The following is a 72,089-nucleotide window of genomic DNA, read 5'->3' as shown; positions in this document are numbered from 1 at the left end:
GCTCGGAAGTGTATATCAACGACAGATTGTCTGAATAAATCTAAATGTTCCAACGAAAAGTAATAGATCGGATATAATGTTGTGAAGTCCCGCTGAGATATTTGTAAACCAGTGTCAACATTTTGATAACACCCCATAAATGTCATCAACTGATGATAAGCACGTGCAACATGATTTTGATCAAAATTTAACAAAACCTCTTCAGATGGTTCTAGATGTTCGTTTATCATAAAAGCAACTTCAGAAACTCCAAGTCTGTCAAATACCACTGGATTTCGTTCCTGTGAATCTAATCTAGCATTTTCTCCTTGCTGTGATGCTATATGCCATGTGAATAACCCAGGCGCATTACTTTGAACGCTATCTGTAGTCATTGTCAACCATGATAAAAATGATTTACCACCTGAATTCATAAAAACAAGTAGTTTTTCTTCTTCAGCAAACGATGGAGTAATTAATGGCATCCACAATGACAGTTTTGTTTTTATTACTTTACCAGCATCAACTGCGTTGGGTCGCAGGGTTGCATCATTGTCAATGGCGTTTCTTACAAGCACGACAGTGTGTTTAGCTCCAAATATAACTTTTGTAACATTTCTACAAAACCCATTGATATGTAATAGTGGAATCACACATGAAAAATGTTCTTCTCCATTTATCATTGATCTACGAGCGGCAAATTCTAATTTGAAATTTTCGTTCATCGATGCAACTGCATCCCCAGCTGCATTTAGTCTCACGTTGCTACTCTAGGGTGATCAGTTGTATCCTTTGCAAACATCATTGACGGACCAGCTGACCTCGAGTAAGCATCGCTGTATCTTGCCGAACCCAATATCGTCGTATCAATATCAACAGTTTCGAGACTCGATTCAATATTTTTCCGTCAATCATGTTAAATAATGTCATGACACCATTATTAACAAAACCAGGTGGATCTAAAAGTCCGTACGCTGTAACATCTGCTTTCAAAGGTCTACTTTCTACTTCAATAAACGCTTCAGCAGGTAAAAATATCTACTTGTATCTTGAACTTGTAATTCAATTCGACCACGCTGAGTTGGTAAACGCGCGTCATAAGAATAAAATTGACAATCACGTATCGATTAATCTTTGAGAATTGGTGCTTCCATATCGAACGCTGGATCGGATATACGCTTAAACATTTTATTTTTAATTGTTATCGCTTAACACGAAGACCACTTCCTGCTATTAAGCTTGCCATTATATTTTTTCTTTTTCTGACACGGGTATATTAGCCAACTTTGATAGTTTATGATTTGCAGCTTGATTTATTATTTTACTGACATTTAACGGCATAACTTCAGTGCTAGGTAATTATACTGGCTGATGTTTTGTCGTATTAACCGTGCAAGTCTATCCTTGATTGCCGAGAATGCTTTACCGGCGACATTACCAATAGCGCTAGGAATTTTTTCACGAACAGAATCAATAGATTTCATTCCTAATTATTTTGCAATCGGTGTTGCTTTTGGGACTATTCTCTTAAATAAACCTTGAACAACATCACCGAGTTCATCTCCGTAAATCGTTTGTAAGTTGGCAATCGTGAGTTGATCACCCTGACCACGATCGGTCCACGTTGAGCATTATGTACGATCATTTTATTTATTATTTATTTATTTAATAACTGTGATAATCATCAATGATTTCATCGATGAGAGACCGATAAGCATTGATATCCTTGATACCGCCAGTAAATAATATTCGACAATTATCAGAGATTTCATTAGCGAATTCTGGAGAATTATTGCTAGCACGTTTTCCTCCAATCAGAATTTCTAATCTATCTACGTCGGAAATGATGTTGTTAGGACAAGCAATAAAACCACTTCCTCCTGGTGCAGTCAGGGAAGAAAAACCACTTCCAGTTGCTCATTCTTCTTCCTTCTTACTTGGTGCAGAACGTGATTCCCACATTGTCTAATTTTTCTAAATTTTGGGTCTTCTTCTGCTTCTTTATTACTTGGTGAACTTAATTCCTTCCTTCGTCTAATTTCTTCAAATTCCAAATCTTCTCCTGCTTCTTTCTTACATGGTGAAGAACGTAATTCTTTCCTTCGTTTAATTTCTTCAGATTCCAAATCTTTTTCTTCATTTTGTTTCCGTTCTTGTTCAAAAATATTAAAATTATTAACATCTTCCTCAGATCTGATTTGTGGAGAATCAGTTTCTATGCGAAATACATCTCTAACCCAATCGGCATACATACTTATCTCTATCATGATACCCAAACGCGGCAATATCACTTATTTGGTTTGGGTCTTTGATAGCTGCGGTACGTTCGGGCGTGAATTTATCTGTAATGTTAGTTATAACTCTTGGCAGAGGTTGAACTTCAGGTTGTCGTTGATGAGGTTACTGGGGTGGTGGTTGAGCTTCTTGAAGACGGCCAGCAATATCAACAGGCAATGTCTCAGGAGCTTTTTGTGTTCCCTCGTTTGCTGTAACAGTTTTCTTTGTATGTTCGACAATTGGTTTAAATAATTGTTCTGAACCTTCTGCAAATTCAACTTGAGATTCCTGACGTTCATGTAGTTTTCGTCCGACAGAATCACGGACGGGAAGAAATTTCTTAATTGCTTCTAATCTTTCTGTAGCTATCTAGCAGTATGAAACTCCATAGCTGGTGCCATTGTTTATATAATAATGATTTAATTAAACCAGCAGAGAGGGTGCGACCTCAATGAAACGTCCCGCGGTAAGCAAAAACACACATACAAATTTAGAGAAACTCTCGGTAAAATTAGAGGTTATTTTTTGGCGTTAGTGACCTTATCTTTTTCATTTTCGTAGGAAGCTTTATTCTTCAAAAATGACGTTTCAGCAAATGGTCTATTCACCCTCTCTGTTGCTCTTTCCGTAAGTGAACATAACCTCTTAATCTTACGAGAAGCTTATTCCAGCTGTGTTCTGAGTTCTGGGCCACATCCTAAAGGTTGAATAAATGATACAATTGTGTTCTGAGTTCTGGGGCTCATCCTAAAGTTTGAAACATGGTCCAGCTGTGTTCTGACTTCTGATGCTCATCCTAAGTTTGCAAAATGGTCCAGCTCTGTTGTGAGTTCTGAGGCTCATCATAATGGTTGAAAAAATGGTCCAGCTGTGTCCTGAGTTCTTAGTTCTAACGCTCATCCTAAACAAAATGGCCCAGCTGTGTTCTGAGTTCTAAGGCTCATCCTAAAGGTTAAAAAATGGTCCAGCTGTGTTCCGAGTTCTGAGGCTCATCCTAAAAAAATGGTCCAGCTGTGTTCTGAGTTCTTAGGCTCAGCCTATAGTTTGGAAAATGGTCCAGCAGTGTTCCGCGTTCTGAAGCTCATCCTTAAGGTTGAAAAATGGTACAGCTGAGTTCTCTTGCTAGCCTCTAAGATTGTCAAATGTTAAAATATCAGTTACTATGGATACAGTTTAGCATTTCGCTTCTTGTAGTGTCGTACAAAGGTACAATAATCAAAATATGATATAGCTAATCCCTGGTTATGCTGAGTGCGTCATTAATAACTTTTCATTTACTTGACAAATAAAGTTTATGAGATTCGCCATATCAAACCTCATTGCGTGCTTTACAAGCAGTAATCATATATTGATTTAATCGAAATAATGTTTCGCACGAAACGGATGTGCTGATGACGGATATGAGATCAATATGCAATTTTCTTGCGAGTGTTAGTGTTGCTGTTTTCGTTGGTCCATATTAACTGCTGTAACTTGACTAATAATGAATTTTACGTCCATTCACTAAAATAGGTTTTGTTACACTGGTACTTCACCTTGTATGTTCGGGTATCTCTTTTAAATTCTGGTCAATCTCGCATGGTAGCAAGAAAAGCGTGGCTCTGATGTTTTCTTTAAGCGTCGATTAGACTAAATTGTTAGTCATTTTATCGGCGGGTAGTAAGCATAATTTTGTTTTACACTTATTGGTTACAAATTTTGAAAATAATTAAAAAAATTGATCTCGTAAGCTCGAACAATATGTATAATTTCACAGATTTAGAGGATGTTTCAATAATTATGATTTCTGAGAACCATATTATATAAACTATATATTTATTTGTACTTAGAACACGTGTAGCAGAGAATATTTTGTAATTTTTTCACGCATTTCCAACGATAAACATGAAATTATCCCACATATAACTACCTAATAACGAGCTGTGTCAAATAACGAATTATGTATGTTTGGATGACAAAGACAGTGATGGTAAAAAGAAGAACAATAACAATCAGCAGAAAAATAAGAACACGGGGATCAGTCGAAAGAGAAGGAGGAAATATATGTGTTTCATCATTTCATAATTTGTAAACACTTATGTTTCCGAAAGTTAGTTTTCCGCTATTATCAACGCATTAGGGACATCAAAGCATGTCTTAAATACTACCCACCATCAAGTATCACGCCGATGTTTATAATGGTAAGTGTATCACATAGTTTGTGATTGCTTGCTATGTAGCAGTAATGGACCATCGCCGTAAGAGTTTCTCATGTGTCATAAGTACAGTGAATAGACACACAGTCTCCTCGGGTGACTTTCAGCTGTCTCTAAGACAATTTGATTCGTAATATGATCAGTCAGCATGCTACATGTATGGTGTTTTAAACCAAAACTGTCTTTAAGATTTTAGGGCTCCTTCCATATGATGATACGGCAGGAATATGCAGACGCTACAACAGCAGGAAGATCAGACATATATGGGCGCAGACACCTCATTCAATTTCCATAAACCGTGACTTTAATATCATGCCGGGTTACTCTGCCTTTAGTGGTAAGATCTACAAATCACACTTAGATTATATAAGTCCAATCCCTAGAAATCTCCGTGTTTACTTGCAGTAGTACATGTGCGGCGATAGCGATACAATATTAGTGATATGATCTAGATTTATGCCTACTAATTTTACACATACGAAAGCTTCTTCTGAAAAATTAGCTAATTTTTCCGGTTAAAATTTTGATCCAATCACTGGGCTTCTTTCTTTTCAGTCCGGAACACTTTATACCATAACACATAGAATAGTTATATGACTCATAAAAAACATTAATTACCTGTGACTTAAATGCCAAGTTTACTATGATAAATATTCCTTGCCAATAGTTATCTCCCTTGAAACATCCGGTGTAAGCCTAGTTGTCTCTCAATTAACGTTTTGAAGATATCGAGGAATTAATTTCAATTTGGGAACCTGCTGAAGTGAGAAATTGATAACATTTTCAACAAAACATTAAACGTTTCCATTTTAACCTTCTTAATGTCTGCAAAAAGAAGTAGTTTGCTTTCTATGTGGATATATAATTCCCAGAAACGGCCCTAGGATGTGAAGAGCCCAAGGCAGCAAGTGAGGAGCGGGGCCCCAAGCAAAAAATTGCATTGCGGAGTTGATTTCCGTCATCAGTGAGGGGCCCCTAAAAGCGCGGGGCCCAAGACGGTCGCCTTGTTCGCCTTACCCTAGAGCCGGGCCTGATAATTCGTGTCTTCATCTAAATGAATTTCGCGCACACTGGAACACAAAGGGAATTAATCAGTGTTTGGTATATAGGCTTAACGCTGATATAAAATAGTCAAACCTTTCGCATTTCTCAAGACGTGAATTATCGCCATTCAGTGTATAATCATTGCCTTTATTTCTTTAAAGGACGATATCTGGCAAATATTTCGATGAAAAGTGTACGTGTTGAGTGAAAGCCGTGGATTAAGTCTCTCACTACTGGCAAATACTACATTCAGAGGTTTAGATAATATGAACAAACATAATTACTCAGGGACACGTCCTTATACAGATGAGAAAATAAGTAATTTCATACTAAATTCCTCATGCCCCTTTGCATTTTCTATTTTTTTTTTTTTTTTTTTTTTTTGGTGTTATTTGTCATGCTCTAAATTTGTTTAACAGAACCGTGTTGTAATCGAAGCTATACATTATTTAGCGTGCAATTTGCATTTTATCATGACCATACACATGTACAAAAAGTCATCAATAGAGTCTAGCTTGCTGGTTATTGTTATATTCAGTCGGTTTGTTTCAGACCGCAGCTAAATTTAATTATAGACTACGCTATTACTAAAAATACTGATTATGTTACTATTTTTTCCAGAATGTTTTAAATGTGAACACGTAATATATTTTCTATTTTTATTTTTTATTGTATCGTTTTAGAAATAGAGCTCTTAAAAAAATGACGCACACGGCGGAACTACATTTGTTAGATCTTGATTGGTTCTTTCTTCGGAAATTAACGAATCATAACGATTGTTAGCAGATATTACTTGGCGCGAACTCGTGGATAATTGCTTGCACAAAAACTATTTTGCCTCGGTTTTGATACATTTCTTAAAATGTACCCTTAGCTTAAGATATTGCACCATCTCTCGTGTGATACTCTGTTGGTATTTATGTCGAAGGTAGAGATGGTTGAACCCATGAAAAATAACTTCAACGGTATAAAATTACACATCTGAGAATTTTTATTATTCCTAACAATATAATTGGGAAGCTGTTTAAATGTTTTGACAATCCCTAATATTATTTCAGAAACAAAGCAGGATTCGTGTAATGTGTATATGATATTGTTACACGCAAGGGGTCTCCTTAACTAGGAAATCAAACATTTGCGTGAGTGTGGCTTGAAATCCGTTTTCCCCCTATTTCGGAAGACCCCAAAACAACAGCCATTGTCAACTAAATATTTCTTTAAGGTGCAAAGCTACAAAAAAGTTTTCTCTATTGACCACACATCACGAAACTCTAAAATAATTTCACAGTTACACGGTTTTTCTTGTTTCACATTTGTATGACTTGCCATTAAGTCTTTCTAAGCCGAATATTAGTAAAGGATAAGGACACGTAAAGGATCTTCCTTTAAACTACATGGAAAGTCTATGTCATAAATGGATATGTGAATATCTGTCTTTAAATGATACGTTAAAGATACGTAATGCATCTGTCTTTAAATGATACGTCGAAGATTTGTCTTTAAAGGATACGTAGAGGGTCTTTTTGTCAAGGATTTGTACTGATAGTAAAAGTAAAGGATAAGTCTTTAAACGATACGCAAAGGATCTGTCCTTAAAGGATAGGTGAAGGACAACAAAGCTGTGTTCTTTATGGACCGATTATCGTATACACAAGGGTGAACTATTTAACTAACCTCAATGAAGGCAGATACTATACTTTTTAACATGTGTTTCTGTATATGGAGTTGCCCTCCACTATACGGTTCCACGTACTTAAAAAGTAAAGGTGTTGGTAATACCTGGTTACAATAGGATTTGAATTTTAATGGTACATTTAATTCATGGTCTTGATGACTTTCCCTTATGATCGAAAGATCGGAACCTCATGTCAGGCTATCATTAAGAAATCACAGCTCTGACAGTCATTAATCATCATGAATTAATAAGACATTTGAAATAAAACCATGTAAGGGTATACCATTAAGAAGTCGGGAAAAAAGATAATGATTTTTGTTGTGCAATTTGGAAGTCGAGATTCCAATGTTGCTGAAACTGGACTTAACGAGGGAGTCAGGATCTATATACTATAGAAGAACGTAGATTATCCTGAAGCCGATTATCCGGATTATTGGTTTATATAAACTACTACCGTGTCCATGAAATTACTTATTATAATTTGCATGTATCTTTAAATAAAACTGATAGGTTAACCACGATGCCAACATAGAACAGATAGAACAGGGTAAAAGAATCAGAAAGAAGCACAATCTCCTTCTCTCTCTCTCTCTCTCTCTCTCTCTCTCTCTCTCTCTCTCTCTCTATATATATATATATATATATATATATATATATATATATATATATATATATATATATTGAAATGCATGATTATTACAGAGAACTGCATCGTGCTGTTATTGGCAGTATAATAAATGGAATGCATGTTGATATTGAAAGTGATATTAATACTTGTATCACCAAACACAATCAAATAAGATTAACGGCACGTTATCCTTGTAACAATTCCTAATAAATTGGTTCTCATCATACTAAATAATTCTGAATAGTTATTATCTGAGAGAAGTGAAGGGGATGTAATGAGTGACAAGCTTTCATTCTCGGTCAAAATGCAGTTGCCTACCTTGTGATTTCTTGCGGGGTTTCACCCTTTACATACATGCTGTCAGACAATGCCCTTCTAGCAGTTATGTGATTTTTATCTGAATTGAAATATAATTGTATCCCTTATTACACAAATTATATCATGTACAGATATGAAGTAGAAATTAAATATAGTTCTAAGAAAATTAGATGAAGTAGATAACATGTGGCAAGCGACGATTCCATAACCGCTCAGCTCGGTGTAAAATGAACTCCGACCGAATATGTAAACTAGTCGCTCGTTACATCCCTTTGTTTCTCTCAGACAATCACTATTCAGAATTATTTAGTGTGATATGAACCAATTCATTAGGAATTGTTACAAACGATAACCCGCTGATATTGTTATATGGGTTTGGTTTTTCAAAGAATTTGATTGTGTTTGGTGACATAAATGTGAATTTAATTTTCCATTCCAATTATTAATGTATGTTTGTGATATAATCTGTCTGATGAAGAATAAAATTATATTTAATTCAAATAAAAAGCAATTAGCTTTTGAAAGCAGATCATTCGACAGGATTTTGAATTACATGAATTGGGATTTAACTAGCAAGGGGGAGACAACTACATTATGACCGAAGGTTGCCGAATATGAAAGCTGTTCAAAACGTTTAAAATAATACTCTTCAACGAGTGATGGCGGCTTCAAAAACATTTGCATGAAAACTGTCAGCTGTGTTTTAGCATGTATCTAAATTAGCGGTGCTGACGTATATGTTGATACTAATGGTGTTGAGATATTTCATGCGAGAAACGAATTATGTAAATTTATCTACATTTCGAGACCCTCATGCGAACATTCACTAGGGTTTTTCTTTTCTTCTCTTTCTTCCCCACTATTTGCCTCAACAATTACTATTCAGACTTATTTAGTAAAGATGAGCACCAATTCATCAGGAATGTTTACCTTCACCACGTGTCGTTATTGTTGTTTATTTTTTGATCCTCGAAGACTTGTATTGTGTTTGGTGATATAAGTATGAAAATCGCTTTCAGCGTCAGTATGCATTTCATTGTCCTGTTGTGGACATTACGGTCTAGTTGACTGTAATAATCCTGCGTTTAAATATTGGAACTGAAGACATATTATTATCAGTATTTTATATAGAAACGATTATATATATATATATATATATATATATATATATATATATATATATATATATATATATATATATATATATATATATATATATATATATATAAACTCCTTGTTCATACCTACCACCTACCTACCTACCTACCTACATACATACATACATACAACATTAACATTAATTATATCTTTATCTTGACTGTTCATGATTTACTGATTTTAGTGAAAATATTTTATAGCCTTGCAAAATTTACCCTAGGACAGGTAAGGGTTATAGGGAATAAGAGATTCCTCCTAAAGCCTTGATCACCTGTCGGTCATGAGAATGGATTGGGATAAAATCGGAGCCTTAAACGCGATTAATATTTTAACTTCCTGCTGCTTCCTTCTTTAACCTGTCAAATCTTTGATGTTCGAGTTTGCTCTGACTGAAATAAATGAAGTTAATGATTCCGACCGGGCATGGGGTGCAGTTTGACAGAGGCAATTGTTTGACTTTTTATCTGTACACCCTACCAGAAGCTTAATTGTAAAGTGACAAATTCTAGCTTTTATTTATAATTTTCAAGACACCATGGCACATCCCATGTGCATAGCCTAGAAACAAAAAAAGATCATATTTGTTTCTGTATGATAGCAGGTCAATCCTATATTCATAGACATTATTTCAACTAAACAAATGGATGTGGGTCTGGTAGGGTCTGAATACATTCGGACCAGCTTGATGATCCAACGTAATCATTAGTTTTACTTTTAGTAATATTTTTGTCCGCGATGAGGATGCGTTTGTTTTCTGGTAATAGGTAATTTGTATTTCAGGTAAGAGCTTCAGCAGGAAGTTTAGGGTGAAATCATTTAGTGATATAATTTGGTATTATAGCTGTTCCATGCGCCGTTCTCCGTCTGCCGGTAAAACCAACCAGTCAAAAATTATTTTACGCATCACTGATTGGCTACCGGGTTCGAGACTCAACAAAGATACGCACAGACGGGAGACCGTATATTCGAGTCAAGATTCTAGTTGTTCTGTTGCAATTCACGTATTTCGAGCGGAACTACACTTCCAAATGAAAATAAATTTTGTCATGAGCCCTTAAGAATACTTCACTTTAATATTTTCATTTCAATTTGAGTGAAACCGAAACGCTAACTCGAAGCGATATTATTGCCATCAAAGTACCTTGAAATCATGCCAATTGAAAGCTAGTTAGTTTTTTTCAGTCATTCTGATTACAGACTATTCTATGGAAGTTTATGACTGTATGTATACAGATATTCGGTTAATCATGCATTAGTATATATTTTGCCAATTATCTGCATGGATTAACATGTGCATTAGTATATATTTTGCCAATTATCTGCATGGATTAACATGTGCATGAGTATCGAAGTCATCATGAAGTAAAATAGTGTAAAAGTTTTTAAGAGGTTTCTCGATACTAGTTTGTTCTCCAATCATTTGATTTGAGTAGTACAACATTGAATTAGTCATGTTTGATGGTATGTTTCTCATCATTGTTGTTTTTAATATTGTATGGACTGACAACGAGTTTTAAAATAAGGTAAATATATCCGTTAATAAATTATTTTTAAGACCTACTATTCTTCAGCCACATTTTCCGTGTTACAGTCTTTTTATAGATTACAAGACCACAGTGAAACGTTAATAATTCGGATCCATCGGGGAGCACAACGTTCGTCAAAACTATCGGTCGCCGGGTGACCTGATGTTGATGACAAAGAAGAACTGTATTAAACGTGTTTCATAGAACAGAAGAAAATGACAAGTGCTAAATATACTTGATTCAACGTAAACTTGTTTGATTTAGATTCTGTACAAGAATGTGGCCGGAGTTAGTCTTTGTCAGCCTTTAGGCCACCATCGATCTTTAACTGACAGTTAGGTACGTTTGGATCACGTAATGCCTATGATAGGACCGTCATGAGTCTTTCACTGTGTTGGAATAACTTGGTATTTCCATTTTCCATATGACGCAATATAATCTCTCTCTCTCTCTCCCTCTCTCTCTCTCTCTCTCTCTCTGAATTACATTTATTTGTCCTTTGAAAAGATAATTTAGTTATTCATAATTTTAATGTAATTATTATTGTATGGTATCATGTTTGATTGTGTTTCTTTTTGATTTCCATTACTCTGTTCTGTGGTGGCATCGTGGTAGACAGATCGGTTTTTTATTATAGATACATGCATATTATAATAAAAACCCATTTCCGTGGACACCGTAGTAGTTTATACAAGCCAATAAGTCGGATAATCTGCTTCAGGATAATCGACGTTTACTACAGAGTAATGCACCTACTGATTCCCTCGTTAAAACCGTGTTCGAAGGTCCAGTTTCTCCAGCATTGGAATCTCAGCTTCCAAACAGCATGGGAAAAAAACAGTCATCTTTTTCCCCCGACTTATTAATAATTATACACTTACATTGCATTCATTTCAAATGCCTAATTAACTGATGATGATTAATGACACTCACACCTATAATTCATTAATGATCGCCTGGCATGACGTTCCAACCTTACTAACGTAAATGAAAGTCCTCAACATCTTGCACTAAAGATACTACTGAAGTTCAGATCATATTGTAACCAGATATTATCAACACCGTCGCTATTATGTACCAACAGCGTTGTAGTAGAGGACAACTCCATACAAAGAAACACCTGCTTAAAAGAGATAGTCTGTGTGAATCACGTTCATTGATTTCGCCCATGTTTATACGAGATCTATCCATAAAGGACACATTTATGTTCTTTTCCCTACCCTTTAGTGACAGATCATTTACTTATACTATCAAGACAAATACTCAACGTATCCTCTACAAACAGATCCTCTGCGTATCCTTTACAAACAGATCCTCTACGTATCCTTCACGAACAGATTATCTACGTATCCTTTACAAACAGATCCTTTATGCATCCTTTACAAAGAGATCCTCTACGTATCCTTTACAGACAGATCCTCTACGTATCCTTTACACACAGATCATATACGTATCCTTTACAGATCATATACATATCCTTTACAAACAGATCCTCTACGTATCCTTTATAAACAGATCATCTACGTATCCTTTACAAACATATCCTTTACGTATCCTTTACAATCAGATCCTCTACGTATCCTTTACTAACAGATCCTCTACGTATCCTTTACAAACAGATCATATACGTATCCTTTACAAACAGATCCTCTACGTACCCTTTACAGACAGATCCTCTACGTGTCCTCTAAAGACGGATACTTTGCATGTGCTTTAATAACAGATCTTAAAAGTGTCCTATAAAGTCAGATCCTTTAAGCATCCTTAAAGACATGTCCATTACATAACGTTTAATGACATAACATGTACGTGTCGTTAGTAGTGAATGGGGGCACGTTAGCGACAATGGGAATTAGCATTAAAAACCACCCTGGGTCACTTTAGCGGCAATGGGAAATTTAGCATTACGAAAACCCCTGGATCACTTTAGCGACAATGGGAAATTAACATGGGAATATATTTTGGGTCTATTGAGCGACAAGGGAAATTAACATGGGGAATAAATCGTGGGTCTGTTGAGCGACAAGAGAAATTTAACATGGGAGAAAAAAAGAAATTCTAGGGACAAGGGGAATTTAACATGGGATTTTTTTTTTGTTTTTTTAAAAAATAAAAAAATATAAAATGGGTAGGCAATTGAAAGTCGATCTCTATTCGAGAGATATGGGTGGCCCTGAAAAGGGCCTTTGGGTTTATATATGTCCTTAACATGAAGGGCATCTGTGACTTCTTCTTGTCCTTAGGCTTCGTCTCACTGTAGGACCGTAAATCAGGACTCTTTTGAGGCATCCTTGCCTCTCCACGTAAATCCTATGTATCCATAGGTTGCTGGCGGTCCTATGGACAACTGTCCATTCGGATCGGACATACATCGGTATGTCCGTCCTGAACATCATTGTTGACACAAGGGTGGAAGATTCAACGTCAGTCCACATGCCGAGGCGACGAGAACAGGTAAATCAATGCAGTGAACTGCGTTTATTTATAGGTAGAGGAAGGATTGAAACGGATTGAGTTCATTGACCAATCCAAACACGCGTTACAAAACTCAGTCAGCTCGCATCCAATCCGAAGAGAACAGTCTGTGACGTCACGTGGTCTATATAGATTCGCTACCGCCTGTGTGCAGTCAATCGATGCGAGACAGTGATTCAACATGACGGAAACACAGAAAACGATAAATTGGGGTGCACCAGCATTGGAGACTACCCAAGGGAATCCGGACTTACTTTCAGAAGAGGTGAATTGGGATTTTGTGGATTTTCTTACCTCGCAAGAATTTGTTCCGGAACCTTCGTCAGCTTCATTACCACACGTGGAGAATTTTAGACAGAGACAGAAAGAAGAATTGGAGAAATTTATACAACGACAAAAGGAAGCGGAACAAGCTTTTCTTTTACAGCAACAACAGCAAGAAGAGGTAAGAAAAAAACAACAACAACAAGAAGAAGTAGCAGCAAAGAAACAAGAGGGTGAAAATCAAACGGTCACGGTACTGTTAGACATTTTAGCGGAGTTAAGAAGTCTGAAACAAATGTATCAGACTTCTTTATCGCGACCGAAGAGAATACGACCTTCCCGAGCTAAACACGCCAACCCTGTGACTAAGTCTACCCTACCACCCTTAGTGATTTCAACCCAATCATCATCATCAGAAGTAGGCCTCGGCCGTGGCAAAGGCTTAAGGCAGTTAAAGTTGATTGCTTAAACTCACCCCTACACCAAACACCTAAGGCCCTTTTCAGGGCCATCCACTTCTCTCGAAAAGAGATCGACTTTCAATTGCCAATAACTCAAAAAAACAAAAAAAAACCCATTTTACCCCTATAGTACGTGTATATGAGTGCGTGAGTGTAGCTTCTTATTTAAAATCAAAACTCAGAGACACTTACCTTTTTATACCTAATTTATTCTTTTATAAATAGTTACAATCCAATTCACAATTCACAACAGAGCACTTTAAAAAGTACATTCACTTCTTCTGTCTCACTGTTTAGTCTCTCTGTTTTTTAAATTTCTTCACCGTCACAGTCTTTTCCTCCTCTTCCTCCTCACCTTCTTCCCTTCTTCGTTTCTTCTCCTGTTTCTTTTTCTTCACCTGTCTGCTATCTTCCTCCTCTTCTTCCCCTGAAAAATCCCTCTTTTCTTCTGACTCCTCTTGTTTCATTTTTGGGCAATCTGGAGACCAATGTCTTTTTTCTTGACAATAATAACAGGTATCTTGACTTTTGTCTCTTTTAACCCCTGTTTTTCTTTTTTGACGGTCTGGACACTCTGAAGACCAATCTCGAAAGGAAGGAGAGTAGTCCGAGGGCTGGTCTGAAGAAAATTTTCTAATGACCCCTCGCAAAGCTCTGATGAAACGTTCGATTTGGCTAGTCTCTTCCATCGTTGTGCTCGGTTTGAGAGTGAAATGAATAGTGAAAGGACAAGACACACACCCTTTTATATACGCTGGTCTGCCATGACTATAAATTAGTCCATGCTGTTTAAACTTTAGTCATTTGACGTTTTGCACTCAAGATGAAACGATCCAATTCATTTGAGAAGAAAGACGAAGAAAGTAAGAGGCAGAAACGTGATCTATCGCCTCGTACCAGGGCTGAAGTCTTGGCACAAATTCATGCCAGTGATTTTGAAGAGGACATGAGTGAACCAGAATCCGAACCCTCTAAACAAAGTTCACCACCCTCAGTCAACCCTGAAAAGTACTATTCCACTCGAGAGACGGAAAAACGCTCCTCTAGAAAATTTAGAACCACGGTGAAGTTTAAAGATTTCAAGGCTGAAGTACCGTTAGAGAAAGCAGAAGGGTTCATCACCGGGGTGTGGGATTCTTTGCTCACCACACTCAAGCGACAATGTCAACCCAAAGAAGACGATCGCTTGAGACTTTCCATACAACACGACGGTTTGAAATCCCCTGTTTGGATCGAGTTTAGCAGCCCTGCAGAATTGACTGCTTCCAAAGTCATGGACAAGATTCAACACGTACAACAATCCAATGACCAGTTTGACATCACCGATGGAAAAGCCACATTAGACATGACCCACGTCTCTCCTCCTCAAGGGACTGGCCGCAAAAAAGTCTTATTGGTGAATGACCTTCGAAAAACCAAAAAGAGTCTCGTCCGAATTCACAACCCTGAAGACCAGATGTGTTTAGCCAGGGCTATCGTGGTGGGACGAACCTATGCTAACAAGAATGACACGGTAGAATGTAACAGAACCTGGAAAACTATTCAACGGTCCGACCGAGCCAAACAACAAAGTGAAGCAGAACTCCTGTTGCAACAAGCCGGCCTGTCCAAAGACACACCCTGTGGCATTCCTGAAATGCAAACATTGCAAGATGTCCTAGCTCCACGCTACACCTTGAAAGTGCACCCTCAAGAAATGCGTGGGCCTCTGTTGTTTCGAGGGAAAGACTTTAAGGATGGAAAATACATTCATGTCTATTATCACGATGACCATTTCGATACCATTACCAGTATCACCGGATTCCTGGGATATGCTTATTACTGTGAGAAATGTGACCATGGCTATAACAATCGAGAACAACACAAACATTGCGGATCGAAATGCTCAGGATGTTTGGCCTCTCCACCCTGTCTGAACGAAGGACGAGTACATTGTCCAACTTGTTTGTGTACGTTTGTCAGCCCTACCTGTTACCAACAACATCTGAAGACGCAAGGTTCACAGCAGAAATGTGCTTGTCAACTGCTGAGATTGTGCCCTACGTGTGGACAAGGCATACGTACCAACAGTGCCAAGGCACACGTATGTTCAGGAAAGAAAAAATGTCACATTTGTCACCACATCGTGGACTTGGAACACCAATGTTACGTGCAAAAATACCAACCCCCACCAGAGAAAGAGGACGGTCACAAGAAGAAAGGCAATTTCATCTTTTTCGATTTCGAATGCATGCAAGAGACTGGCATTCACGTTCCTAATTTCTGCGTGGCTCATCGAGCGTGCGAGAAGTGCATTCAAGAACCTATCTTCAGTCATTGCCGTCACTGCAGCAAGATTCTTGGAGGACCTGAAAAAATCTTTCGGGGACCGAACACGTTAGCCGATTTTGCCCAATGGGTCTTAGACCCCATCGACAAGACGTGGAGCCAAGAGGACATCGAACGTTACGGAGATTGTCATTGTCATGCCACGGTGATGGCTCACAATTTCTCCGGATACGATGGACAGTTTCTTTTGAGATACTATACGGAACAAGGCACCGAGCGTCCTAAAGTGACTTTGAACGGAGCCAAGATCATTTTCATGCAAGTGGGACAAGTACAGTTTAAAGATTCGATGAGTTACTTGGCCATGCCTTTGAGACGAATGCCTAAAACATTTGGAATGACAGAAATGGCTAAAGGGTACTTTCCACACTTTTTCAATACGGAAGCCAATCAACACGCCGTTCTACCCCATTTGCCTCAGGCTCACTATTACGACCCTGACAACATGCGTACCGAACAACGAGAAGCTTTCTACGCTTGGTACCAGGCTCACGCCTCGGACCCTTTCGACTTTCAGGAAGAAATGTTAAAGTATTGACGTTCCGACGTGGACATTTTACGACGTTGCTGTGGAAAATTTCGAGAACTGTTCATGGAACACGGAGGGGTTGATCCTTTGAAAGAAGCTTGCACCATTGCCAAAGCGTGTTCCTTAGTGTACCGGCAACGATTCATGCCTGAAAACACTGGCTGTCATCAGTCCTCAAACGACCAACTATGTCAAACGTCAATGCTCGGTCAAAGCCCTACGCTGGTTACATTACTTGTGCGACAAGGAAGACAAATGGATTCAGCATGCCCGTAACGGAGGGGGCGAAAAGACCATCGGAACGCATTCGGTCGATGGCTGGGACTTAGAAAACCCCAAGATCGTGTACGAGTTTAACGGTTGCTTATTTCACGGATGTCCCGTCTGTTACCTTGACCATAGCACTAAAAATCAGTTTTTACAACGAACCATGGAAGACTTGTACCAGGCCACTTGTCAGCGACGCCTAAAGTTAGAACAGGAAGGATATCAAGTGGTGGAAATGTGGGAACACGAATACGATCACCGTTTGAAAACTGATCCCGACTTTAAACGCCTCATGGAAAGTTACCAGTTCATGGACCCGCTGAACCCGAGGGATAGTTTGTACGGAGGAAGGACCAATGCCACCTGTTTTCTCTACCAAGCCGACGAAGAGAAAGGAGAAGAAATCAAATACTTGGACGTATGTTCGCTGTATCACTACGTGTGCAAATATTGTCGCTTTCCTGCAGGGCACCCACAATTGTTCACGGAAGACATCGACCTGAAAAACATTCGACAATACGAAGGCTTGATCAAGTGCAGAGTTTTGCCTCCCAAGGACTTGTACCATCCCGTCTTACTTTACCATTGCTAAGGCAAACTGATGTTTCCTTTGTGCCGTACTTGTGCCGAAACGTGCAACCAAGATCAGCCTTGTCAGCACACCCAGGAAGAACGGGCTTTGACGGGAACCTGGGTCAGCGTAGAATTGTTCAAAGCTCTGGACATGGGATATCAACTGTTAGAAGTGTACGAAATTTGTGACTTTCCCAAGACACAACAATACCACAAGGGTGACCCCACGCAGAAAGGAATTTTCGCCGACTACGTGGATGTCTTTTTGAAACTGAAACAAGAAGCCAGTGGCTATCCTTCCTGGTGTCACACTCCCGAAGACCAAAAGACATTCAAAGAGAAATACTGGGCACAAGAAAGCATTACTTTAGATCACATCGAGAAAAACGAAGGCAGGCGATCGTTTGCCAAAGTGATGTTAAATTGCTTGTGGGGTAAAATGGCACAACGTCCGTGTTTACCCAAGACGGTGTATTTGACAGAACCTTCCCGCTACTTTCAGATGATTCACGACAAAACCAAATTCATGAAACACGTGGACGTCGTTCGCGAGCATGTGATCTTGGTCAATTACGAAGAAGATCTGGACTTTGTACAAGACGACCCTTTTGGAAATGTCATCATTGCGGCTTACGTGACAGCTCATGCTCGCTTAAAATTGTACGAAGCTTTAGAACTGTTAGGGGAACACGTCCTGTATTTTGACACGGACAGTTGCATTTACATCCATCACCCGAGTCAACAGCACCCTGACATCGAAGGAGACCGTTTAGGAGCCTGGACAGACGATCATCCCGACGACAAGATTCTAAGTTTCGTCAGTAGCGGTCCAAAAAATTACGGCTACGAATACCGGGACCCACAAGGAGAAGTGCACACGAATTGTAAAGTGAAAGGATTGACTCTGAATTATCGTACCAGTCGTGTGGTCAACTTTGGGGTATTGAAATAAGCCTTGCAATCTGGAGAGGATGAACACTTTAAAGTGACCACCTATCAAACCAACAAGATTGTACGTTTACCCACTCACCACATCGTCAGTCGACCCTTGGAAAAAGTCTATCAAATCGTGTACCAGAAGCGAGTGCGACTTCCCAATCATTTCACCTTGCCGTATGGACACACCGGTATTGGTATGTATATAAAAAGGAACCCTAGGCAAGATCGACTACCAAGACCAAGTGAACAAGATGAATACTTTCAGAGAAACACAGAACAAGTTTAGAAAGGCACAATTCAAGTTTGGGGCTTCTGAAGTGGAATGCGATTGTGAGCCTTGCGACTTTTCAACCTGTGTTAGTGACAGTACCAGAAGAACCCGTCACCCAGGACAGGATTGTCGTGGACATCCCTGAAAGACCCTTTCGGGAGGACACTTGTGTGACCTTACCCCCTATAGAACTGGTCAAAACATTACCCAGAACATGTTGTACAGACACTTGTTTTTATTCCATGCTGATGGTTATCATGTGCCTTTTATCGTTGTACTTGAGCCTTTGGCTTTTATGTATTTTTGTCTTTCGTATTCATGTTTAAAACATTCAATAAACGTGTCCTGAAAAAAGTATATAAACTCTCGTCTTGTTTGTTTTCGTGTCACAAGTGACATTCCTCACACTATGGCTACCTCTGCTGTCTCTGCTCCCTCTTCCTCTACTGTCAAAGTCATCGACGAACACTTAGATCGTGCCAGTTGGGAGGCTTTGTATCTTCGCCATTCCTTTAACATGCTCATTGCTGGACCTAGCGGTTCAGGCAAAACCGAATTCGTCAAACGTTTGATCGAACATAAACATCATTTGATCGATCGGCCACCTCAACGGATCGTGTGGTGTTACAAAGAGTGTCAATCGGCGTACAGCCTCTTGCGAGAAAGTCAAGGCGATTCCATCGCGTTTGTGGAAGGCATTCCTGAAGAAGACGACGGCATCGTCTCTGACTCCCGTCAAACCCATTTGGTCGTTTTTGACGACATGTGAGGAGAAGACGAAGAAGAAATTAAACTGTGGTTCACGCGCAAAGGGCATCACCGTAATGCCAGTGTCGTTTACATCACCCAAAATTTGTTTCAACAAAGTAAAGCCCATCGCACCATCAGTCTCAATGCGCATTACGTGGTCTTGTTTAAAAGTCCTCGAGATAAATCGCAAGTGCAAGTCTTAGCCAAACAGTTAGGAACGCCTTGGCTGACTCAGGCGTACGACGATGCCACTCAAACACCACACGCCTATTTACTCGTCGATTTGAAACCTACAACCCCCGAGGATTTGTGATTTCGTACCCACTTGTTTCACCACTGGTGCCAAGACGGAGGGCCTGTCCTGTACACGTCTCCATCCTCGACTTAATTTCACTCCACAAAATTTTTTTATAAAAACCTGAGACCCTTTTCGTCTGTCTCACACACATTTTGAACATGACGTCCCTTCAGTCGCATCTTCCCGTCAAATTGATTCGTGCCTTGTATGGCATCAGTCGAGAAAAAAAATCCATAAATACGAGCTCGTGTCTTAGAAGCTAGTCTCAAAGAAGTCTTACGATGGTTCACGGTGACGGCACGTCAATTACTCCAAGGAATCATTCAGATTCCTCATCAAACCAAACGCTTTTCGATCGAAACAACGTCGCTTTGGTCCAACTGGCCGATCCCCGCATCGACACTCAAACCAAAAAACAAATCATTTTGAAACCTGGAGGGAGCGGTACTCTAGGAGGGGTCATCATTCGCTCTCTCTTAAGATGGGATCCTAATGCCCCCAAACTTCTCCCCAAGAAAAAAAATCAAACGAAGCTCCAAGAAGAAGAAAAAGACCAGGTCCCCAAGGAGACCCGTGTCTCCAAGAACTTCTCCAGTGGCGGGACCCTCCTCTTACCAGACACCACCCGGGAAAAAGAAAAGAAGCCCCCAGAAAAAGAAACAGAGAAAAAGCCCCTAGAAAAAGAAAAGTCCACATAAGAAAACTAGTCGCAAGAGAGGCACTTCGGCCAGGACGCAACCTTACACTCGCAAACCACGACCTGCCACGGCGGTGACTGCGTCTCCGGCAGCCTCAAGTTCATCCACTTCTCCGTTGAGGACACCAAGAACTGAAGAGTACTTGGAGACGTTGATCACACCAAGAACTTCTCCGTTGATGACCCCAAGAACTTCCCCAGTGGCAAGACCCTCCAATTTAGTGACAGTGGCTGCTGCTCACAAAGTACCTTCTCCCAAAATCAAAGTCCAAGAAAGATCGGGCATGTTACAAAGTTCACTGGATTTGTCCAAGCAAGAACTGGCTCGATTTAGTCCGTTACGTACCCCTGCACGACGTGTCATGCCTGTCCTCAAGTTGATACGACGTAAAGACAATCAGTGGCGACGCGTTCCAGTATAAAAAAAGGTGTATGACCAAGTAGGGTATCAGTGTTTTGGTGCTCCTGAAGATGTCACCCTCCAGAAAACATCCCTCTTCTAAACAACCCCAAGGAAAGAAAAGAAAAGGACTGCCTCCACGTTTAGTCAAACATGGGGACATGTTATCTGTCCTGTCCAAAGCTTCTCCACCCCTACGAAAAAAACTCATTCAATCAGCTTCCGAAGAGGTCATCGATACCGTGTGCGAATGTTGTTTGTACGTCTTGAAAGGTACGATCCCTTTGTCCAAACACCAGAAACAATGCTTAGGCAAACATCGTCACGTTCTTCGCCAAATGGTTCAAAAGAAAATCCCCCTTCGTCAAAAGAAGAAGATGTTGGTCCAACGTGGAGTCATTTTACCCCCCTTGTTAGGTCCCTTACTGAAAGGAGTCTTGGGAACCATGTTGGGAGGACTGATGGGAGCAAGATAAAAAGGCCCTCTGAAGTCCCAAGATCTCAGAATCAACCCTTGACAACCCCATGGAAGGACGAAAACTAGCTTTAGTGCCTTACAAACGATGGATGGAATACCATCGGTGGCAAGAACAACGCACCCCGCATTTACCTCCTAATCCCCATTTGAGCGAAATGTCCCAGTTACAATACGAATTGCAGTCCTTGATGGATCGCCAAGATTTGTCCGAAACAGAAAAATCGCAAAAGTACGGTCAACTCTTGCAACGACTACAGCTCTTTCACCAGAAAGCTTTAGACTAAACAGCTCTACCCACTCTGAAAGATTTTAAGACCTTGATGAAAAGTACAGCACCATCACCAGTACCACCACTACCAGTGACCAAGACAGAAAAAGAAGAAGAAGAATGGTTTCAAACTCCACCAGAAAAAGTACGCAAGTTAACAACACCACCTACCTCCAGAATTGGATGGATTAAAAAGATGATGACCACCCCTTCTTCATCACAAGAGAAAAAGAAAGTGAAGTCAGAAGTGAAGACAGAAGTGAAACAAGAACCGATATCCCCTGTTTCGACATCCTCCTCTGCGACACCTATTGCTGGTCGCACACGCAAAGCATTGCAATCCAAGAAAGTACCGCAAGAGAAAAAGAGTAGCATCTTCCAAGAGTGGGTGCCTTATTAACACAGAAACACAAAATGGAAAAAGTGTTAGCCAGCATTTACTACGATCCCTCCCATCCTGCAGGTTACGCAGGAGTTCAAAAATTGTATCGTGCTCCCAAAACTCGACTGAAAAGTCTCCGTTTACCTCAAGTGCAACGATGGTTACAAGAACAAGCTACCTACTCTTTAAACAAATCCATTCGACGCAAGTTTTCCAGAAGTCGCACCCGAGTGGAAGGCATCGATCATCAATGGCAAGCCGATTTAGCCGATGTCTCTCGTCTTCTGCAAATTTGCCTGGGTCGTGCCCTTGACTTCCAACCTGCAACGGGTGTTGAAACAAAGCGGTCGTCACCCTCTTCGATGGCAAACGGACAAAGGCACCGAATTTCTGCACCAAGCTTTCCAAAAAGAAGTAAAGAAACGTGACATTCATTTTTTTACCACCGAGAATCCCGAAACCAAAGCCAGCATCGTGGAACGTTTTCAACGCAGTTTGAATGAACGTATGTGGAAATATTTTACGCATCACCACACTCTGAAGTACATCGACATCTTACCGCACCTGGTACAAGCGTACAACGAATCTTACCATCGAAGCATCGGACGTGCCCCGCAAGAAGTGACTCCCGAGAACGAAGTGCTGGTGTTTGAGCGCCTGTTTGGTACGTCCCCGACGAGGGCTTCCCCGAAGAAAAGTGGAGTGTTGACCGTAGGAGATTGGGTACGCATTGGCAAAACCAAACGCACTTTCGACAAAGGTTACTTACCTAACTGGACGACCGAATTGTTTCGTGTCACTGGACGAGTGCATGGCCGTCATCCTGCCGTCTATAAATTGGAAGACATGAACGGAGAAGTGCTCAAAGGAACGTTTTATTTGCCCGAGTTACAACGTGTCACCAAAAAAGAAGACGACGTGTACGACATCGAAAGCATTCTCGAACGCAGAACCCGTAAAGTGGGTAAACGACGTGTCAAAGAAGTCAAGGTACGATGGAAAGGATATCTACCCAGTTTTGATTCTTGGATCGACGCTTCGCAAGTCATCGACTATAATAAAAAGAAGTGACCATCATGCCCTTTCACACAGACGCAGCTACGTCGACCACTCCTTCACCTAGTTCTTCTCTGCAAGATTTAGAAAAACAACCTTTGTGGGTGTGGTGTGGAGAACGTGTGCCTAAAACGCAAATCGTCTTTTTCTGCCAAATCTTCATGGTGTATTGTGTCATCGGGGCAGCCAATGCCAATCTGAGTTTGCAACAAGGAGACAAACAACTGTGGACCATTTTATTGAGCAGTTGCATCGGTTACCTGCTTTCCAATCCCTCCCTGAAATTCTCCTCGAACGGGAACAACGGGAACCTTGTGTCCAATGCCAGTGTCAGTCACCACTCCAATAACAACAACAACCCTATTTTGGGCGGAGACACGCCTCTGACGTCCAGTAACCCCTCGGACTGCCACAGAACTCTGGAATTATGAGTCACGAAAACCAATTTTACTTAACCTTACCCAGTGACAGTTCCTTGGAGGTGTTTCCCAAGAACACGTTGTGCTGTTACACGGCCAAATTACCTCAGATCATCCCATTGGATCACAAAGCCCATTGGGAAGTGGCTTTAGTAGAAATCATTCACCCGACTCAAGTCCTCAATGTTCTTCCCAATGAAAATTTTTTTGATGTGGAAGTTCATGACAAACAATTGCAACAGTACTTGGATACCTATGGCAAATATGACAAGAAAACCCCTGGCACAAAAAATCAAAAGTACACCACCTATCACTTGTTCGTTCCCCCAGGCTATTATTTTAGTGGTCAACATTTGGTGAGCACTGTAACCTCCAGGTTTAATGTCGTATTTCTGAAAGCTTTGGAAAGTGTCAAAAAAAGTATCACCCTGGAATACCACAAAGCAGCTCGTCGCTTCTTGATGAAATTTGACGGGAGTAAAATCGTGTCCATTTTATTTTGTCCTGAATTGTTTGACATGTTGGGCGGAGACATGGACATGAGAAAAGCCATGCTCAAGAAAAACGAATTACCAATCATTTACGACAACGAGTCTTTTAGCAAGTTATTTCGTGCCCCGGTAGAACTGAACCAAGGACTGAATTTGATGTTTGTTTACTCCGATGTGGTGGAGTCCAACGTGGTGGGACACACCTCTGTGCCGTTACTGCGTGTCATGCCTTTCAAAGTGGATTCTGCCACGACCGCTGACGAGGAAGGTGGAAACACTTACCACGTTCACCGCGAATTTGTACATCCTCACTATTTGCCTGTCAGTAAGTCTTATTTGGACACGGTCAACATTGCTATAAAAGGAGATCTGGGACAAAATATTCCATTCACCAAAGGAAAAGTCACGGTGAAACTCCATTTTCGAAAACGGTTCTCTCACGACTCGTAAATCATGTATCCAGTGTACCGATGGGTTGCTCGACTGCGAGAACACGGTTTAGGAGATATGCTGAAATCGGCCTTTCGTTCGGTGGCCCCGGTGTTGAAACCGATGGTGACACGCGGATTGCACGCCTTGAAAGATGCGGCACTGACGCAAGGCAAAGAATTTCTCCAAAATGTCATCATCGACAAACAAAATCCTAAAGAAGCCTTCATGAGGGCAGGCAAAAATGTCTTGCTGCAAACGGGCAAAGACCTTTTGGGCCGACGAGACGCACCTATAAATGCCCTGCACGCTACCGAGTCAGGCATTCAGCAAGGACAAGGCAGAAAGAGACAACGAAGAAAACACCCTTTCACCAGACTTCACACGTCTAAAGCTAGAAAGGCAAAGAAAAGAAGAACCGTTCGAGACTTAGACGTTTTGGATGATTGAGAAAGAGAAAAAAAAATGATGCACCGAGAGTCTTGCGCCTGTTCCAAGTCGGAACTGGACCTGTTTGCCATGCCCCCCACCATGATGACCGTGCAAGAATCCCAGTGGGTGGAATTTTATCCCGTCTCCTCTTTGACGGATTCCGCCCCCATCGAGTTTGAAATCAAAGGACAGCCCGAAGATTACATCGATCTGAATAGCAGTTACCTGTATTTGAAAGTGAAATTGATCAAAACGGACAACACCAATCCAGGAGGCGATGCTAGAGTAGCTCCTGTCAACAATTTCATGCATTCCTTGTTCAGCGAAGTGGACTTGTACTTGAATAACAAACTGGTCAGCAGCAGCATGGATACTTACCCATATCGCGCCTACCTGGAAAATCTCTTGACGTACGGAAAAGAAGCCAAGAATACTCATCTGGATGCTTGCGTGGTATGGAAACCTGACACGGCAGGTGTAGGCACGTTTAGCGACACAGTCGTGACAGAAGATGACAATCCTCACAATGTGTGGTTTGAAGACCATCGTAAGAAAATTCTGCAAGGGCGAAGTTTAGAACTGATGGATCGTTTGCATTTGGACATGTGGTTACAAGAAAAGTATTTGCTGAACGGGGTTGATATCCGTCTGAGACTGAATCGTAGCAGTGCCGCTTTCCATTTGATGGCCCATGCCAATGAATACAAAACTATCATTCAAGAAGCCCGACTTGACGTGCGTCGTGTGGAAGTGTTACCTAAAGTGGGAAACGACGTCAGTCAGACGTTGAGCAGAACGACCGCCAAGTATCCGATACGACGCGTAGAAGTGAAAACGTTCACCATTCCCGCTGGACAGCGATCTATGATCGAAGATCATCTGTTCCAAGGACAGGTACCCAAACGTTTGATTGTTGGTATCGTCAGGAATTCAGCCTTCAACGGAACCCACGATCAAAATCCTTTTGAGTTTCAACATTACAATGTGTCCAAGATCGAAGTCAGTCGCGACGGCAAGACCTTGTGTACCCGACCCTTTGAGCCCAACTTTGGTGTCGCGAAGAATTATTTGAGATCGTACTTGTCCCTGTACGAAGCCACGGGACAGTTAGGAACCAACACCAGTCACAGTATTTCGTACGACGATTATGCAGGAGGCTACGCTTTGTGGGGTTTTGATTTCACAGCAGACCAAAGCAGCGACGAGGGACATTTCCACCCTATAAAATCGGGTCAGATTCGTGTGGAACTTCAGTTTGCAAATCCACCTCCAGATCACACAGTGAACGTCCTCCTGTATGCAGAATTTGACAATACCATAGAAATCAACAGTTTAAGAGAAGTCATTCTAGACTATTAGAAGCCATGGAAGGCTGTTATCCCTCTTTACCTAGTGGAGAAACTTTGAAGATGGAATGTGAGGAGACTGTGGAAGAAGAAGTTATCATGATGAAGTCAGATGGCCAGAACAAGAAGCCCATTTAGTCTCCTGTTTTGCCAAAAACTTGGTCGAAAAAATGACGGAATTGATCAAGAAAGATTGCTATGGATGTCAAAACGATCATCCCAGTCAAATTCAACACGATAAATGCCTAATGCTGAGTTAAGAAGAAAAATTGAACGAGTATCTGGACGAAGCTTGGAGTCTTATCTCGGACGAAGTCGTGTTGCATCAGTGGTATAAAGACTTGCGTGAACATTCTTGTCCACCATTAACCACTCAAGAGATCCATCGTATCGAAGCTCTCCTGAATCAGAGTGGGGAGACGAAGCGAAGAAACGGTTATTTGTCAGACATTTTCAAGCAAAAAGTCAGGATCGAATTGATGACTTATTATTACCTGTGAAGAAGAAAAAAAACCACACAAAACATGGATACCTGGGAACTTTATTACCTTTTAAACCACAGTTCGTACACGGCTTCTTGGAATCCTGTCGTCTGTGCTAAAGATGAACTCCCTCATCGCAAACCTCAAGACCATCTAGCTTATGTCATCAACACGGACGACAGTCATCTCCCAGGAACCCACTTGGTAGCCGTCTACTTTCCTCAAGAAGGATTGATTGATTGATTGATTTATTTTTAACGGCGCATCGGCACTGTTAGGCTATTTAGCGCCAAACAAAGTGTTATTTCTATAATCTTTTAAAACGTATAAAAGGTCCAATATCGACCAGCGATATAAAAGAACAAATGGTAGAAATTAAAAAACGGTAAGATGATAACGGTGCAAAATAAAGCTTCCCGATCAACGGGAGATGTAAAAATGATGAATAGTTATTAAAATGGGACGGTATATGTATATTGCATAAAACTGCACAAGGTGATAGCATAAAAGTCAGAGTTTAGGGTAAATATTTACGGCTTTCAGGAACTCTATAATACGGGTGATGTTTATAGTATCAAAAAGTTCTTTCATGTCATGCACAATGTAATAACGATCGCGCGTAGGTTGTAGGTCAAAGCACTCTATCATAAAGTGCTTGACAGTGAATGGTTCATTGCAAGAAACGCACTCTGGTGGGTCTTCACCTTTTAGTATGTGGGTGTGGGTGATATAAGTATGACCAATTCGGATTCTTGCAATGACTATCTCCTCCCTACGAATGGTTCTGTAGGAAGGAGTCCACTCTCCTAGAGTTGGCTTGATGGCATGAAGTTTGTTATTTACAGCATCATTCCATGATGCCTGCCACTTCTGACGAAAGAACTTTCTGATACAAGGTTTAAAATCAGTATATGGTATTTTAAAATCAGATGGTTCTTGAGTAAGGGCCATTTTAGCAGCGCGATCTGCTTTTTCGTTACCTTTAATGCCAATGTGGCTAGGTAACCAACAGTATATTATATTGTGGGAGATACTCAGCTCGGTATTTTTTACGAGTATGTTTTTTAATAATGGGTTCTCCAGTTTTCTATTGTGTAGTGACTGGAGTACTGATAGCGAGTCGGAGAAGATGATACTGTTTAAAATGTGTTTCTTTTCTATATGTTGCAGAGCAAGGTCTATTGCTCTGATTTCGGCTGTAAAAATTGATGCTCCGTTTGGTAAACGAACTTGCGTTGTGTGATTTCCACAAACAAAGGCTGCAGCAGCCTTTTCCTCATCCTTTGATCCATCCGTATAAATTCTGGTGTAGTTTTTAAATTCGGTGAGGAGTTCATGGTAAGAGTTGTGGAAGACAGAAGGGTTTGTTTCGGATTTTTTGCCATCGTGTAGCGTGAAAAGAACTTTTGTTTGTTTAATTAGCCAGGGGGGTGTTTCGGAGATGGACGTTTTCTGAATTTTAGAAAGATCTATATTTGTAGTGTCAAGGCTGGATGATATTCTAATGCCAAAGGAAGGTATGACGTTTGGTTTATTTTCGTATAAAGTTTTGTATTTGGGTTGAAAAACAGCAGAAAAAGCAGGATTCAGAGGGTTTGATTTTAATTTCAGAGCATACTGTGCGGAAAGCATTTGTCTGCGATGCGATAACGGTGGTTCATTCGCCTCAGCTAGAAGGCTTTCACACGGGGATGTTTTAAATGCTCCCAGAGCCAGTCTTATTCCCTGATGATGAATTGGATCAAGCATTTTAAGATATGACTTTCGGGCTGAACCATACACAACGCAACCATAGTCTAGTTTGGAGCGAATAAACGTTCTATATAAATTCAGGATGACTTTTCTATCAGCACCCCAGTCAGTGTGCGCTACTACTTTAAGTAGGTCAAGTGCTTTTAAGCATTTGGCTTTCAAGTGTTTTAGGTGTGGAATAAAAGTCAGTCTTCTGTCAAAGATAATACCCAAAAATTTTGTTTCCTCAACAACTGGAATAGGTGTTCCATCCAGCGTGAGGATCGGTTCATCGTGATGTTTTCGTAACTGACAGAAATGCATGCATACCGTTTTTGATTTCGAGAATTTGAAACCGTTTGCATTGGCCCAATTTTGAATTTTGTTTATATTTTGCTGCAGTTGTCTTTCAATTGTATGCATGTGCTTTGACCGATAACATATTAGAAAATCATCAGCGTATAACGAACAATCCACACCAGGAGTCAAACACTTGGTGATGCTATTAATTTTGATGTTAAAGAGCGTCACAGATAAAATACTGCCCTGGGGCACACCCATCTCTTGCTCGTGCAGATCTGAGAGGGTAGAGTCCACTCGTACTTTGAATTCTCTGTCGGAGAGAAAGTTGGATATGAAAGAGGGTAGACGGCCTTTTAGACCTAGATCGTGCAGGTCATTTAGTATCCCGTACTTCCATGTCGTGTCATAGGCCTTTTCTAAATCAAAGAAAACCGCTACTAAGTGTTCTTTCTTGATAAATGCATCTCGAATAAATGTTTCTAGTCTAACCAGATGATCGTTGGTGCTCCGGCCATATCGAAAGCCACTTTGGAAAGGAGATATTAAATTATTAGTTTCCAAGTACCAGACAAGCCGAGAATTGATCATTCGTTCCATTGTTTTGCACACACAGCTTGTGAGTGCAACTGGTCGATAGCTGTTAGGATCTGCGCTATCTTTACCGGGTTTGGGAACTGGTCCTCAAGAAGGATGTGTGGAATATTTTGATTCGTATGGATTGCCCCCTTTGGAAGACGATATCATTGACTTTATGAGAAGAAATGTTCAGACCACCCGATTCAATAATGTGAAATTACAAGGCACAGATTCCTTGGTGTGTGGACAGTACTGTGTGTATTTTCTGCATCATCGCAGCCTGGGCTATTCCTTAGAACATTTAGTGACTCATTTTGATCCTCGTTCTTCTTCTAGAAATGATGTGAAAGTGGATCGATGGTTTTGTGACCATTATGCTTATCTTTTGTCTCAAGCTAGGAAACGTAGTGTCCATCAATGGCCTAATGACTTCCAACAGTGGAAATCACAATTTCATTCACAACGTTGTCAGCCCTGTCCAAAATAATGTGTTGGTTGGAAAAAAATGTTTGTCATTTGAAACAAAATGCTTGACGTTATATTGTTGGATTATTGTTAAAAATGTTAGAGTTGTTTGTTAGTGTTAAGTGATTTTAAATAAAAAATGTTGTGTTTTGAAAAAAATGCCTTTGTGGTTTGTTTGACTATAGAAATCTTGATTCATGCTCTTTGACTTCTTACTATCCCTCTCATGGCACTCATTGAACGTTCCGACTCGAAAACCGTGGAGGGATGTTTTCCTTCACGTCCGCGCTTTGACTTTGAAGCCGGGGTAGCCTCCAGTCTAACCATCCATTGTCGACTCATCCTTCTACAAAGATGTGCTCCAAACTAGCTAAGCTAAACGAAGCCTACTTGAATTTGCACAGGGTCAGACACAGTCTGATACCGAAGCCAGAAGAGATAGAGAGGATGCTAAAAGTCACTGAAGACCTGATAGAAGAGCTCTTCAGAGAAGAAGTGAACAGGGAGAAAGAAGAATGGACAGAGAAGTACAGACTTCAGAAACAGCAGAGAGAGCAGCAACAGCAGCAGCAGCAACCTGAACCTGACAGAGGCCTTGTCGATTGTCGTATCGACACCAAAGAGTTCTTCCTCTCTTTCCGAAGAAGCAGACCTATCGTCAGAAAGTCTATCGTCAGATTGCCATAGCAAAAAAAAACAAACAAAAAAAAGCCCTTTTCAGGGCTACCCAATACTCTAGAAAGGAAATAGTAATGCATTTGCCAATGTGTGTAGGTAGAGTAGTGTGAATATAAACACTGACTCTTTTTTATAGTGTGAGTGTATGTGTTTGTGTATATGATTGTGTGTTTGTAAGTGCTCACGTACGTTTGTGTGGATAGTAGATTATGATGATGTTTTTTTGCTGTTTGACGTCTGGGGAGAGTAGATTTGGGGTTTGACTGGATTGCTTTGCGTATGTTAATAGTATATTATTTGTTTAATAAAATTTTTTAGAATAGTGATGGGTAGTATAAAAAGTGAGTGAGTGTTTCTTTTAGGTCCGCGCGTTTGTTTGCTTATGATCTAGGTAAGATCAATTTTGTTTTAGGGGAATGTTTTCCATCACGTCCGCTCTTTTAGTATAAATTAAAAATCGTTCGGCAGTCTAGCTACCCTTGTTGATTGATCAACACTTGAGAATGAGCAGAAGGCTAGCAAAACTGTTGGAACTTCATGTGCACCTGTAATATGCCAGGCACATACTAAATGAACTGGCCGCGACCCCATTGTAGAAGAGGGAAGGATGAAAGAGGAGGAGAGAAGAAACAAAGAAGAGAAGGAGAGAAGAAAAAAGAAGAGGAGGAAAAGGAGAGAGGAATGGCTGTACCTCAAGCACAAGAAGAAAATTTCAGAATCCCAGAGACAGAAAATTGGGATTCTGAAGCCACATATCCCGCCTCTGCTTTCCCCCAAAAAAGAGTGAAAAGAGACTGGGGAAGAAGATGTGTGTGTGGTGCCAGGCCTGGAAGGTGCCATCATTAACCAGGTGCCATGGAGTTAAAAAAACCACAGCCCTTTTCAGGGCTACCAAAACCTTTAGAAAAGAAATAGTAATCGATTTGCCAATGTGTGTAGGTAGTGTGAATATAAACACTGACTCTTTTTTCCTTGTGTGTGTGTGTGTGTGTGTGTGTGTGTGTGTGTTTGTAAACGCTCACGTACGTTTGTTTGGATAGTATATTTGGGGTTTGTTTATTGCTGCTACACGTATGTGAATAGTAGATCATATGAAATGAGAAAAGTCGGGGATGTTTTCCTTCACGTCTGCGCGTTTTAAGTGATAATCGAGGTAATATCAATTTTATGTTATAAGAACCCACAGTATTCGTCGTTCAAACCATTCTACAAAGAATAAAAAAGAAGATGGCTTCAAACCAACTTGATCAAATGAAAACATTGCAAGACGTCCTGGACAATTTGGGTATGATGGAGCAAATGTTAGTTAGGTTAAACGAGGATCACTATTCTTATAGTCCCCATCGAGTGAAGATGGAGATCAACAATTTAAGAAAAGCAAAGGAAATGATCAGTGATCTGATGAAAGAAATAAAGGAGGAGAAGGAAGATGAAGAGGAAAGGATAAGGATGAGAGTATGGAACGAAAAAATTGAAACGGATGAAGAAAATGAGAAGAGGAAGAAAGAAGAGGAAGAGAAGAAGAAAGAAGAGAAAAAGAAGGAAGAAAAGAAAGAAAAGAAGAGAAAGAGTGTAGGACAGAAAATAAGAAGTTGGTGGAGAAATAGAAGAAATTAAAAGAAGAAGAAACCCAAAGGCCCTTTTCAGGGCCACCCACATCTCTCGAAAAGAGATCGACTTTCATTTTATATTTTTTTATTTTTTAAAAAAAACAAAAAAAAGTCCCATGTTAAATTCCCCTTGTCCCTAGAATTGCTTTTTGTCTCCCATGTTAAATTTCCCATGACGCTCAACAGACCCACGATTTATTCCCCATGTTAATTTCCCTTGTCGCTCAACAGACCCAAAATATATTCCCATGTTAATTTCCCATTGTCGCTAAAGTGACCCAGGGTGGTTTTTAATGCTAATTCCCATTGTCGCTAAAGTGCCCCCATTCACTACTGTCGTTTAAAGACGGATCCTTTAGCTATCCTTTGATGGTATACCTTTGCATAACCTTTAATGGCAGATCGTTTTCGTATCGTTTGATGGCAGATCCTTTACGGACGTATCCTTCGCGTATATTTTGAAGGCAGATCCTATACGGATAGATAATTTAAAGACAGGTCCTTTACTTTTCCACTATAGACTGGATTTTATGTGTCATACTTAATTTATCTCTCTAATTTAAATTTTGTTTCATTTTATTTATAACTGAAGATAACTCTTTAAATTTATTCTGTTTTGAACATAATAATAGCAACGCTACTACTACTACTACTACTACTACTAATAATAATAATAATATCAATAATCATCATCATCATCATCATCATCATCATCATCATCATCAGATGTGACTGATAATAAACACAAATCAACTTATTACCCTTATTACCTGCTAGCATTCGACTCCAGCTTCACTAAACATACAACATTTTATTCCAAAATATGAGATTTAAAATAATTTTTTTGTATTCTTTCTTAGTTTCAAAGATTAGTATTTAACTAAGCATTTTAACAACCACAGGAGTTTAAACGGTACGCAAAATATATACGAAACACAGGGTATGTGCTGTTTTGTACATCTCTGTTTATAGCTTTGTTAGATGTTAGTGATTATTTGTTGTTGCGGAGATATTCCTGAGCCAAAGTAATCAGCCAATTTCTAGGAGCAGACATCATAAAATACAACATTCAAGAGACGTTAATATAGTAATAGTATGCTCAAAAATGGACCCACCCTAATTTCTTACGATAATTAATTCCCTTTATAATTTTTACGTGTACGTGTTTTTTATTTGCGATGGGAACAATTCTTTGTATTAGGTGTTTGAATCGTGTCTTGCATTGCATGTTGTCAAGTAATAACATCCAGCTTAAAAGGCGTATTCAAACAAATGTGAAACGAGAAATCCATAGAAGGTGTGAAATTTGTTTAGGGTTTCATGAGCTATGATCGTTGGAGGAAATTACTTTCGGTGTTTAAATGTTTACGAAACTTACAGTTGACAAAGACTTTCGTCTTGAGGTCTTTTTAAATAAGAAAAAACAATGAACTTCAAACCACGCTCACGCAGATGTTTGATTCACTCGGTAATGAGACCCCTTGCGTATGACAATGTCATATTCTCTTTACAATACTCTTGCTCTATTTCTGAGGAAAACTTAGGGATTGGCTCAAATTTTAACAGCTTCGCAATTTTTTTTAAAGGAATAATACAGATTCTCCTGTGTATAATCGTACACCTTTGAAATTATTTTTCATGGGTTCAACCATCTCTACCTTCGGCATAAATACCAACAATTTCAGCGTACCACACAAGAGATGATGCAATATCTGAAGTTAAGGATACATTCTGAGAAATGTATCATAACCGGGGAAAAACAACATCCGCCGTGAACGTCATTTTCTAAAGAAAGCAACTTCTAAAGAAGAAGCAAAAGAAAATTACAGAACAGATTACCTGTCCTGATTTAGAACATTCTGGACAAAATATTAACAATGATAATAAGTATTTTAAGCAACTCGGGTTCTAGAATTACATTTTGACTGTTGTCTGCAATAACTGATTATTTTTGTGCATGTGTGCTAGTTGGGTTAATCGCAAATTGTACACTCTATTATGTCTAACTTCGATTACAACACGGTTGTTTAAACAAGTTTAGAACATGACGACGGATGACACATAACATACAGAGCCACATGAGGAAGTTAGCCTGCAAGAAATTATTTTCTCCTTCGTATCGGTTTATATTATCTGAAAATAGCTGTTTGCCAATAGTGAGAGACTTAATCTAACCGATGAATTTTCAAACGGTCTCATTTTACAGGCATAAATTAAACTATACATTAGTAATGCTTCAGCGGCTGAAAGCATGCAATCTGTTAAGATAATATTATGTAAACGAAGCGATGTTTATTTTAACCATATAATGTATTAATATCCACTATGGGAGATTTCCTATATGAAATACCAATGTAGTTCTGGTCACTGCATCGAGATAACAGATTAACAACATCTCCATCAACCTGTTTATGCACAACTAATAAATTAAACTGTATTTTTTTATTGGAATAAACTATATACAATTAATTTAGATTCTGAAGACTTGCTCTATCTTGTCACTGCGGGTGTATCTTCCAGACAAATCCAGGGCACTAAACAGGTTGTATCATCAATATCTATGAGCTATCGCTTCTGTAACTCGACCATTTATTTACAATACTGTTTATGTGTTACTATTATTTTCATTTATTACCTCAAGTGTTTAATCTCTCTGCGAAACGTTAAGGTGGCCTAGTGGTGAGAGCGTCCGCCTCGGATGCGGGAGGTCGTGGGTTCGATCTCCGACCAAGTCATACAAAAATGGTACTAACAGCTGCCTCGCTTGGCGATCAGCATTAAGAGTTAGTGTTAGGACTGGTCGGTCTGGTGTCAGGATAATGTGATTGGGTGGGACATCATGGTATATATCTGCGGCATGATGCCCAGTGCTAGACATCACTATAAACTGCCACACTGCAGCGTAGCGATATGACTGAAAAATTGTTAAAGCCACGTTAAAAAACCAAATCACACACACACACGCACACACTTATATCAAAATTAATATTTCAAGCATCCACACATTCATATATTGGTGCTAAAACGTATTCCTGTTGGTCACTTAGCCACATTTGCTGCCTTGTATGCATCTGCCACAAATGTAAAAGAAAAACAAACACAGGTTTTATATTTGTTTGTAATCTTTTTAATATAATTTTAGTGGCAAAATGAGTCAAACTTATACGATATATATATATATATATATATATATATATATATATATATATATATATATATATATATATATATATACACGTTTTAGGTGCGTTGTGGGCAGTCATCCCGAAAGTGGGTTTACGGGAAGGACATGATATAGTTTACATTTCAAATCAAAATACATATACATAGGTTGTATTTCTTACATAGTAATTATGTATATGTTGAAAATAAGTATATACACTTATGTTATAGTCCTATTCATGTTTTCGGTTCGTGGGCAGATATATATATTTCATGGGCAGTTTTGACCTTTAGGTTGAAGATGACAAAGTAACTGCCCAAAAATACGTTCACGAAGAACAAACATATAGCATTCTGCCCGTGAATACGGTCACGGGAACAATATATAGCGTACTGCCCACGAATACGTTCACAAGTAACAAATATATAGCATGACTTTCCGGTGTGCGCGCGCAAAATGGTTGTCAAGACACGACGATAAACATTAATCTATTAAAGCATCCTTTGCAATGGCCAGCGTACATATAGCGGACGTGAGGTTCGTTTTTCACAGCTTGTTTGAAATAAATGGATGATTATATATCCAGTGTAACAACTTGTCTTGACAGCTTATGGATGCTAATGTTTGACATTTATTGTGAAGATGATTGTTCACTGCTTGTTGATGAATTCGTAGCTTCTGTTAATCGATGCTATAGCTCAATTTAACTGTCATACACTGATATGTTTAAGTCTGCTTGCACAGTTAACTATGCAGAGTTATGGAAATATAACAAATTGGTTTTAATAACTTTCAGAGTTTGTTTTACTATTACTCAATATTTGTTTCAAGTACTATAAAGGCTGTGATAGGTTGGGTGGCTTAGATTACAAATCAGGCCCTTCTCACTTGGGTGGGGGGTGGGGGGTGGGTACTGCCCATTATGAATATTACTGGTCCTAGATGTCCAACCTGATATTTATGACATATAGGTTCAACATCTTACTGCCAGCAGAAATGGTGTTCTGTAGTATTTTTCCCAGTCAATAGTTTATGGATATATTATGTCATGTACTATGCTTGTTTAATTCTCTCATCTCAGTTCTGACGTTACCATTGAATGCTATAATGTTCCCAGACATCCGGTATTCTTGGTTATTAAAATTATATATATACACAGATAACTGAAGGTGAGTTCTCATTATTCCCTAACAATTGTAATTAGTGGGGCTGTAGCAATTGATGGTCTGAGAATTCAACTTAACTGGTTCAAAACTTGGGTAAACAACAAACTGTTTTCTTCCTTTGACAGGCATCATAAAGTTTTGCATCTTTGTCTCTCTGATGACTGTGGTACACAAGTTACAGACTTTGCCTTAGAATGAGCCTGATTTTTGATACTTGTTACTGAATGGGGTGGGGTAGGGAAGTAACAAAATTATTAAAGGTGGAATGTATGCAAACCATGCTGGAAATAGATATGTGCCAGCAACTGCAACATGTAAGCTTCAATCAATTTGGAAACTATAAGCTTTATCCTGTAAATATTAACAGTTCACACCCTGTATAAAAGGTGATTTTGTGTTTGATTAACTGGAACTGTTAATTTATTATGTTAAGGAATTTATTGTTTTAACCCTAGTAAATGTAATATAATTAGGTCAAAAGTTCCAGTTTGTTTATTGTTTCCAGAGTTGATTATTGTAACTGGAAGAACCTGTTTCTAAGTGTTAAATGAAATGAAAGAGATATTGTTTACTCAAGTGATATAAAATAAAAGTTTAAAATGAACTGAAAGAAATATTGTTTATTCAAGTGATACAAAATAAATGCAAAAGTGTATATTCATTAAGAAGTGTATTGTCAATTGCAAATAAATGAAGATTTATCTTATTTTGTTCTTTACTTGTGTACAAAATTATACCTGGATTGGGCAATAATTACTTGGACTCCATTTGGAAAAGAAAAATCTATATGTCCTAAATACCTAATGTTCATATCATAATGCTCTTTTAATGGATGATTATGCTTTTCAGCTGACGTTACCATATTGCCAAGTGAACTAATAGTATGGCCTTCGGTGTGGCCCACTAATCACATTTGTAAATGAATTATGCATACAATAGAGAAATAGCTCTTAAAATATCTTATGAGTTGAACAATGTGTGTACAGAAATAAACATGAAGCAAATCTTTGAACTTGTATGCCACACATGCAAGTGAATTGGTGGTTTTCATATGTAACTTGTGTACTCTTATGGCTTTTGTCTATATTACTTTTAGCCATTTCTATTCACACACCAGAACACAACCTTTTTTGTCTGATTCAGGTACTAATGCAAAACTTATTTCAGCTGTAACTGAAGTATACAGAATTTTTCCTGACGTTGAGGCCTACTGTGTAGACAGTATAGCTGTAAGTCATCAAATCAAATGGAAGACAACAGTGTGCAGTTGAAGAAAATGATATATACCCAGTACCATTTAGAGTTATCTTAAAGAAAAGTCACAATGCACACTGATACAAGTAGTTTTAGAAAATGCATTTGTTCCACATACATTTTAACTTAACCCAAAAGTTCAGTCTCTTGCCTAAAATTCAATCAGATGTATGCATTTATTCCATAAAACACAAAGATATAATGAACCAAATCATTTTCATTATTGAGTTAGGTAGTAGGCTATGTTAAAGAGTGCAATCACTTTATCGATTTTTTTTTCCATTACATTTTTATTTATTATAAAATGACATTTCTTAGTGGAGTGCTAGCAACTGTAACTTGAGGAATATTTTGTACATGCTGGCCTAAGTGTCATGAATATACTGTGCTACATTTTGCTTTATTAGGTATAATACTATCATGAGACTTGCTTGATTAAATCCTGAATTTGTCAGTTACACTTACAAGTCCACTGGTAGAATTTAAAATCTGTGACAGTTTGGGAACTTTTTTTGCAGTAACTGCAAATCACTTTGCCTTCACAGTCAATGAATTCAAGCCATTGATAATTGTCAAACCATTGTGACTGAAAATGTGATTGTCTCTTAGTTGTGTCCTATTTGATAATTTTGCTGCCACAGAGTCTGGATTGTGTCTCTGAAGAAATAGTTCATCTAGACTCTGTTGCAGTATTACATTTTATATGTTCAATTTAATGAATTTTCTTTCTTTGAATCATTCTTTTGTCATAAGTTGCGAAAATAGTTTAGTTAACAATATTTATTCAAACAGAAAAGATAACCTCACTTGACAAATCATCCTACTAAAGTGATCATGGCATACACTTTTATCTTTGAAATTCAAATATTGCCCACTCGTTAATTAACATAACTAATATTGCACATTGAAGGTGATCATATGTATCATCAGTTTTAAAAAAATAAAGACATAATACTATCATTTAATCACTGCATACAGGAAACAGACACTTGTGTCTGTAAAATGCCTTTCATTGGATTACTTTGGTTTATTAAAACCAAACAGCAATCCACTCAGGATTTTCTAGGATAGATACAGAGAATATATTATGGTCATTCAGAACGCTATCAATACATCAGACCAGATTGTTTTTATTATTATTTAGGCAAAATAACTTAGTAAGTCAGATGGCAAACATGAGGATGGTGATAGGTTATGTGGAATTTGCATTGAATCATCTGATCCCAGAAGATTTGATACAATGTCACTGGCTGTGGTAATCATCAAGTGCAGTTGCACGGCACCATAAGACTTATCAAGATACCATAAGCTAGAAAGATGAAGAAAAAGAAAAACGATGACCCAAAGACAAATCCTGCAAACTGTGTGCAAAAATGATTCCACAGATTATAGATGAAAACTTTACTATATTTAGCTTCAAGATATTAATAAATTCGGATTACTTCCTCCAGTCTGCTACAGTAATTCATGCCCACTGCACTCATAAATTGATTATAGTCCTTGCAGTATTTTGTGTGGGCCACAATATTTTAATTGATGCAGCTGATGCTCCATTCTTCAGTTCAGTGTTGATTCAAACATAGCAATGTCCCTTTGGGATGTGTGCATAAATAAATGCCTGTCCCTTCATTACCACACTTGTTGAATTTATCGTGTCTCTCTGAAAACTGTACCATGTGAGAAAGAATTTTATAAACAAACTGGACATAAGTATTGCTAGACATATACTCAGACCTGATACTTCATAAAAGACTGCTTACTTGTGAGGCATTATTAGTGCTAGGGCTTGAGGTAATAACTTGCTATATGTTTGGTAAGGCAAAATAAGGGGCCTTATGACTTAAATTGAAACTGTGAAAAAACAAAAGGTTCAAATGCAATAAACTTTTGTTTTTCCTCATTTGTTATATTACAGTGCCATGAAAGGTCATTTCTTTTATCTTTTTAATCCCTTGCCAATTTTAAGTCATCATCACTAACCAAGTCTCTAAATCAATTCTTGGCATATTTAGCTAAAATGGTGTCTACTGTTCCATTATATCATTGATTGTTTAGCTTGCTTGTATGGAGCTTAACACCATTTTTCAGGACATCATAGACTTTACATGGCAGCCAACATATTTATTGGAAGAAATCAACACACATAACGCTACTGGCAAGCTTTCTCATATACACACATTGGTTGGACTAGAGAGAGTTGATTAGTGATGTGTATGCCTAGACCATTCTATAATCCAGGGCCCCATGATTGAATACAGCTTAAAGAAATTAACCCTAATTCAATTTCCTTGTTGCATTTAAATCATAACACCCACCATGCAAAGTGACACATGTCTCAAGATTTTCAAATTTGTATATGTTTTGCAACTTTTAATTCTGAGTTGATGCATGTGGATGTGGAAATTCAGTTACTGAATACTTAGCTACTTATATAAGGAGCTCTCACACTGGTAAAAGCATGCAATTGGGATTGTATTTGCAAGAGGGCAATTAATTGTTCAAAATACTGTTTTAGCTAACTACATATGCGAAGGGTTGATGTATAAAAAAGAGGATCAAGAAATCCTAGCTGGTAAAGATAATTGTATCCAACTTGACAGAAAGTGAGAAGGCCTTTTAATTTTGTACAGCAGTTTCATTAAGGAACCAACTATAATACCATTAGAAGTTTATGAGCAGCAAAAACCACATTTAGGACCAACTAGACATCAAAACCATATGCATAGTTCCATTTACGGCCAACCAGACATCAAATAGGTCATCTAGTGAAAGCACAATGTCAAAATGACCAGCCATCTAGGAGAAGTAGCAAGGAAGGGGTTTTCCAGATGCCCATTAAAACAGCCATATTGGAGGTTAGATTGGCACTATTTTCATTTACGTCCAACTAGACATAAGAAGTCTTTCACTGATATGACGATTCATTCAGGAGAAGTAGTTATACCAAGATTTTCAGGATGGCCACATTGGTGGCCTTATAGGATGTCTGTACAGCACCATAATTCTCATTCAGGACCTGCTAGACATCAACATAAGTATTTTGTACACATGTTGACACGCTGACACAATTATCCATTCAGAAGTAGCGATAAAAAGTTTCTTAATATGGCTACTGTGGCAACCACATTGTATGTGTGAGTGGCACCATCTTGTTTTTTCTTCCAGATATTTTCACACAAATATCATATTTAAAGATAACATGAATTCATACAAGATCTTGTCAGTTTATTTCATAACAGATTTTTCCCTCATATTAATATAATCTTTTGAAAACATTTATACATTATAGTTCTAGAAATTTTTCATGCTCTCAGAAACTATTAAAATCACAGCAGAAAGTGTTATGTTATATCTTTATTCAGCACTGAAAAATATTTATGAACTCTTAAAGTTTTTTCCCCTATATTAACTTAATTTAATGAAGATTTTCAGACTATAACCTTTCCATTGGATTTATTTTTTCAAACATGGCGTAAAAAGTATGTTATAGTAACCAATTTTTACATTGCCTTCACCATTGCAGAAATCTCTATAATCAATTTCCTAGTAAAGAAAAGCCAAGAAAATAAATGGACAGTTAATATTCACTTCAGGATCACAGACCTGAGGCAAATATGTCATTGTTAAATCAAACATTTTTATTGTGTTTCCTTAGACCTAAATATATATATATACTTGCTGTTACTCTAAACGAAGGCTGGTGATCCAGTTGATAACCTTTTGGGGGTTTTAAGGATGTCTTTAAAATTAAGGCCTTAAAAATGTTGAGATCTTATATTAAAAATGACAATTTGAGCCTTGCAGATTCATGTCCACAGGTGCCCAAATAAAAAAAAAAGGGGGGGGTGCAAGGGGCAAGCTTGTTGGTGTGTTATAAAATAACTGACTTATCATCGGGGTGCTGACAGGTGATGTGTAATTAAATCACTGTTGTAATATTAATAATGAGTGAGTCTGCACAAAGGAATTTCATACAGCTAAACTAGCTCAACAACTAGAGGCAATTAAGAAATATATCCACATTCGTGATTCTGTCAAATGGCAGATACAACAGCATCAGGAAGCTCAAGTGGCATTTACAGAAGGTAAAGAGCCGCTATACTTGTTATCTTTTTAGGGATGTGCTTGGATTTTGCCCTCAAGCTGGAGCAGTCATAGGATATATAATAAATCGCCACGGTCGGAATTTATCCCCAAGCTGGGGTAATCGATGGGTAAAGTCTTATCCACAGTCGGGGTTTTATTCAAGCTTCAGGTGCAAGTTTTTGTGCATCTCCATGCCCTTGCATAAAACACAGTTACACGTTTTTTTATATAGATATTTTTCAGTTGTAGACAGGAATAATAAGTATTTGCGAGTGCTTGAAATGAATGGGTTCATTATGAATTGAGTGGCACTACATTTCAAAAGCAAAATTGGATTGAAATGCAAGAACTGTAGTACGGAATTAGTGTTGGTTCTGGATCGTAGAATGGAATTGTGTGTGTGTGATTGGATTTTTAATGTAGCTTGAATAATTTTTCAGTCATATTGCTACGATGTCTGCAGTGTGGCAGTTTATAGTGATGTATAGCACTGGGGCATCATGCTGCAAACATGTAGTATGATGTTGCACCCAGTCACATTATCCTGACACCAGGCCGATCAGTCCTAACACTAACCTCTTAATGCTGAGCGTCTAGCGAGGTAGCTGTTAATACCATTTTTGTAAGTCTTTGGTATGACTTGGCTGGGGTTTGAACCCATGACCTCCCGCTTCTGAGGCGGACGCTCTAACCACTAGGACACCGGAGTGGTCAGAATGGAATTGTAACAATTACAATGGAAGCAATTTGTATTATGCTTGTTGGGGCATTCCTCACTGATGGCTGTCAGTGACATCATCATGGGAATGTGTAACAGCCACATTTTGTAAGAACAAGGTGTAGTTGGTGAACAATACAGACACTTTTCTGCCATTTCCACTGGCATCATCTCATATGATGTTATTTAAAAAAACTTCCTACAACATACTCACAACATATAAAACCTATATGCAAATCTGATGAAAGCTGCTTGTGTTTCTGAAACACATATTCCATACTGGTGGCAAGAATGTCCAAATCTACATTACAAAAATGAAAACATTACCATCCATCTAGGAGTTGCAAATGTATGAAATCCTCTTGTTGGGTAGTTTTACTAACAGGCTTTACAGCAGGGCCTTCCATTAGATTTAAATGTGGCAGGTAAGTTGACAAAGTAGGGTGGGGGGTTGGGGGGACCTACCCCAATGGGGATAATTCATTTTTTTTTTAAAGTAGCATGGTGTAAAGTAAAAGTAGATGGGCTGATAAGGAATCCACTGAATTTACAGACTAAAGGTTCAGACATTTGTTTTTAAGAGAGAAATGAAAGAAGGAAACAATACAACAGATATTTTAATATGACTTTAATGTTTATTTTCTAGATTTAATTAAGATTATGAATCAGAATCAGTCTCCAACTCCACTGTAAAGTTTATCTATTACTTCTTCTGCTCAGGCACCTGCAAATTAAAACAAAATTGTAATGCTTAAATAAAGTCATATCATCTCAGCACTAGTTACATATGCAGAAGTCATGTTAATCAGCATTATAAAAATGTATGAAATTTTCTTCACTGCACTTGTGCTTCCCTTACTATCGTTAAGCCATGATACAAGATAACTTTGCACTTACTTGTCATTTCTGGCAAGTGGATGGTGCAATCAATTTGCACAAAGATGAATTTATTTCATCCAAATATTTCATGTGAATAAAAATTCCAAATGGAGGCACTTGTCCGATCAGACAAGATATATGCATATTGTAGTTAGCTGGACTCTAGCTCTGATAGTCCTGGGCAATAGGATAAGCTGATTTTGTTATCAGTTTAGAAATGCATCCGCTTTGCAAATACTATGTTTTAAAAGACGAAACTGAATCCAATATTGATGAAATAAGAGTCATTTGGATTACCTTGTTTTTTATCATTCTGCATTGGTTGGGTGCATATTTGAGGGTCTCTGATATGGTCTCTTCCATTCCATTTGCCTTTGCTTTGCCATTAGTTTTCAAGCAGGCTTCTGCATGAGTAATACAATGTTTTAAAATAAGTTTCACAACAAAGGATGCATTGCATTTTTCTAAATGCCAGCAATAATCAATGGAATATTTTTAAAACATGTACTTTGAAATGTGTCTCAAGTTACTTTATCAATTCATTTAAAAATCTCTGGCAAGTCACATGAAAAACACAATTTAAATCAAGCCATACTTACTTATCAAAGACTTTCTCATTCACATCCTTTACCTCACACAATAAATATCAGCAACACCAACATTAAATTCACACAATCAGTACAAAACCTAGGTGTTACTCTGGACAGTACTCTCACATTGCACCAACATGTCATGAACATATGCAAGGCTGCGTATCTTGAGCTGAGACGCATCAGCTCCATTCTCAGATATCTTTCAGTTGATGCCACTAAAACACTTGTGTGTTCATTACTGCTTTCAAGACTGGACTATGGTAACTCAATTCTGTCTGGTTCATCTTAATATCTACTGCAGAGACTTCAAAAAGTTCAAAACATAGCTGCTTGGATCATACTTAGAGTACCACAATCAGAGCACACCTCCCCGCTGCTCTGTACCCAACACTGGCTATCCATTCGATCCAGAATCAAACACAACATTAGTTCTCTGTGCTACGTTTCACTGACAGACTCTAGTCCAACATACCTATCCGACCTCACCTATGTGTACACACAAGCAAGATACTTACACTCCTCTTCCGACAATCATATACTCATTATTCTCACTATGAAAACAAAGTCACATGGACAGCATTCTTTTGCATACCAGGGCCCAGCAACATGGAATGAATTGCCCACTGAACTTAGACACAAAGACGCAGTGATCCCATTCAACAGTGCTCTCAAAACTACTTATTCTGACTACAAAAACAAACTTAATGACTTAATAATGTTAACTACCTTAAATATTCTCAGCATGTTTTTTATGTTTTCTAATTTCATGGTGTTTGTTTTTGTAATCATATCATTGTGTATGTTTTTATGTTGTCTAATGTTGCAAAGCGCTTAGAGCTTCTAAAGATTAGGCGCTATACAAAGTCCTCATTATTATTATTATTATATTTAGCTTGGATGAATATTTTTTAAATCAGTGGCCATAACTAAAAAATGGGATTTTGTTTTATGATCATAAAAGTATGTTGGACACCATCCATGATGTACAATGCTGTCTGACATTTCTATGCACCTAAGGTTTCCATCTCAAATATTAAAGCAAAATGCATACCGAATTTGACAGATTGACGAAAATAAAAAAAAGCAATGCTTACCATTTGAAAAGAGGCAATTGTCACTAGAATATTCTATTCAAAATGATATTAATTTTGGACACAGGGGATATGTATGTAGCATTGGTGTTCCAAGTCCACTGTTTCTGTCAGCAGTTAAGTTGAGTAATTAGGTCAGGTTTATAGCTAGTTTACAAAATTCAATGTAGAATGCCAATAAATGACAAAATGTATTTTTGCAAACTAAAGTGATCTTGAAAAAAGATTAGTAAAGTTTAACATTTTATAAAAAATAAGCTATTATGTGGAAAAGAAACAACAATGAAATAGGATGCAATGTGTTTACGTCTAGTTTTGGAAGGTACCGTCTCTAAGGTACCGTCATAATTGTACCGTAGTTTAATGGGTGGAAAGGCCATTGAAAGGTAAGGGCAGTGCGGAGACCATCGAGTATGTTCCAGAATAGCTGAATCTTTGTAGATACATAGATCCATTCGTAACTTCAGTCCGCAAGCGAAACACTGTACTTCGTATCCCAATCCTGACTCGGGTCCGAAGTAGACAAATCCTGTTCTAGCTAAAACATACGAAGAAGGTAATCCTTCCCTATCCGTAGGCCATTTTTGAAACATGTCCAATCGACGGGCACAATCACAATAGTCAGGTAAGAAGACTGGAAAATGGTAGGGTTTGAACTTGGAGTTCTCACTGGATTTCTCACTCGATTCTTGCTGCTGCGAAGTCATCCTTCTGGTGGGTGGCTATCCTCTTACAACCAATGTTTTATACCGACATGTCCATACGGCAAAGTAAAGTGGGTGGGAAGCCGCACTCGCTTCTGCTACACGATTTGATAGACTTTTTCCAAGGGTCGACTGACGATGTGGTGTGTGGGTAAACGTACAATCTTGTTGGGTTGATAGGTGGTCACTATCTCTAGACTGCAAGGCTTCTTTCAATATGCCAAAGTTGACCACTCGACTGGTACGATAATTCAGAGTAAGTCCTTTCACTTTACACTTCGTGTGCACTTCTCCTTGTTTGGCCCAGTATTCGTAGCTGTAATTTTTGGGACCACCACTAACGAAACTTAGAATCTTGTCATCGGGGTGCTTGTCTGTCCAGGCTCCTAAACGGTCTCCTTCGATGTCAGGGTGCTGTTGACTCGGGTGATCGATATAAATGCAACTGTCCATGTCAAAGTACAAGACACGTTCCCCTAACAGTTCTAAAGCTTCGTACAATTTTAAGCGAGCATGAGCTGTCATGTAAGCTGCAATGATGACATTTCCAAAGGGGTCATCTTCTACAAAGTTCAGATCTTCTTCGTAATTGACCAAGATCAAATCCTCACGAACGACGTCCACGTGTTTCATGAATTTGGCTTTGTCGTGAATCATCTGAAAGTAGCGGGAAGGTTCGGTCAAATACTCCATCTTGGGTAAACACGGTCATTGTGCCATTTTACCCCACAAGCAATTTAACATCACTTTGGCAAACGATCGCCTGCCTTCGTTTTTCTCAATGTGATCTGAAGTAATGCCTTCTTGTGCCCAGAATTTCTCTCTGAATGTCTTTTGGTCTTCGGAAGTGTGACACCAGGACAGATAGCCACTGGCTTCTTGCTCAGTTTCAAAAAGGCATCCACGTAGTCTGCAAAAATGCCTTTCTGCGTGGGGTCACCCTTGTGGAATTATTGTGTCTTGGGAAAGTGGCGAATTTCGTACACTTCTAACAGTTGGTATCCCATGTTCAGAGCTTTGAACAATTCTACGCTGACCCATGTCCCCGTCAAGGCCCGTTCTTCCTGGGTGTGATGACAAGGTTGATCTTGGTTGCACGTTTCAGCACAAGTACGGCACAAAGGAAACATAAGTTTGCCTTGGCAATGGCGAGGTAAGATGGGATGGTATAGGTTCGTGGGAGGCAAAACTTTGCACTTGATCAAGCCTTCGTATTGTCAAATGTTTTTTAGGTCGATGTGTTCGGTGAACAATTGTGGGTGCCCTGCAGGAAAGCAACAATATTTGCACACGTAGGGATACAGTGAACACACGTCCAAGTATATGATTTCTTCTCCTTTCTCTTCGTCAGCTTGGTACAGCAAACAGGTGGCATTGGTCCTTCCTCCGTACAAACTATTACTTGGGTTCAGGGGGTCCATGAACTGGTAACTTTCCATGAGGCGTTTAAACTCGGGATCGGTGTTCAAACGGTGATTGTATTTGTGTTCCCACATTTCCACCACTTGGTATCCTTCCTGTTCTAACTTTAGGCGTGGCTGACAAATGGCCTGGTACAAGTCTTCCATGGTTCGTTGTAAGAACTGATTTTTAGTGCCGCGGTCAGGGTAACAGACGGGACATCCGTGAAATAAGCAACCGTTAAACTCGTACATGATCTTGGGGTTTTCTAAGTCCCAGCCATTGACCGAATGCATTCCGATGATCTTTCGCCCTGTCCGTTGCGGGCATGCTGAATCCATTTGTCTTCCTTGTCGCACAAGTAATGCAACCAGCATGGGGCTTTGACCGAGTATTGACGTTTGACATAGTTGGTCGTTTGAGGACTGATGACAGCCACAGTGTTTTCAAGCATGAATCGTTGTCGGTAGACTAAGGAACACGCTTTGGCAATGGTGCAAGCCTCTTTTAAATGATCAACCCCTCCATGTTCCATGAACAGTTCTCGAAATTTTCCACAGCATCGCCGTAAAATGTCCATGTCGGAACGACGATACTTTAGCATTTCTTCCTGAAAGTCGAAAGGGTCGGAGGCATGAGCCTGGTACCAAGCGTAGAAAGTTTCTCGTTCGGTACGCATGTTGTCAGGGTCGTAATAGTGAGCCTGAGGCAAATGGGGTAGAACGGCGTGTTGATTGGCTTCTGTATTGAAAAAGTGTGGAAAGTACCCTTTAGCCATTTCTGTCATTCCAAACATTTTAGGCATTCGACTCAAAGGCATGGCTAAGTAGCTCATCGAATCTTTAAACTGCACTTGTCCCACTTGCATGAAAATGATTTTGGCTCCGTTCAAAGTGATTTTAGGACGCTCGATGCCACGTTCCGTATAACATCTCAAAAGAAACTGTCCATCATATCCGGAGAAATTGTGAGCCATCACCGTGGCATGACAATGACAATCTCCATAATAATGTTCGATGTCCTCTTGGCTCCACGTCTTGTCGATGGGGTCTAAGACCCATTGTGTGAAATCGGCTAGTGTGTTCGGTCCTTGAAAGATTTTTTCACGCCCTCCAGGAATCTTACTGCAGTGAGGGCAATAACTCAAGATAGGTTCTTGAATCACTTCTCGCACGCTCGATGAGCCACGCAGAAATTAGGAATGTGAATACTGATCTCTTGCATGCATTCGAAATCGAAAAAGATGAAATTGCCTTTCTTCTTCTTGTGACCATCCTCTTTCTCTGGTTGGGATTGGTATTTTTGTATGTAGCATTGGTGTTCCAAGTCCACAATGCAGTGACAAATGTGACATTTTTTCTTTCCTGAACATACGTGTGCCTTGGTACTGTTGATACATAGACCTTGTCCACACATTGGGCACAATCTCAGGAGTTGACAAGCACATTTCTTCTGTGAACCTTGCATCTTCAGATGTTGTTGGTAACAGGCAGGGCTGACAAATGTGTGCAGACAAGCAGGACAATGCACTGGTTCTTGCCCTTCGCTCAGACAGGGTTGAGAGGCCAAACATCCTGAGCATTTCGATCCACAATGTTTGTGTTGCTCTCGATTATTATAACCATCATAAGTCACATTTCTCACAGTAATATTTGTATCCCAGGAATCCAGTGATAGTGGTAATGGTATCGAAATGGTCATCGGGATGATAGAGGTAAATGTATTTTCCATCCTTAAAGTCTTTCCCTCGAAACAACAGAGACCCGCGCACTTCTTGAGGGTGCACTTTCAAGGTGTATCGTGGAGCTAGGGCATCTTGCAATTTTTGCATCTCAGGAATGCCACAGGATGTGTCTTTGGACAGGCATGCTTGTTGTAACAGAAGTTCTGCTTCATTTCGTTGTTTGGCTTGGTTCGATTTTCGAATGTTCTCCCAGGCTCTTTTCCATTCTACCGTGTCGTTCTTGTCGGCATAGGTTCATCCCACCACGATGGCTCGGGCTAAACACATGTGGTCTTGAAAATTGTTAATTTGGACAAGACTTGTTTTGGTAATGCAAAGGTTGTTGACCAATAAGGTCTTTCTGCATTGTCCGGTCCCTTGAGGAGGAGAGACGTGGGTCATGTCCAGTGTGGCTTTTCCATCGGTGATGTCAAACTGGTCATTAGATTGTTGCACGTGTTGAATCTTGTCCATGACTTTGGAAGTGGTCAATTCTGCAGGGCTGCTAAACTCGATCCAAACAGGGGATTTCAAGCCGTCATGTTGTATGGAAAGTCTCAAGCGATCATCTTCTTTGGGTTGACACTGTCGCTTGAGTGTGGTGAGCAAAGAATCCCACATGTCGGTGATGAACCCTTTTGCTTTCTCTAACAGTACTTCAGACTTGAAATCTTTAAACTTCACTGTGTATTTGTAAGCCATAGTTCTAAATTTTCTAGAGGGACGCTTTTCCGTCTCTCGAATGTCATAGTACTTTTCAGGGTTGACTAAGGGTGGTAAACTTTGTTTAGAGGGTTTGGATTCTGGTTCACTCATGTCCTCTTCAAAATCACTGGCATGAATTTGTGCCAAGACTTCAGCCCTAGTACGAGGCGATAGATCACGTTTCTGCCTCTTACTTTCTTCTTCTTTCTTCTCAAATGAATTGGATCATTTCATCTCGATAGCAAAAAGTCAAATGACTAAAGTTTAAACACCATGGATTAATTTATAGTCATAGCAGACCAGCGTATATAAAGGGTATGTGTCTTGTCCTTTCACTATTCATTTCACTCTCAAACTGAGCACAACAATGGAAGAGACTACCAAGATTGAACGTTTCATCAGAGCTTTGCGAGGGGTCATTAGAAAATTCTCTTCAGACCAGCTGAGGGACTACTCTCCTTCCTTTCAAGATAAAAGTCAAGATACTTGCTATATCTGTCAGAAGAAAGGGCATTGGTCTTCAGAGTGTCCAGACCGTCAAAAAAGAAAAAAAAGGGGTTAGAAGAGACAAAAGTCAAGATACCTGTTATTATTGTCAAGAAAAAGGACATTGGTCACCAGACTGCCCAAAAAAGAAACAAGAGGAGTCAGAAGAAGAGAGGGATTCTTCAGAGGAAGAGGAAGAAGAAGAGGAAGAAAACAGACAGGTGAAGAAAAAGAAACAGGAGAAGAAAAGAAGGGAAGAAAGTGAGGAGGAAGAGGAGGAAAAGACTATGACGGTGAAGAAATTAAAAAAACAGAGAGTGAACAATGAGACAGAATAAGTCTATGAACTTTTTAAAGTGCTCTGTTGTGAATTGTGAATTGTAAATATTTATAAAAGAATAAATTAATTATAAAAGGTAAGTGTCTTTGGGTTTTGATTTTAAAATAAGAACCTACACTCACGCACACTCATACACAGACAGGTACTATTGGGTAAAATGTTTTTTTTTAGTTATTGGCAATTGAAAGCCTATCTCTTTTCGAGAGACGTGGATGGCCCTGAAAAGGGCCTTTTTTGGTGTAAGGGGTGAGTTTAAACAATCAACTTTAACTGTCTTAAGCCTTTGCCATGGCCAAGGCCTACTTCTGGACTGCGTACTGTTGATGATGATTTCGTTGAAATCACTAAGGATGGTGCAGTAGGCGTAGTCACAGGGTTGGAGTGTTTAGCTTGGGAAGGTCGTATTCTCTTCGGCCGTAATAAAGGAGTCTGATACATCTGTTTCAGACTTCTTAACTAAAATGTCTAACAGTACCGTGACCGTTTGATTTTGACACCCTTGTTTCTTTGCTGCTGCGTCTTCTTCTTCTTGTTTTTTTCTTACCTCTTCTTCTTGCTGCTGTTGCTGTAGGAGAAAAGCTTGTTCCGCTTCCTTTTGCTGTTGTATAAATTTCTCCAATTCTTCTTTCTGTCTCTGTCTAAAATTTTCCATGTGCGGTAATGAAGGAGAAGGTGACGAAGGTTCAGGAACAAATTCTTGCAAGGTAAAAAAATCCACAAAATCCCAATTCAACTCTTCTGAAAGTAAGTCTGGGTTCCCTTGGGTAGTCTCCACCATCAGTGCACCCAAACTGATCGTTTTCTGAGTTTCCGTCATGTTGAAAAACTGTCGCTTAGATTGACTACGCACAGGCGCTAGCGAATCTATATAGACTATGTGACGTCACAGACTGCTCTCTTCGGATTGGACGTGGGCTGACTGAATTTTGTAACGCGTGTTTGGATTGGTCAACAAACTCAATCCGTTTCAATCCTTCCTCCCCCTATAAATAAGTACAGTTCACTGCATTCCTTCACCTGTTACTCAGCACCCCAACATGTGGACCGATGTACAATCTTCAACGCTTGTGTCTTCGATGATGTTCCGGACGGACATATCAATGTATGTCCGATCCAACTGGACAGTTATCCACAGGACAGACACCAGCCTGTGGACGCGAAAAATCTTATGTGGAGCATCAAGGATGCCTCAAAAGAGTCTTAATCTATGGTCCTGCAGTCAGGCACAGCCTAAGGTCAAGAAGAAGATGTCACAGATGCCCTTTATGTTAAGGGTATATTAACATAAAACCAAAGGCCCTTTTCAGGGCCATTCCTATCTCTCGAAAAGATCTTGACTTTCAATTGCCTACCCCTTTTTTTATTTTTTTGTTTAAAAAAATAATAAAAAAATAGAGACCCCTCCCTGTTTCAATTTTCGCCTGTTCCATTTTCATAGACCCATCAGGTCGGGACCTTATTAAAATAGGGTCCCGACCCTGTTCCATTTCCCCTAGTCCCAAGACAGTCCCACGATTTATTCCCCATGTTCAATTTCCCTTGTCCCTAGAGTGAATAGTTTTTTTTCTTTCTCCCATGTTAAATTCCCCTTGTCCCTAGAATGGATATTTTTTTTTTTTCTCCCATGTTAAATTACATAGTCCCCAGAGTGGATATACCCTTTTTAACATGGAAGTTCCCTAGTCCCTAGACCGTCCCTATTCACTACTACCATTGTCATTACCAGCCTGAAACCAAATTTAATGCCATTTGTATAAATTCATTTCAAATAAATATTATGATATAGTTGAAGTGTAAAGTCAAGCAAGTATTCTGTTTGCAGATTTTACATTTTAGATATTATAGTAAAGTCATATTTTCTCTTGTTTAGTAAACTTTATTGCAACTGGTTCCAAAATAGTAAATCTTATTTAATGTTCATTCACCAGAATAGGTATTAATACAATCCCGAATTAACTGTATGGTACTAAAATATACCCTGATCTTGTGTGAGATTGTAATATACAGAACTATACCTCAAGACAACAATAATATATTGAATTTATATTGTATCAAGACTGTCATGGTTATGAACTCCAACTTTATTCAGGTTTTTTCATAATAAATGATCATCTTGTGCTATGGTTGAAAAGAAATCAAAGTTCAGTTTAACTCCATTCTCTCCACATTTGTAAGTTGTTAAGAGGCATACTCATCCTCAGTGTTATAGTAAAATGTAATCTTATTTGGATCAATCTTGGTGGTGTAATATATGAATGGAGAAAGAATATTATCATCCAGATTAAAATATGTTTTATTCAGACTCTACTAAAATTTTTAGTTGGATATGGGTTACGGAGCCTGATGTGTACGAACAAAGCAATGTGTACCATGACCTTTTTAATTTAACATTTTAAACTCCTGCAGAAGAAAGAGATTTTTTAGATCCATTAATCTGTATTAACAAAAACATTTCTTCAGTATGATTTTCAATTACTTAGTATTGACAAAACTCATATTTTAAAGTTGTTGTTTTTTTGTGTTTGGTTTGGCCTTTTATGGTAAACCAACACAAGTAAGTTATTTAGTGCCAAGGCACTTTAAGTATAGTGCCTTGCCCAAGGACACACCATGGTAGCTAACCCAGGTTGGTCTGATGGTAGAATTTGAACCTACCTTATTTCACAGGTCCAGAAAGCTAACCACTGAGCCACTACAGCTCCCCATCTTATAGTGGAATGCTGGTATACTTTATGATCAAGAAGGATGGGTTGGGGTATGCATGTTGCATCTGAAAAAAGTGATGGAATTTTTGTTTACATAATATTTTAGTCATACAATATGAATCATTTTCTATAGATTTAAGATGTATCAGATCAAGTTAAGAAAAATCATATATTCTGTTTCCTGGGAATGTACTAAAATTCACTGTTATTGTTTGATTTTTTGGTAGTAAGCTTACTTGGTATTTTTTTCTTTTTAACTTGAATACCTAATTTGTTAACATCCTATTCTAAATCTTCAGAGTTCTGTCTATTAAGTGACAACTGTTGATACATGTAGGGAAGTTTTTGTTTATATCTTTTGATTTTTGTGATTCTGGAAGTTGCAGTATTTGTTGTTGTATTATAACCATTTCAGTAATTTAATGAATGCAGAGTATACTGCTCTATAAATGAAATTTAAGTGAAAATAATGTAAAAGCATGTTTCACTGCAAATATAAATTGTTTAAAATAATATATCATTTATCATATGACTATTCAATTGTGGTAACTAGTATTCCATCCAATATCTATATATTAAAATATGTCTTTTCATACAGCTGGTGATCATTTAGATACAAGTCCAACTGAACATAATCAAATTATCAATGCAGGTGTTTTTATTAGTAGTAGTATTGCAAGTATAAGTGTTAGTATTAAGATTTCATATACAGGTATGATAAGTGTATCATAATGTTTAAATGATGCTCCTTGTTACAACATAAAATATGTTCATTGAAACAAATGGTTCACTGGTAAATTGGCAGCAAAGGTCTTCACTGAATTATGTTGCATAAACTATTTTACAATAAAACATATATGATGCATCTCAATTATGATGAATGTGAGGAGGAGGATTAATAATAATGCAATTTAAGTTATCTTCATAACATAAGTTCTAGCAGATGTGTAATTTTTATGTGGTTCATCATCAGTTTGAAACTGGTCTGTGATTTCTGGATCTGGACATACCTGGTCCCCTGCTGTTGTGCTGCTATGGTCTTTACAGTTCATTAGGATATCAGTTACACTTGGTTTACATTTAGAACCCCATGGGATGGAATGCCCAGTTTGAAACTGAGAGAATGGTTAATTATCCATAATATAACTCCTGCAGTTATTATTAGGTTTGATATCAAGGTCTTTCTTTAAAAGCTTTTCAACTCAGGTTCTGTTCTACCATACAGATAAATAAAGTCAAATTCAAGGCTTTCAGATTTGTCCAGTTTGTTTCATGTGTTGCGGCAGACAGACTGTATATTGCCACTGTACCATATAAATATCAGTGCTTAGTCTGCTCTCAGTTGCTGTGGTTTGATTAGTTACAAGTGTCATCACATGTGACTAATTATTGACCAATGTAATGAAACTTGTATAATTAGAAGGCTGTATTTAAAAACTCTAAAGATCTTAAAAAGAAAATTGGATCGGGGTAAGTAAAACCTTTTACTTTGACCATTTGGCTAGAAAATAATTTTCAATAAGTTTAAATTGGATAATAGTAATATAATAATTAATTACACAAATCAGAATAAAAGCTATTTGCATATCCCCTTACAGCTGTTGCTTTTTCATAGTACTAAGTAGAATAAAGTATAGTTAAGACAGATAGCTTTAAGCTAGAATTAAACTCAAATAAATTGCAAGAAATCAAAACAAACCCAGGATTAAAACTAAAGAAATATCCCGTCATATATACCTTACATCAAATAAAGAAACTCAAGATGGATAACAACAAAATTAATGTCACATCATCAAATAGTTATCTCAGCTGCCTGGTCAACCTAAAGGCAGATAAACTAAGGCAAACTTACTCCGAAGCAGTCTCATCCCCCCTAAGAGAAAAACGACAGATACAGTTCTTAACGCCAATTTTCAACTCGACCCCAACTGACTCGATGAGTAGACTCTACCTGTCACCAAGCGTAAACGAGAATGTGGACAATCTACCGAGTAACCGCTAAGGGTATGCACCGGCGTCCTAAATGGTACCCCCACACAAGATATCTTAATAATAGTAGGAGAACCCCCGCTAGACCTAAGGCGGAAGGAATTGATGCTGCGATACTCGACTCGAATATCAATACACCAACCCAACCACCTCACGCTACAAGCCCTCTTAGCATGCGACAAACCATTCGATACAAAAGGAAAAAATAAAAAAATACCTAGTGGGAAAATAATTATAGAATTAAAAAGGAAATTTCAAATCGCAAATATCAACCCAGAAAAAATAAGGTACTACCCAGACCCCCCGTGGACCTGTCCCACACCACAAATAGATCTTAGCTTACGAAAACTAGGACAAAAACAAAATGACCCGATAGGACTAAGAGCATCAATACTAACGTACATTGACAACAAATACGAGACATACACGCAAATCTTCGCAGATGGATCAAAAACCAAAAATCCAAATAAAACTGCAGCAGGGATAGTGATCCCAAAATTAGATGTCGCCGTTGGAAAAAGACTCCCAGACCAATGCGCTATATACACGGTAGAATTCATGGCAATACTAATGGCATTAACATACGTCAAAACATACCCCACAACTAAGGCAGTCATTCTAAGCGACTCTTACAGTGTACTACAATCGTTAGCAACAGACCAATCCAAGAGCAGACCTAATATGATTAATCATGCAAGATCGCTACTTAAAGAGATTGAAAAAAACAACAAACACGTTGAATTCATATGGATACCCTCTCACATCCATAATCCCAGGCAATGACAAAGCAGATGCAGAAGCAAAAAACGCCACAAACGAACCAAAAGCCCAAAATATAGCATACAGCGTCACTGAAATCAATAACATGGGACAAGATCAATGACATGTGGCAAGAGCTATGGGAAAAATCGGATGCAAACAGTCTAATACACACGATGATGAAAAAAGTAAATAGAAAAGTCGAAAGTCCGACCTTCAAAAATCCATACGATATAACAATAATAAATAGAATAAGAACAGGTAAAACACTATTGGCAGGATGCGCAGGGAAACACATAAAAAGGGGACCAACCGAAAACTGCCCCTACTGCCCAACTCCAGAAACAATCGCACACTTAATAAATATATGCCCCAAATACAACCAGGAAAGGGCCGAACTAAAATCTCAACAGGAACAAATAGGAGAACGGTGGACATACCCGGAGTTACTTGTGGCAAAAAACAATAACATAGGAATGACCTATAATAACATCATGACATTCATTAACAAAATAGGCAAAAGGGGACAAATCTAAACCGAATGAAGGGTTGGGTATAAAGAGAGACCATGTAAAGAAATTAAAACCAATAAACCTAAAAGATCGAACCAAAAAAGAAAAAAACCAATCAAAATATTACAAATCACTGTTTGGGAATTGTGACGGCCGGCTCGGGCTAGTGGGTTCACAGACTGACACCGCCGCTCATAACCCGAACAATAAAAACCAGATAAGGACGAATATTACAAAATCACTGTTTTGGAATTATAATGGCATGCTAGGCCCCGTAGGTTCAAAAAAAAAAAAAAAAAAAAGAAAAAAAGGAAAAAAAAACAAAAAAAAAAAAAAAAAACAAAAAAAAAAATATTAAAAAGTAAATCAAAGACCAGTCAAAATATTACAAATCACTGTTTGGGAATTGTGACGGCCGGCTCGGTATCGTGGGTTCACAGACTGGCACAGCCGATCATAACCCGAACAATAAAAACCAGATAAGGACAAAATATTACAAAATCACTGTTTCGGAATTATAACGGCATGCTAGGTCCCGTAGGATCAAAATAAAATAAAAAAAATATAAAAAAATAAAAATAAAAAAAATATACATTAAAATAAATCACAAATAGCTAAGCTAAACAAAAATAACAGGTAAATAGCCAAGTGGTCAAAGCGAAGGGAAACAAAGGCAATCAAACCACCTCCCTCGAAGAAAACATCTCACGGCGAACATGGCAGTATCAAAAGGACGAGAAGACCAAAATAGAAACGGACACGGGATAAGGCAGAAAGAGCTGAAATAAAGAAGAGCAGGAAAAGGCACAGGATGAAGTTAAACGTCCTAAGGCAGTAAAAGAAGAAAGAACAGGACACTTGCAGACCTTGGGGAATGAAGGCAGAAACAATGAAAAGAGTATGCCTCAAATAATCAAACCACCCCCACCCCCCAGTATGAAAAGAATTGCCTTCCCGAAATCAAACAAAAGAAATAAGGCCACCCCCCCCCACATCTACTTATAAGTGTGAATGAGAAAGTGAGCGTGAATGTGTGTTGTCGGGATATGTGGGAAAAGCAGAAAAACGAACAAAAATGTCTATAGCCATCACACAAATATAGCATACACACTCCCTACCCACCTTTTTTTTCTTTTCTTTTCTTTTTTTTTTTCTTTTTTACAAACAAATTTTACCACATAGGGCTTTCATTCTGACCCACGAAAGCCCTCTTTTGACCAACAACTTACTGGCCCTGAAACACACTGATTGGTTTAAAGCCACACGTACGAAATACTTAACCAAATTGAGATCTCCAAAACAAAATAAAGGGCTACTAAAAGCCTACTAGATGTGAAAAAATTTTCGGAAAATTCAAGTACGCAAAGTACACAAAATTTAATAGACCTTACAAAAGATAGGAAAATTCACAACTCAGGAATATCTGAAGCGTATGTGACAATCACATGTTTGGCAAGATAGTACAGGAATAGCCCAATAAATATAGGGAACTGGGCATTGATTGCAACGAAAATTTCATAATACTGCTGCTGGTGTGCTTCGGTTACTGCCTGAAATGAGAGAGGAAGGAGATGCAGGATGCAGAAACAGACCACCAACGGAGTACAACGATGGAGAAGGTTGCAGCGATGAGAGCCTGGGCGGGACCTTTTGGGGCACCTGGGCTTCGGCTTGCTTGCTTGGGGGCATTGTATAAGTTAATCGCTAAATTCAAAAAGTACACAAACATGTACAAACTAAACAGTCGCACATACCGAAAGGTGCACGTGACTTTAATCCAATGAATGAATGAAATGTGTGCTAGAGGGTAGGGTTAGCAGTTATACTCCCAATTATGTTTGTGATGAGCAAAAGCAGCTGCACAAATTTGAGCTTTTAGTTTGGTTCTGGTAGGGTCAAAGGATGCAGGTACATTTTACATTCATTTTTTACTAGAAATAGCTATTTTCAATATTTTTCTGTGACAAGGCAACTAAAAGAATCAGTATGTGCCTTATGCATGAATAAAGTTCACTAGTACTATAACAAATTAGCATACTTTTCATCACCCCTCTACCATCAAGATTTTTTTATATTTACCTCTGTAGCAGACACAAATAAAAGTCGGCAGCTCATTTGCAGACTAAGTTACGCATATGATCTCCAATGCTCATCTAACTGTGACAGGCAGTCACCAACAAGCCAACCTATTTCCATGCCTAACTCAAAGTAAATCTGAACCACATTATAGATTTAGCTTATGTGTAAATTTATAAATGCTAGGCTTGTGATAATTAGGTTCATGCCTTCTACCTTAAAAATTAGAGGGATGTCAAAATACGAAACTATCCAGTGAGACCTATGATGTTAATTTTAATCCCTATGGGATTTGTGACATAAAAAACCCAAATGCTTTATGTATTAAAAGGTAACTAATAGGGGCAGGATCTGCAGTGAATCAATGGTTAGTATGCTAGACTCCTGATAAAAATGTCTGTGTTAAAATCCTGTTATCAAGTCAACCAGGTTACCTACTGCAATGTACCCTTGCCTTACTCCAATTCCCTCAGTACTCAGTAAACAACTAGTGTTGCTGTACATAACAAAACCAGTCCATATTGATTTTACATATTTTACTAAATCCTGACAAAAATAATTCTCTAAATAAAGAATGATTAATATGTGATGGTCTCACATGTAATCAAACTCTTCCAAGCTTTTAATGATATGAACCGATTTATCAATGTTTATCAAATTTGCATGAAAAACTATTTCTTATTTGTCATCAAATATGTTCAATGTTTTGATCATATAAGCATTTCTGCTACATTAGATCAAAATAATCTTTTTGTCAGAAATAGAGCCCTTATAGTATTTGCAAGGTCAACCAATCAGATGCAGAATTTGAGTTTAATATGAATGAATATTTTTTTTACAAAATTGTTCTTTTGCTATATCTTGATGAGATAAATCTATTCACCAAGTCTGATGAAATTAATGAGAAATAGTTTTAAGAGCAGTAGCAAGAATGGCTAGTGAGATGTAGAACCACCACATTATATGCATAGATTTTGCTTATAGCCTCAGACATACAAGCAAATAATTAAACAAGTCAGATCTAAATTGGATCATAAACACTGTTGTGCAAATCATAAGAAACTCTGCCAATCAGATGCAAGGTCACTTCACTACCATACCTTTATCACACTCATAATAAGCATCATTGTGAAACTTTACTCTATAAGCCCAATGGCCAAGCATGATCAAACTTGAATCAGCAGTAGTGGTTATAACCTCATGTATTTGTATGCATCTTCACTTCTTCAATCTAGATCTCATTTATATAAGCATGTATTCTACGTTTAGTAAAAACTGCACTACATGTATAAATATTGCATGCGGTGGTAACATACTCAGATGAAAGATCACCTTATTATTATTAATGGTTAACACTCATCAAACTTCAAGGACAACTTAATGATTTTAGCCTATATTGTGGAAGTATGGCTTTTAGGCTGGTTAAAAAACTCAACTAATCTTATACATGATCACATGTATATACTTGGATTTTGCTCATTATTAGATTTATCCAAGATGTTGATTTAAGCCCAAAACCAAGTTTTATATAAACAAATTGATCAGAACTATGGACTCCAAAGTAGCTAATTTCTTACTGTTGAAAGACAGAAGGGGATGTGAAATAAATAACACACTCTGGACCATTACATAAACCCACTTAGCCTTTTGACCAGTTGAGATAAAATATCAACAATAATGTTAAATAAGATTGATAAATTATGTTTTCTCACATTACCTCTAGCCCTTTTCAACATGGATGGTATTTTTCTTCCACATATGTCAGCTCTTAATTAGTGGCCCTTTCCCATCATGAATGTTGTAGGTGAAACTCTCAGAATTAGGCTTTTTAATTTATATCTGTAGAAGAAAAAAACTATTGGTCTGCATATATCAATGTCACCATTTCTGTATTAGATTAAAATACCATATGTGTGTGTGTGTGTGTGTGTGTGTGTGTGTGTGTGTGTGTGTGTTAATTTTAGAATTTAAGCAAACTTGTCTCCATGTGTTTATTTTAAAACTGATGATGATAACACATAACAGGTTCAATGGATAAAATGTTATTTCTTACTTCTTACAACTGCTCATTATATCTGAATTTACATTCAATGTTTGTTTTAATTAACATATTTGGGATATTGGGCAAATTATTTATTTTGTAGTTTATCATTATATCATTTACCAGTCTTTAATCATTCAAATATGTAATATAGTACCATTATACTGACTTCATATTCTATATGATATCCCAGCAATACATATTAAGCAGATAAGTGCAAATAAAAATGTTCAGAATGTAAAATTTACTCCAAGCTCAAAGAAGATCAGCAAAAGATAATATCCAACAAATTACCAAACAAAAAGCGAAGTTAACGCAGTTACCTTTATTATGACGTCTCCAACACCAACGGTACTGTACAGCTACGTCTTCTGAGTTTTACAGTCATCTTGTCTTTCAAACCAGAATTAATTTCTTGAGCTCTTACAAAATGAAGAAACTTTTAAATACTATAATTTAAGCAGCTTCTTTACATGCCATCAGATAAATTATGGCACAGTGTTATGTCTGTCAGCAAAACGCAACTTCACATTTGGACGGCGCGCTGTGTGGGCATCGCCGACACAGCAACTGACATGAATTCTCTATTAGCAGACAATGATTCGGAATAAATCCTTCGCAAATCTAACATTCTCGATTTTTCATAGTTCCACTTTTCATTGTTGCATCTGTTTGATTGTACAATTGCTAATGATGTTCAATGAATCAACTTCAATTCATCTGCTGTCTGAAATCCCGGTTCAGTTGGTATTTTCTTCCGCGCATGATGCCGTGTAAATAAAAGATACGGTCGACATTCAAAGTGGTTTAGGTTAATTTATTATTTTTCTTTATTAAGGTCATTTGCAGAAAGTGTTTCGCTAGGGTGAGAAAAAAAATATAACAAAAAGAAAACTTTCTTTTCCAACGCTAATACTGTATATATTTCAATTTGTGATTGATGCTATAAATTAAAAAAAATGATAATAAAGCATTTTAGCCCGTGGCTTCGGCACGGCACTCGTTTTTGTGGGTTTTTTAAAATGTTGTTAGTGTTGTTTTGGGGTTGTTTTTTGTGTGTGTACCACACTAAAAAACATACCAGGTATTAGGCCTAACGTAGGAAAAGAAATTATCCTCTATTTATTACTATTCTTACTGTCAAATGACGCAAAAGTGATCAAATTGCTATTAAGATTTTGTTTTGTATAACACTTACCGCTCGTTTTCCTCGAGATAAAGCAGCCACTTCAAAATGATTATAAAATCTGTGACAGATGAAAAACGTGGTTTAAATAATTCGTAATCGCCTGCCTTAAAATACTGTAGGAATTTGCTAATGTATTTCATGGCCCTCGTTTGAATAGATACCAACGATCATGTATATCGACCAAATTTTGTATATTCCTGCCCACAATCATGTATTTTGTATTAAACCGTATATTACACGAGCGCTCTGTGGCAAACTCGGGGGGGGGGGGGGGTCTCTGATATACCCAGAGGCGTAGCTATGATATTTTGCGCCCGGGCACGAACTATAAAATTGGCGCCCCAGCCCCCTCCCCGTTTAATCACATTTTTGAATATTACCCTTGTTTAGTTATTATAATGTAACGTTGTAAGCCTCATTTTGGCGCCCCTGTACCTTGGCGCCCGGGGACATATGTACTCCCCTCCCCCCCCCCCCCGCTACGCCTCTGATTATACCTGCTGTATCAGTTGAGAAATATATTGAACAGATCAGGCCCCAATACACTCGCTCTGAAAAACATTAAAATAATTATATGCAGAATATCGGTAGGTCTCCCTCTTGCCGAAAATGTCAGCACCATATATATTTTGCAAGTAATGTAATGGGTATAATAACACACACACACACACACACACACACACACTTTTTTGGGAGTGGGGGGGGGGGGCAACGGACAGATGCCCCCATTTCCCCAAAAAAATAAAAAGTATTTTATATTTGTGTATTTCCCCCTCAGATGTGTTCTACGTTTTATTAAAACAAAATTTTATATAAAAAATTTAGTTTTTAGAATTTTTGATGGGGTATTTATGTTTCCATAGTGTTATCTAAAGGGTTGTTCGTCCGAGTCTGGTTTCCCTCACCTTGCTCGAAGTTCATTCCCTTGAAATGTTTTGTAACCTTTGCTATATGTCGCCTAGGTCTCAGTGTTTGCTATATGTAATGGTGTTATATTGTGTGTATGCTATATTTTCTTTATGTTTGAGACAGCAAGTATAGATCAAATATCTTTCCCAGTTGTATTTCTTCCTTTATGATGTTATATTGTATCTTTTAATTTGTTTTATGGTTTTCTAATTTTGACGATGGAATGGTGTACTATTTAGACTTTGTTTAAAAAAAATAATTTCCTATTTTATTATTCGAGTGATAATATGTGTCATTCCTCATAATAGTCTTTAAAGATGTTGATAGGTAGGTTACGCTCGATCCAAGGTTCACGCTTCTTTATTCTCTATGTGTTTTTCCTGGGTCGCGTTAGGCCTCCTTTATTTAGTTTATCTGATTATGCTTTATTGAAAGATCCAAACGTATTTATGAGACCACATTATTCTATAGTGGTCAACCATGCAGTGCGGGAGAAGTTAGTAGGGTTTTAAACTAAGTGTTATACAGTATGTATTTGTGTCTTTATTTTGTCTGTTTATGTTCTACATTGGGTGTTTTCAAAGACTCATGATGGGCCTATGCACTTCACTGAGCCCTGTGACTTAGCCCCATGATGTCATCGCCATTTACTTCCCCCTTATATTTTCCCTGTATCCCGTCCTATATATGTCTTTAGAATTTTCTTTCAGAGAAAGAAGAAGAAAAATTAAATTACAAAATTCTTTTATTTTTTTCTTTCTTCCTTTCTTCCCTTTTCTCTTTTAAAAAAAAAAAGTTATATGGGTTTCTTTGAAATATTTGAAATAGAATTTGAAATTTTCTTTGAAATATGGCTGTTGTGGGGTGCGAGGAGGGGGTATGGGTATGGCATCAGCTCGCAATTGCGCTACGCGACCCTTCGGTCTGTAATACCTATTCCTCCCTCCCCCTCTCTCCCCCAATTCCAACATCAATTGCGTTATATCAACCTGACGGTAAGTATCTATTCGTCGTAAGACGTACTGAGTTCTTGTTGTGGTTAATATTCTTATTTTTACCATGTATCTTATTTAAAAATCTTTATCACCTGTCCACAGGATATCATCGTAGTTACTATATAGTCTATACATTTTAGAACGATTTTGTTTTCGTAGTCTAAATCTATGAATAAAATGTTATTTTTGTTATACTTATATTTTTTGCAAATTTTCATTATTAACTTTACCCTATTATGTTTAGATTTATCACATTGGACAATCGTATGTAGTTTGGTGAAGTTCGCTGTTTTACATAAAGGACATTTCGGCATTATCCTCAGCATACGATGTTTGATTGTTTCTTCGCCTGTTAGCCAGGTGTTGTGCAGGTATTTAAAAATTATACTTTGTGTTTTGACAGATCTTATTTTCCCCAATTTTTCCAATTTTTTGTCCAATTTACCCCCTCAGTTGTCCTGCTCTACTCTACATTTTATATTTTTGGTTACCTCCTCCCTAATCCAAGCGTGACTTTTACTTATTAAATTTTGCATAAATCTGTTTTGTCTCTATATTTTAAAATTAGTTCTCATATGTTTGCGTGGCACTTCGATTTTTTTATATTAATTTGTTATTTTTGTATATCTCTGGTCGGTTTCTCAAGGTGAAGCCGAACCAGTAGATGTACGGTGCTTCTCACGCTGTAGCCGGGTCTGAGTGCATTTTTTTTTTAATCTATTGATTATGTTAGTTAATTATAGTAGTAGAGGGCTCGGCAACCCCAAGCCCCCTCTACTTTTGGCCCTATATAATGTCTCTTTTTTTACATGATGCATTTTATGATTCCATATATAATCTATTATTTCGTTGTCTGTTTTGTTTAAAATTGTATTATCCATATCTATGGATTTAATTATGTAGTTAATATTTGAGTATAAATAAGTCTTGGCCACTTGGGCCCGCTCCATGATAGGTAATGGCGCCATGGCCAGATTTTCACATTTTCTCTTATTTTATTGATAATATGTTCATAATTTTCTACAGCTTCTTTTTTTTATTGCCAAAGTAAACCCCTAGAGCCTTTACAGTGTCTCTCAGTAAGTGTGTGGGGGGGGGGGCGATAATCCAGGGTGGTTGCCCCTCCAGTTAACTATTTTTAAGATTTCGTGCTTGTTGTGGTTTATTTTGGAACCCGACGCTTATAGCATTTCCCCTCTCTTATAAAGATGTTGCAATCATATGCATGTTAGAGCATTTTTTAATTCTTTTTTAGGTTTGGTATTTGTATGCCTTGTATAATCAGGGGCGGATTAAGGCTCACTGGTGCCCTAAGCACTGACAAATCTTGGCGCGCCCCTCTTTTCCACGTACACCTGAGAAGATAACCCTAGGGTGTACCATGATCAAGAAACAGAACATCATGATCAATTTGCACTAGTTGTATCAGTTTTTTTTACAAATCTTCATTCTTTTTTCTTTCTTTCTTTTCACCCTTTTCTCAACTTTGTGGTGCCCCCTTTGGCCCTGGTGTCCTATGCACGTGCTTAGTCTGCTTAATGGTTAATACGCCCCTGCTTGCACATCTGGGTTGTTTCTTATCGTGTGACGTAGGATTTATATTGCCATTACGTATTCTAGCATTGATAGTGGACATCCTTGTATCACTGATCGTTGTATTTCAAATTCTTTCGTGCATTTCCCGTTTAATTATCCCAGTGTGTAGGATTTTGGTCCATTTTGGAAATTGGGTCCGAAACCAAATTTTTTAAAAACATTCTTTATACAGTTTTGTTCAAATCAGTCGAAAGCTTTCTCCTGGTCGAAGAGTACCATAGCACTCATCATACCAGTTTCATTTATGTAGTTAATTATAGTTTTAATGTTTAAAATATTGTTTTGTATATCCCTCCCCCACAAGTTTGATTTACATTAATTATCTTGTTTATCCTACCCTTTACTGTATTTGTTAAAATCCTACTTAAAATCTTATAGTCCGTGTTTAAAAGTGATATAGGCCTCCAGTTTTTAATCTCGTCTCTATTCCCTTTCCCTTTGTATATAATTGTGATAACTCCCTCCCTCATAGATTTAGTCATTTTATTTTTACTTAAAACTATATTATTATACAAAGCGTTTAAGATCGGCGTCAGTTCACCGTGGAACTTTTGGTAGAATTCCACGATGAGTCCATCTTTCCCTGGTGACTTTTGTGAGTGTTGATATACTTTTTGTGATTTCTTCATCTGAGATGACATCATCACATTGGTCTCTATGTACTGCTGATGTCATCTCACAGTCGACATTTTTTAAGTAGCTGTCGATTGTGCTGAAGTATATGTTCTGTGTGGTGTGTGGTGTATAGTTCTTTATAATATTTGGAAATATTATTTAGGATATCTTCTTTTACAGTATGGGTTACATTGTTTATTTTGATATTGTTTAAAATTGTATCACCCCCTTTTCTAAATTCTTCTCGCTTATATACGTTTTTTGCCTCGTTGTAGATCTCTGTAAATTTTCCCGCCCTTATTATTCTCCCCTGATTTTCGTCTTCTTCAACGATTTTAATTTTGTCTGTCAATCGTTTTTTTTTTTTCTTTCTCCATCGTCGTTTGTTGTTTTGCTTAGTTCTAATTTGAGTTCGTGTTTGTCTTTTTTTTCTGGGGTTTTTCCGCCCTCTATTTGAGTACTGAATATTTATTCCTTTTATTTTGTTTTTTAAAACATCCCAATCAATTATTATATTAATATTTTCTTCATTTTTGACGGTTTCAATTTCTTTTTTTAATTATTATTTCGACATATTCTTTGTCATTTAAAATCTTATTATTTAGTTTCCATAGTCCTGACCCACATTTTTCTATTTTTTTCATGTTTAGGTCAATAGTGAGCATGAAATGGTCTGATAGCTTTTGGTTGGTTATTGCAGTATTAATATATATTAATGGATCATAAAAATTTCCGTAAAATTTATCAATCCTGCTAGACTGGTTTAATTTATAGTTACCCAGTTGAAATCTCCCCCTATGATTAGATTTTCCATCGAATATTGTTGTAGGTAGGTGTATAAGTTTTCTTTAAAATTAGTTTCTTATTTCTATTAGCTGGCATGTACACATTTATAATATGCCAATTAAACATTTTAACACGTAGCAACCGTCCCTTAAAAAATTCCCCCCTCCTCAAACCTTTCCCAGCTTTTTAAAAATATTATTGTTGCAACCAACTCTAATATCATTATTTGCAAAATTGTTGCATATCTTTATTGCGTTAAGTTTGTCTTCTACTAAAATTTCGAACTCTGGCTTAATTCTATAGTGTGTTTCTTGTATCATTATTACACCAAAGTTTGTTTCTTTGGCTACTTTGTCTGCTTTCGCTTTGTCTATCCCATTGCTGTTGATAGTAGCGATCCGGAAATTTGTTTCTTCCATTTTTGCTTTACTCCCAGGTGCCGCATCACTTTTATATAGAATTTAATTGTATATATTTCAGTTAAAGTTATTATATTCCATTTGTTTTTGTACACACACACCAGCACGCTCGACAAAGAGCGCTTGAGTAATATACAGTTTGATACATCCTACATGGTAGTGGGCAGGAATACATATATAGTTCGTTATCCTTCTCGACCGAAGTAGTAACATTGTTCCAATGCTAACACTCGACGTCCTCGATTTGTGCTTCATCGTATTTGCAGTCTATACACTTAAAGTTACAATGGAAAAGTGTACATGAACATATTTATACCATAGACAGAGCCTTGAAGTACTACTTTTTTCGGTCTAAAACTGTCCCAAAAAAAAAAGAAAAAAAACCCAGCATGTAATAGTTCATTTCGATACAGTTGCACAGAGCATTTGACGTTCATTTTGATGTCAATATATATTGATATCGATTAAGTGCGATTTGTTTTCAAAGCTGCTTTATTGCTGGTAGTGCTTCTGTTTTCAAGTTCGATATATAATATACCCATGGAGCAGTAGTAATACAGAAATCAGAACAACAACCATCATCATCATCATCGGGAGTATTATTATCGTATATGTTGGTCACATCGATGATCATTAATAAAAAGCGGTTGAAATATGAACAATATTCCATCTCTTCAAATAGCAAATAACTAAGCAAAGTGTGTGTGTGTGTGTGTGTGTGTGTGTGTGTGTGTGTGTAATTTTTAACGTAGCTTTAAAAAAAAATGCAATCATATCGCTACCATGTCTGCATTGTGACAGTTTATAATGATGTCTAGCAATGTGGCATCATGCCACAAACATACAGCATTTTGTCCCACCCAGTCACATTATCCTCACACCAATATCTTAATGATGGGCGCCAAAAGAGGCAGCTGCTAGTACCATTTTTATGTCTTTAGTGTGATTCGGCAGGGGTTTGAATCCGCGACCTCTCGCATCCAAGGCGGACGCTCTGTACAGACACTGCACCACCTGAGCGATCGCTTAGCAAAGAATGTACGATACTGTTTCCTGTTGTTCATAACAACTCGACCTGGAGACCCACCTGACGGAAAATGAAAGCGCATTATAACGTTATAATATACGAATCCGGAATTTTTTTTGATTATTATAATTTTCAAGAAAGTTAGTGCCTTTTAGCATTTGACAAAGTGTGCTTGCAGTTGCATACTAAGGGGAGGGGGAGTTTACAACATACTTCGATGCTGACTACTGATTTGAAGCATAAAATTAAAACTAAACAACAGCATAACATGTTTATATATCTTATTAAATACGTCTTCATTTGTCTTTCCGTGCGCCAAAATGCCTTCCTACACGAACATGTTCCATATAGGTAAATAAGTTGTACCAATCGTAAACAACCACCGATTTCGACATATATGATATCAATGTATAGGTTTCTCATCAGTTTAAATCGATCTGTGCAAAAAAAAAAAAAAAAAAAAAAAAAAATAATTAAAAAAAATGTGTGAAAATGAATAATAAAAAAGTTGCTATTTGCGACTCATTGTCGCTTGCGACTTTACCGATCTTCGTATCCTTGATGCTTCCATCCTTCCCGTTTAGGGATGGTAGCACCTACTTGGATGCTAATACTATAGATTTGAAGCATATAATTAAAGCTGTACAACAGTAAATAATATGTTTATGTATCTTCTTATTAAGTACGTCTTCATAATGTATGTTCGTGCGCCCAATGCCTTCCTCTACGAACGGTTTCGATATACACGAATAAGTCATACCAATAGTAAATAAACACCGATTTTGACAAATTTCATATTAATATATAGGTTTCTCATCTGTCTAACTCGATCTGTGCCAACAGACATGTGTGAACATGCAGAATACAAAAAAGTGTACTTTTTACTGAATATTGGGTTCGACTTTACTGATCTTCATATCCTTGCTACGTTCATATACCGTTCCCGTTCTGCGATGGTAGCACATACGTCCATGCTAATACTATAGATCTGAAGCATAGAATTAAAGCTGTACATAATTATAAAATATGTGTATGTATCTTATTAAGCACGTCTTTATCTGTCTTTCCGTGTGCCTACATCTGACCTATACGAAAGTTTTCCATATGGGCGAATAAGTCATACCAATCGCAAAGAACGATTTTGACACGTTTGATATCAGTTGATAAATTTTTATCAGTCTAAATAGATCTGTGCCAATATAAATGGGTGAAAATGCAAAATAGAAAAGTTGGTATTTTTCACTCAGTATCGCTTGCAACGTTACCGATCATCGTATCCTTGCTACGTCCATCTGCCATTCCCGTTTTGCGATCGTATCACATTTTTTCGATGCTAATTCTATAAACCTGACACATATAATAAAAGCTGTTCAACGGTAAATAATGTGTATGCGTCTTATGAAGTACGTCTTCATTTGTACGTCCTTGCGTTTAGTGCCTTCCTAACCGAATATTTTCCATATAGGCGAATAAGTCATACCAATCGCAAACAACCAACGATGTTGACAAGTTTGATATCAATTGATACGTTTCTCATGATTCTAAGTCGATCTCTGCCAATAGACATGTGTGAAAATGCAAAATAAAAAAGATTGTTCTTTTTACTGAATATCGGGTGCGACATTACCGATCTTCATATCCTTGGTACGTGAAACTACCATTGCCGTTTTGCGATTGTACCACATATTTCGATCCGAATACTACAAATTTGAAGAATATAATTAAAGCTGTACAACAGTAAATAATATGTGTGTGTATCTTATTAAGTACGTCTTCATTTGTCTGTCTTTTCTCCTAATGTCTTCTATACGATCGTTTAACAAACAGGTGAATAAGTCATTACAATAGTAATAAACACCGATTTAGCAAAATTTGATATCAATTGTTAGGTTTCTCGTCAGTCTAAATCGATATGTGCCAACAGAAATGTGTGAAAATGAAAATAAAATAGTTTGTATTTTTGACTCGATATCGGTTGCAACTTATACGTGCCTCTACCATTGCAGTTTGCCACGGTACCACATATTTCAATTTTAATATTATAGATCTCAAACATATAAGGAAAGCTATACAACAATATATAATATGTGTATGCATCTTATAAAGTACATCTTTGTGTGTCTGTATGTCCGCTCAATGTCTTCCTCAATGAGCGTTTTCCATATAGGCAAGTAAGTTATAACATTAGTAATTTTTTAAAAACGCGATTTAGACGAATTTGATATCAATTGATAGGTTTCTCATCAGCCTAATTGATCTGTGAAATATATAAATGTGTGAAAATGCAAGTAAAAAAGTTGATATTTTTTACTTGGTGTCGCTTGCGATATTACGGATCATCAACGGATCATCATATTCTATATTCTACCTACGTGCCTCTACCCTTGCCGCTTTGAGATGGTACCATATAATTCGATGATAATCATTTGAATGTTAGTGCTCCTAGATCTTTACAACACGAACGTTTATCTTAGAGTCGAATAAGTCATACCAATCGTAAGCACACACAGATTTTGACAAATCTGGTATTATTTGGTAGGTTTCTCATCAGTCTAAATTGATCTATGCCTACAGAAATGTGTGAAAATGCAACCTAGAAAAGTTTATATATTTTACCCAGTATCCTTTGCGACTTTACCATTACCAATCTTCATATCCTTGTTACGTGCCTCTAGTATTGCTGTTTTGCGATGGTATCACATACCTCGATGCTGATACTAGTGATATGAGGCATATACTTAAGCAATAAAACAGTAAAAATTATGTGTATGTATCTTATTAAGTACATCTTCATTTCTCTGTCCGTGCGCCTATATCCTTGCAACATGATCGTTTTCTATAAGGCTAAATATGTCATGTTAATCGTAAAAAAAGCTACAAAGATTTGGACCTATTTGATATCCAGTCATTGGTTTCTCATTAGTCTAAAACGACCCGTGTCAATATAAATGTGTGAAAATGCTACCTTGAAAGTTGCCTTTTTTGTCTCGGTATTGCTTGCGACTTACCGATCTTCATATCTTTGCTACCCGCTTCTACCCTTGCCGTTTTTTGATGGTTTGTATATAACCAAATAAGTCATGCCAATTGTAAAGAACCACCGATGTTAACACATTTGATATTAGTTTATAGGTTTCTCATCCTCCAAATCTTTCTGTTTTTAAGAAACGTTTTTCTAATTCAACTAACGGGTCATCACGCTAAAATTACCCTACTGACAAATGTCACCTTAATATCCTACATACTAAACTTAGACAAGCAGGTAGTCTCCTGAAATCCGACCTTTACATGGTGAATTTAGTTAACTCTTTCACGTGTGCATGTGCTTATGATAATGAAGAAGTTGAACACTTTGTCTATTGCCCCTTACCTAATGCCAAAGATCCCAGCTCTTTCGCTCTACCTTTCAATACACTTCTTGGTTAAGTCTAGATTTATCATTGAAAAGTGACGTGACTACTCACCTACAATAAGATGTCTTTCTGCTTGTGTGATGACCCGTTAGTTAAATTAGAGAAACGTTTCTTAAAAATAGAAAGATTTGGAGGATTTCGGATATCATCAGGCAGAGAGTTCTAAAGACGAATCGTATATGGTAAAAGGTCGTGTGAAAATATAAAGTTTGGTTGAGATTGGTGTGATACTTTGAGAGTAACGTAGACGATAATTAGATGCCTCATATCTCCTTTGTGGAAGAAGTTCGTTTAAATAGTTAGGTACTTGAGTATTTATAATCGAATACATAATGCATAATCTCTTCCTTTTCCTTCGTTGTGCAAACCAAGCAGTTTCCGCATAAAGAGACTATCTAGAAGAATTAATGGGTATAGATCTGGAACGATCCGTGCATCTTCCATCTGATTTTCCCCCCTTTATTCTGATCTTTCCGAATCTTCAATAGAACAATTATCCCAGACTCCAGAAGTATATTCTAAGGTTGGACTTATGAATAGTGTATATAATT

The 72,089-nt window shown here is 38.0% G+C and overlaps 1 long non-coding RNA gene across 1 annotated transcript; it reads right to left on the bottom strand.

Annotated features, from left to right (window-relative positions):
- Positions 1 to 43,198: 43,198 nt before the first annotated feature.
- LOC149808587 (uncharacterized) lies at positions 43,199 to 61,525 on the bottom strand. Its single transcript, XR_016419847.1, has 5 exons — positions 60,913 to 61,525; positions 60,266 to 60,387; positions 53,163 to 53,277; positions 43,762 to 43,868; positions 43,199 to 43,309 (listed from the first exon to the last, which is right to left on the bottom strand). It is a non-coding gene; the product is annotated as an uncharacterized LOC149808587 (long non-coding RNA).
- Positions 61,526 to 72,089: the final 10,564 nt, after the last annotated feature.

Source organism: Sinohyriopsis cumingii, chromosome 1 (assembly GCF_028554795.1).
Source record: "Sinohyriopsis cumingii isolate HCF-2022 chromosome 1, ASM2855479v2, whole genome shotgun sequence".
NCBI classification, from domain to species: domain Eukaryota; kingdom Metazoa; phylum Mollusca; class Bivalvia; order Unionida; family Unionidae; genus Sinohyriopsis; species Sinohyriopsis cumingii.
This window is presented reverse-complemented; position numbering and strand designations above follow the sequence as displayed.